General features: G+C 40.9%; 1 protein-coding gene across 4 annotated transcripts; it reads left to right on the forward strand.

Moving 5' to 3' along the window:
• Positions 1 to 9971: 9971 nt before the first annotated feature.
• On the forward strand, positions 9972 to 58460 carry KCNJ16 (potassium inwardly rectifying channel subfamily J member 16). 4 transcript variants are annotated; one of them, XM_066235956.1, is made up of 3 exons: positions 10037 to 10114; positions 31685 to 31812; positions 54933 to 58460. In XM_066235956.1, exon 3 carries the CDS (start codon positions 55027 to 55029, stop codon positions 56284 to 56286), a length of 1260 nt encoding a protein of 419 aa, XP_066092053.1. In that variant the 5' UTR covers positions 10037 to 10114; positions 31685 to 31812; positions 54933 to 55026; the 3' UTR covers positions 56287 to 58460. The 4 variants fall into 4 exon arrangements, with proteins under 4 accessions (XP_066092052.1, XP_066092053.1, XP_066092055.1 ...); XM_066235955.1 differs by lacking the exon at positions 31685 to 31812 and having other exon boundaries at positions 9972 to 10114; XM_066235958.1 differs by lacking the exons at positions 10037 to 10114; positions 31685 to 31812 and adding an exon at positions 41227 to 41424.
• The last annotated feature ends 13629 nt before the right edge of the window (positions 58461 to 72089 follow it).

Raw genomic sequence — 72089 nt, forward strand, 5'->3', positions numbered from 1 at the left:
ATAGAGGTAGAATGATTCGTATGTCAACACAACACCGAACAGCTAGCTGGAAATTGCCACAGAGTTAGAAAAAAGGTTAACTCTTTATTTGACTGTTTAAGTATTAAATAAGTATAACCCAAGAATTACAGTCAATTCTGCTATAATTCTTGTTTTGAGACTGCAAATTAGTTTTCTTGTGCACTTGGTATACTGAGGAACAATTTGAGTATAACCTGTGTTTGCTTGAGCATAACATAATTTGAACAAGAATATGTTTGCCTGTATGCAATTTTATCCTCAAGAAGCACCAGATGAATGAGAAAAATGACACCTAACTGAATGGAACTGCACAGGAATCAGAAAACACACACCCATGCTCGATTCTCGAGCACCTACTGGCCACCTCAGTTCTTACCTGTGCCTGCTGTGACAACCTCCCATCAGATTTCAGATAAACTTCCTACCATATCACAGTAACTCAAAGGAGCAGACCTTTCTTCTGATGCCCACTCCACAGGTAAACCTTGGGCCTTTCCCAAGGCAAAGTGGCATATTGTGGTGTTTATGCATCCCTTAACACTGATTGTATGGAAAACTATGCCAACCTTTTTTTATCAGGTTCCTAGCTTTAAAAAACACATGTATTTCTATAAAAATTTAGAATTTTATGCTTTAGAATTTTATGCCCTATTTTCCCTGTAAGTCCTTTTAGTCCTTTTTTTTTTTTTTTGATCATGCATAGAATGATCCATGATTTTTAGGAGCATGTCATGTTAGGCAAGGGCCAGGTGCATTGGTGAATAGAGCGTCATCCCAGTGCACTGAGGTCATGTGTTTGATCCCCGATCAGGACACATAAAAGAAGCAATCAATGAGTGAACAACTGAATGAAACAACTAAGTGGAACAATGACTTGATGCTTCTCTCCCTTTTTCTCTTCCTTCCCCCCACATCTATTCTCCCCTCAAATCAATGGAAAAACTTAAAAACATAAAAGAAAGAAAGAACAAGTCATGTTATAGCAGAACTGTTTCACCACAGAGGCAAACTCACGGTTGACGGAATGTAAAAGTAACCACTTTAATATGCTAGGACTCTGAGCCCTGAAGGCTCTGTTTCCTACAAATAGGATCTGTTCAGTGCCCTCACTCATTACAAGAAAATCTGAACACATTACTTTGTCTCCATTTTCAGATTTTCCCTCTGGTCATTGCATCCCTAATGCCCCACGGCTTAGTTTACCTAGCATGAACCAAACCAGCTGGCAGTGGCTCATACTCTGAGATGGGTTTCCAAACACCGAATGGACCATTTTGTTGTCTTTTCAAAGAGAGCCACACAGGAAGAAAAACAAGAAATTCAACTTTTAAGCTGGGCTATTCATGGCCTTTGCTAAATCCTGGCAAAGAATTGTGGTTTTTGTTGGTTTTTTTTTTTTTTTTCATTAAGATTCATCTCACTGATTTCCTAATGGAATGAGCCGATCTTTTCATTACGACCACAGGAAAGCGAAGTTGAGTTACCCAAGTCATTAAGTGTTGTCATCTGATGAGTGCATTTGGGGATTCCCGTGCTTTCTTCCACTGGGTTCTATTTTGTGAAAATTGGTTCCAGGGAAAGAAAAAGGCCAGTCTTGCTTAGTCTGCCCTGCTAGAACAATGTATGCCTTTCTGCTCTGTGGGCAGGAGGAATACCATGGATGAGCTCAGTAATTGGAAATGTAAAGTGAATGATTCTATTTTCCACTTTAAAGAGAGCCCAGCCATTTCATCTGCTCTAGAACATTCCATTTCTACACCTAACAGGAATGTTATTTTATTAGTTTCTTAGCTTTTCCATTAGAGCAGACACAAGCACGTACACGCACACACACGCACAGTGACATTTCTTTCTTCCACTAACCCCACCTCCACAGAGATATCAATCTGTATAAGAAGGGAGACTGGAAGAGAGTGCACATTAGTGGTTAGCAATCTGTTCTGAAATACATAGATCAGGATAGGAGAAATCATTAAGGCAAAGTAAGCTTTCTAAAATAATCATATGCAGAGGTTTGACTACATAATTCTGCTTAATTTTGGCTCCATTCTTTTCCCTTATGTGTAAATCAAAGCAAAAAATTGAAATGTGAAATATGTTGGTTTCTAAGCAGAATGGTGGTTTACAAGAAACATCTGGGCATTGTAAATAAAGTCAATTTAATGCAGGAAAAAATTTCAAGATGTATTTTATCTTCAAATTGCATTGTATAAATCCATAACCAAATGTAACCTTGCTGATCCTGTGAAATTTCACAATAACTACTCCCATTTTAGCCTTAACTATCTATATTTTATCTACAGTAATAGCAACCTATAGCAATTACAATAAGAATAAGAAATGTACAGAAATTTCTAGAAATTTTATATTTTGAAGCCTAATAATTGCTGGGAACATTTACATGAGAGTAATGGCAAATAACATTTAAGATTATAAGACTATAAATGTTACTATTATTTTTTGGTGTCAAATAGACTGTTTCTATATGACTCCAACCCAACCACTATGCTGAAACTTCAAATAGCTACTTTGATTTAAACAAACAAACAAATTAAATAGATTGATCCATATACCTTGATAGAAACACATAATCTGTTGATTCATTCATTTGATTGTTAAACGTGTGTTTATTGAGCACATATTATGGGCCAGGTACAGTGTTAGGCATTGAGTAAGCAGTATAAAACAAAAAATAGACATGATCCCTGTTCTTATTTATCTGGCTTTATTTCATTATAATATGGACAGATGGAACAATAAAATTATACCTAGACAAGATCATAGAACAGTCCAGCTCTTTGTTTTGCATGCTGAAAAACCAAGGTGCAAAGAAATAGTGTCTTGACCAGGATCCTCCCTCTGGTAAACTGTCAGTCTAAAAGTAGAACCCAATTTCCTGACTTTTTCCTCTGTTGATGTTGCTGCTACAGTTGATTGCTTCTACTTACTTAGTTGATGCCCTTTTGAGGAACTACACAAATTAATCTGTAGTTGCCATAATTTGAAAAGATTTTGCTTTTTTGGGGGAGGGGCTGATGAAATTCAGTCTGGGACTCCTTGATGATATCTAATCAAGATAATACATCTGGTTAGAGCAAGGAGAGATTTGTTTGGCTGGTACTTAGGCAAGAACAAGTGGTTAAGATCTCTAGTTCAGCAGCCAGACTACCTGAGTACATATCATGAGGCCGCTAATTGTTGGACGTGGGGCTTTGGGCAGATAACGTAAGATGCTGATCTCTGCCTCAGTTTCCCCATTGGTTAAATGCTAAAAATGAGTGAAATAATACATGAAAAGGGTCCGAAACAGTAGCAGCTACTAGTATGCATTCAGTAAGTGCTTCTTGTTGCTTTTAGTTAGATTCTATTGAATAATTGCCACAATTAAATTATACAGTTGGAAAATTTCAGAAAAAGTCTACTTTCATTTTAGAGCAATGCTTATAGTTACTTACACAGAAGCTGACATGTTGAAGTAGACATCATCATAAACTGTTTCATTTGAAATGACACCAACTTACACATGTACCTTTTTATTCACATTTTGTATAAATCATCACCTTTAGGAAATTATAATTTCATCAATTCAAAAAATAATTTATTGCAATATTGTGCATTATTTTACAAAAATGCTGAACCGAATTGCTGCTTGAGGAAACAAATTCAAGTCAATTCTTTTGTTTTTCTTTTTCCTCTGCTTCTTATCATATATATTCTTGTGGGCTTGGAACATCATAAAATACAGAGAGCCTGTTAGTCTTTAAACAGAAAAGAAAGGAAGAAGTAAAGGGAGGAGGAGAAGAAGAAAGGAAGGAAGGAAGGAAAGAAGGAAGAAAGACGGGGAGTCTGGTAGGCAAAGACAGTTGAGCAAAACTTATTTTAAGAGCCAGAGTTGTAGTTATTACGATACAAGACTTTTTGATTTGTGGTTTGAGGGACTAGCTGTGTGAACTTGATCTTTACCGAGGAAAATCCCGTTTACATAAGCAAAGGCATCATATTTCAGTTATATTTCCTTAGGAGACTCAAAAGCTCTCAAGTTCTCCTTCCTCCAAACACAAACATCAGCGCAGCCAGGTTTCTTCTCAGCATAAGACAGTTAAAAAGCACGTGACTCCGCTAGACAAAACAAGAAGATGTACAGACTCCCTGGAAATGTCTAGAGTTTGAAAAGTACCTGATGTGGAAAAAAATGAGAAGAGACATAGGAATGGAAAATTCCTTTGCTGGCTTCCTGTTCTCCTTCCTGCTAAGGTGGGATTAGTTACCAGCTGTCAGAAGAAATATCACTTCTAATTCTTATTTGGGGGGAAGGAAAGCATTAGGGGAAAAAAAAGTCTTGGAAAGGGGGAGGCCACAAGGGCTCCCCTTTTTACTATTCATTCCTGTGGTTTGAAAAAGTCCAAGAGGGGCAGAAGGAGGAGAGGGAAGGATGAATCCTCCTCCATCTGAACACTAAAGAAGATTGAGGAAATTGTGCAGGTCAATTAATCTCCCTCAGATATTTCCTAATGAAGTAATCGATGTGCTAATGAAGTGAGTGAGTTATAGATAGATTTGGGGCTTGACCTGTTTAGGTAAAGACAATTAATAAAAGTAAAGTAGTCTCTCCAATGAGGGCATCCTTTTTTTTTTTTTAATTTAAGACATTATTTCAATTATAGTTGACATTCAATATTATTTTGTATTAGTTTCAAGTGTACAGCATGGTGGTTAGAAATCATGTACTTTACCAGCTGTTTCCCCCCTGTTTCCAATACCCACCTGGCACCATACATAGTTATTACAACACAGTATTGTTGACTGTATTTCCTGTGCTGTGCTTTCCATCCCTGGGACTGTTCTGTACCTACCAATCTGTACTTCTCGAGCCCTTCACCTTTCCCACCCTGTCCCCCAAACTCCTTCCCTCTGCCCACCGTCAGTCTGTTTCTATTTTGTGTGTTCTTTTATATTGTTCTGTAGATTCCACATGGAAGTGAAATCACACGGTATTTATCTTTCTGTGACTGACTTATATCACACGGCCATGAAAAGAAGGGAATCTTACCATTTGCAACAGCCCAGATGCATTCAGAGGGGATCGTGCTCAGTGACATGAGGCGGTCTGAGGGTGTCTTGTGAAATACGGCCACCTTTTGACGCTCCTCCCCCCCACACCCCCGTTCCCGTGAACAGACACTTCCTTGATGACTTTTTAATGTGAAAGCATTTTTTCCAGAGGAATAGGATTTTCCCAATGTCAGGGCACACCTTTAAATGTTTCGTCACCTCAGGGGCAGGCTTGACAGTTACTAAAGCTCTCTGAAAGCACGATTTCAGTTCATGCCCACAACACTGTGTGAATCATGTCAGTCAAGGGGGGGGGTGTGTGACTGACTGGTACTCACAAGCCAGCCCGAATTGTTTCCAAAGATCTGCTGGACTCGCACCTCCTAGAGGTTGGGGATTCCGCAGCAATCAATGCATTCTTTTTACATTAAGATAAGAGCTTCTTGACAAAAGTTAAGAAGGAAAATTCAGAATGATAAATATATTTGCACCTTAATTTTATCTTAATACAGTAGAGGGAAAGACTGAAAATAATTTTGCTAAGGAAATTGACACCTGTGATTATTTTTTATTGCCCTTTTTTGTACTTATTCGTATTTTCTACAATAAACATATATAACCTTAACATTCGAGAGAGATTTTTAAAGATACTCTTTCCCTCCCCCACTCCAGAAAAATAATGCAACTCTTGTTAACATGATTCATTCAATGTATTAAGCTCTTTCATATGATGCAATCAGTTTCCTCATTTTTATTTAAATCATTTGCTGAAATATTGCACATCAGCTTATGAAAACTAGACTGGCTTGCTCCTTAAGGAAGTAAATTCAAGTTAACTGTTTTCTTTTTTTCTTTGTTCCTTTGCCTCTTTTTTTTTTTTTCTGAAGCTGGAAACAGGGAGGCAGTCAGACAGACTCCCGCATGCGCCCAACCGGGATCCACCCAGCACGCCCACCAGGGGGCGATGCTCTGCCCATCCGGGGCATTGCTCTGTCGCAACCAGAGCCACTCTAGCGCCTGGGGCAGAGGCCAAGGAGCCATCCCCAGTGCCCGGGCCATCTTTTTGCTCCAATGGAGCCTCGGCTGCGGGAGGGGAAGAGAGAGACAGAGAGGAAGGAGGGGAGGGGGTGGAGAAGCAGATGGGCGCTTCTCCTGTGTGCCCTGGCCGGGAATCGAACCTGGGACTCCCACACCCCAGGCCGATGCTCTACCACTGTGTTCCTTTGCCTCTTATCATGTATGTTCTGAAGGGCAGAGAACACGGTTCGAGCAGAAATGAAACACAGTGAAGGAAAATTTTGAGAGCTGGGGTGCTACAGAGAAAAAAAGCGCGGCACAATCTGGTAATTCTGATGGTGCGTAGGGCTCTGGGCAGTGAGAGGCTCTCAGGACAGGTGGGGATGGACAGGGAATATAGAAAACTCATCAAGACAGGGAACTAGAGAAAAAGGTCAAAGAGGGTAAAAGAAATAAGTGTTTTGGTCTCCAAATATAGTATACTTGCTTAGTTAAGTAGAGCATTCATTTCTTAGGATCTACTGTATAACAGCTTTCTGCTAGACATTTTATTGGACTCAAAGATACATAAGCTCAGTCAGTTCTTACCCACTAGTATTTAAAATCTGGTGAAGGAAGTGACCCAAGCAACAAAGAACCATAATATAGAAATGGAATGGGAGAGTGCCTTTGAAAGTTTGTTTATTTTAAAATAGTTATTTTAAAAATAACTAGAAATTGATGTTTAGAGAAAGCAAGGAAGAAGTTAGTGAAAGGAATCTTGAAGGAAAGATAAGATTTTTTTAAAGACCTTTTTTAGAGCAGTTCTAGATTTACAGTAAAATTAGAGGAAGGAAGACATTTCCCACATAACCCTCTCTCCCACACATGCATAACCTCTTCCATTACCAACATCACTCACCAGAATGATACATTTTTTAGCAAGGAAAAAGCTACCTTGCCACCTCATTATCACCCAAAGTCCATAGTGTACCTTAGGCTTCCCTCTCGGGTTTGGACAAATCTGTAACAAGTAGCATATATCTCATGATAGCACCATCCAGAGAATTTTTACTGCTCTTGAAATCTTCTGTACTTTGCCTAGTCATCTCTCCCTCTATCTGCCTGCCACCAACCCCTGATCTTTGTATTCTCTTCATGATTTCACTTTTTCCAGAATGTTACATAGCAGTACAGGGTAGGGCAAAAGTAGGTTTACAGTTGTGAGTATGCTAGACACACTTATTCTTGTTATTATTGATTATTGTATTCTTTTCCATACAAACAACTGTAAGCCTACTTTCGCCCCACCCTATGTGTATATTTTTCAGAGCTTGATAATTCATTTCTTTTTTGAAACTGCATAATATTCCATTGTTTGAGTATCCCATAGTTTTTTTTTTCATTTTTTTTTCCAAGTGAGACTTCTGCATGCACCCTGACCAGGATCCACCTGGCAACCCCCATGTTGGGCCAATGCTCTGCCCATCTGGGGCCATAAGCTATTTTTAGCACCTGAGGCGGAGACTCCACAGAACCATCCTCAGCACTCAAGGCTGATGCCCTTAAACCAATCAAGCCATGGCTGTGGGAAAGGACAAGAGACAGAGAAAGAAGGGGGAGGGGTGGAGAAGCAGATGGTCGCTTCTCCTGTGTGCCCTGACTGGAAATCAAATCTGGGACTTCCACATGCCAGGCCAATAATCTACCACTGAGCCAACTGGCCAGTGCCTGAATGTCACATAGTTGATTCACCCACTGAAGGAAGTCTTTTGTTTTGACATTTATGAATAGAGTTGCTGTAAACATTCATGTGCAGGTATTTGTGCAGACATACATTTTTAACTCTTTTGAGTAAAGACGAAAGAGCATGACTGCTGGATTATATGTTGAAAGATAGGTTATGGAAATTATAGAAATTCAATTGACCTGAAGCTCACCACATATTCATCATGAATCAGAAAGGAGGAACATGGACTTTGGAGAACGGAGAATGGTAATGGTTTCCCGAGTCCTGGGACTGGCAAACAGTTTCCTGTAAATGGTCTGATACTAGATATCTTAGGCATTGAGGGCCACATGGTCTCCTCTGAGACTCTGAAGGTCACTGTTTTTCTACTTACATGTGAGTATGGGTGTGTCTGATGTTCTGGGAATGTACTTCAAACAAAGGAATGAAGCCACACTGCGATGATATGACTCAGTTGGAGTTGGGAAGCTGTCCAACTTCCCCATCTTGCTTCCTGTCCTGCCTTCTCTGTGGTCTTTTTGATGCTGTACAGTTAAGATGGCTCACCTTAGATCAGTCCAAACACTCACCCAAACAAAGCCACCTCCCCTGAAAATGTCCTTGCCGAGCGGAGGGAGTACTGTGTATGGTTGTGTCCTTTTAAAAGTCCTTTCCGATGGAATATTGAGAAAGGGAGCTCAACTTTATAGCAGGCCAGTAATTGAGCCAAGGAATTGATAATACTAAGCAATCAAGTCAGGCTCGTTATAGATAAACCATAATGAAAGTTGCCTCAGTTAGAATGGAAATGTAAACGTTCCTCTCGTGTTCAAATTTCTTTGCAGAAAAGTGAGCCTCTGGGTCTGCTACTTCCCAATGACATTGATGGATGATTGAAAAGATTGGTCCCTTGGAGGGTTCAAAATCTTCTACCAGTTACTGTATTGTGCTGCAATCAGAATGTCAAAACCCAGATGATAGCTAACAGGTTTGGAACATGATCTAGCTCAGGCAGGTATTTTTGTTGTTGTTCTTATCATTATTGGCCCCATTTTGCAGATGAGGAAACTGAGTCTAGACAGGTTAAGCAGCTCCCAAAGTCACAAAGCTAATAAGTGAAGACATCAGCATTGAAATCCAATCTTGCTTCTAAAGTCTTTGTGCTTTTCAAAAATGGAAATGCAAAGCAAACAACCCTAAAACAGCAGCTCCGGTCAGGATCTAGAAACAGTCCTTTCAATTTTGAGGGTCAACCAAACGATGGGGCTCCTAGATCCCTGGTTACTGGTGTTCTTCGGAGTAAAGAAAAATAGGAATTCCTCGTCAGCATGGTTCTGCTTTGAGCTGCCCTGCATACAGCTCCCCAGAGTTGTAAGTGCTTGGGATTGTGATTTAGTTTCTTTTGGCTGCATTTCATTTTTTGGACCTTTCTCTTGATGCTATTATTTAAAGCCACCTGTTCACTTACTGTTCAATTTTCTGGCTTCTGGTCAGTCAGCTTGCCTACCTTACCCCCTCCACATTTCATTTCACCCCTGAGGACCTACTGCAGGGATGGAATAACTATACATCTGGCTCAGCTACAGCCAATATTTTCTTTATCCTCTCTGTTTTAAGCTCTGATTCAGGGATCAGGAGGAAGGAGGACCCTCCAACCTTAATCTCTGTCTTCTATTTATCAGAGCTTCTTTGGAACTGTGTGGCAATCGGTAAAGAATCATGGAGGGTACGTTGAATAAAAGTAGGAGTGGATGCGAGGCTGCTTCTGGTTGTCTTGTGTCAGTTTTCATTGGCATGCAATCTCAACCCTCACCTGCTAAGAGGTAGACAAAAGAGTTCTGCTTAAAAAGGATTTCTTTGCATTGCTCAAAGTCTGAAAGCCATCAGATAGATTTCCATAGGTTTGCTCCCAGCGACCCTGTTGGTAAATATTTGAGTCACTTACTGGCATTGTTGAGTGCATTTCTGGCCCAGGAAATCTTCCTCCTTTGTATCCCTGACTGAGTGAAAACTTAGTCAGGTGTGCTTGAATGACCTTCATGCTGCGCCTTCTCCAGAGGCACGGGGGTGTGTGGGGGGGTGGGGAGTAGCCACAGTCTCAGCTGACTGGCTATCACCCGCTTTGTAAGATGCCAAGGGTTACCTATGTAGATTCCCAGGGGGGAATTGTAGGAACAACCAATGTCAATGGTTAACCCAGGATTTTGGTGTCTGGAGCTTTTCTTTCCTTTATTATTAACCAAAGAATGTTTTTTTTACCATTGCTTAGCTGTGAGCACCCAACTCACAGATCCTCTATGGGGAGAGTGAACAAAGGTAAGTTTTGCTCTATTTTTTGTTATTATACAAGGTCTTTCAGCCTATGTGTCATTCGTGCTGTACTATGTTTAGGGATCAGCCTTGCTCTGCATCCATCAATGTCAATATTAATGTTGAATTAAATGCAATAAAGATAGTTTAATTTCCTGTCCAAGTGCTTCAAGTAAGGGCCAGTGTATCATTCCTTGAGATCTGTTGAAGATTTGGTCAAAAGTTGTTTCAAATTGGTCTTTAAGGAGCTTGTTAAACAGCTCTTAGTGCCATTATCTAGCCATTATCTATGTAGATATCTAGAAGTGACTTCTTTATATTCCAGATTCAATACCAGATGGAATATTTTGTTATTTCTTTCAGGAGCAAATTATTACATCCTGTTTTATGAATATATAGCTTCTAGTATTCAAATATGAATCTACATACCACCTAAAAAAACTTCAAAAAAACTAGGTTATTTTTTTTGAGAATTATATATATAATGATAATATAATGATCTGAGAGAGAATAAAAACATCCATTTCTTAAACTGACTTTAACAAACTAGAAGTAAAGAATTATCTCCTGTTGTAATCATCTTCCTCTCTCTAAAGCCTTTTTTTTTTCTTGTCCATTAAAATTATAGAACTTCTGTCTTTGAGTATTTATTCAGAGAGGTGTAGACTGTCAATCTTCCTCTCTGGCTACCATAAATTCTGTGATGTATGTATATCAGTTGTTGCCCTTGTTGGTGGTTATAGGTGGTCAATAAGAAGTTTACTATCAATCAGATAATTTTGATCATGTGAATCACACTCTTGCATAGTCATATGAACTGAAAGGTTTTTAGGAAAAAAAGGACTGGAGTACTTCTGCTAAATATTATTAGCCTTATAGCTACAAGAGTCAGACCCTTAAGACTAAAGAATATATTAATGTATCTTTATCACATAACTATGGGAAATATAAGCCAACCACACTCTGTCATATTTTAAGCAATAAAGTGACATGGAGTGTCTAACCCTTAGCTGTTTTTGAAGAATACCATTTAAAGAATTATGAAAATAAGCCAAAAAAAACATTCAAGGGTAAACAGAGTCCAAAGTTCAGTTCAATTAGAGAGTGAGAGGAAGAGAGAGAGAGAGAGAGAGAGCAGAGGCACACAGACAAGAGATCTAGAGCAATAGATAGATATAATGCCTGCTTAAGTTTATTTTTAGAACATGAAAATATGAGAATTGTGGCAAATCCAAGATATTCATTTCATACTAAACAAGACCATGACAATATTTGAAACAGGAAGAAAAGATTGTAGTAGGAGGAGCACTTAATATGATATTTTAATGTTTTTTCCTAAATTAGTGTATTTGGACTCGCAAAATAACAAGTTTTCAAGGACAATTGAAAAAATGTGTTTCTTTTGTTATGCATGTTAATGGTGAGTCCAAGTTAAAGCTTGGATATAAATTATTTGAAAATTAGGACTTGGCAAAGTTTTGTGGAAAACAATTGACATATAATGGGTATTCAGAGTAAATACTTAGTACCATAATAATCGATATATTTAATGGAACCTTCTCTCTTTTGAATTTGTAAAACTCATCATTTGAACAATCTATTCAGTTTTTTTATTTCTTGTGAATTTATCCTTGAGTATTTTATGTTACTCCTTTGTTCTGGGAAAAATGGCTCCACATCTAACTTTAGGAATAGTGGATGAAAAAATGTCATGATTTCAGGCATCACTCTAATGGTTCCTATAGTGAGATGGAGAAATAGGCATTTTCTGTGCTTATTATGATCTGGATGCTTAAATGCTATATCTATTGGATCTTTGTCTTAGCTTTGAGAAGGGCTATTCCATTCATTTTATCAGAGAAGCTTAGATTTTCCAATTTCTGGCTGTGTAATCTTGGGAAAGTCATGTAACTTCTTCAAGTGTTATCTAAATTCTAAATGCAATTTGGCCAAAAGGAAACTGATTTCTTTTTACTGAGACAAAGAACAGGTTATAGTAAAAGACTGCCATGGTCTAGCCTTCTAAAGGCATTGTCTCCTCTTCCTCTAACTTGTCTTTCTCTACCATATATTCAGGCTCTTATATATTCTCTCACATATGTTATATAGTTTATTTTTTATGTGTATGAGTGCTGCCTCCAAATAATCATGTTCACACTAGTAGCAATTTGCCAGTAGTTATGAGAAACCATGAGGTGAACATACTGTACCTTTTAGAAGCATTCAACAATTTGGATGGAGCCTGACCAGGCAGTGGTGCAGTGGATAGAATGCTGGTCTGAGATGCTGAGGACCCAGGTTTGAAATCCCAAGTTCACCAGATTGAGCATGAGCTCACCAGCCTGAGCACGGGGTGCCAGCTTGAGCATGGAATCATGGACACGACTGACCCCATGGTCACTGGCTTTAGCCCAAAAGTCACTGGCTTAAAACTAAGGTCTCTGGCCTGAGTAAGGGGTTACTGGCTCAGTTGGAGCCCCTTGGTCAAGGCACATATGAAAAAGTAATCAATGAACTAAGGTGCCACAACTATGAGTTCATGCTTCTCATTTCTCTCCCTTCTTGTCTGTCTCTCTCTTACAACAAACAAACAAACAAACAGAAACTATTTGGATGGAGAGTAAGAGAAATAAATAATTTAACTGATAAGCAGTTTAAATAACTACTTTTGTAATGGAGGTATTCTAATATATATCAGAGTTCAAAATGAGTATATATGGTCAAGAAAAATCCTAAGACTGGAATAGGTTGAACTTGGGGCCCAGTCCTTTGTGTTATAGCAGGGGTCCCCAAACTACGGCCCGCGGTCTGCATGAGGCCCCCTGAGGCCATTTATCCGGCCCCCGCTGCACTTCCGGAAGGGGCACCTCTTTCATTGGTGGTCAGTGAGAGGAGCATAGTTCCCATTGAAATACTGGTCAGTTTGTTGATTTAAATTTACTTGTTCTTTATTTTAAATATTGTATTTGTTCCCGTTTTGTTTTTTTACTTTAAAATAAGATATGTGCAGTGTGCATAGGAATTTGTTCATAGTTTTTTTTATAGCCCGGCCCTCCAACAGTTTGAGGGACAGTGAACTGGCCCCCTGTGTAAAAAGTTTGGGGACCCCTGTGTTATAGTCTTTATCCTCTAGAATTTTGGGGTAGAGATCAAGGTAATAGGCTCCTTTCTCTTCTGTTTTTTCAAGGTTTTTTTTTTTTTCATGGAAAATTTTAAGGAGCTCTATTAAAGTATGATTTTTGTGAGACTAAATTCTTGGGTTAAGTTACTACATGATTAGCTTGTTGGCTGTGCCCCGGAAAACTATCTACTCACCCACAAAAGCAGCCAATCTTTTCACAGCTCTGTACTCTTCATCACACGTGAGACTGTTCCAAACAATGGATATTTCAGGACATTCTGTCTCAATTTTTGGAAAATAATTCCAAAGTAACTTCACAAAACCAAGGCACCTGGCATAATAGCTGGACCACAGGAATTGTTCAATTGCTCTCTGATTCAAGGTTCTCCTGCGCAGAAGCCAGAAGAACATTAGGTCAGTTGAACATGAGCTTAATAGCTCTCACCAGCTAGAACATACCTGAAAGTCAAGTTCAGCCTTGGTTAGTGTTCTCGTGATGTGCTATTGAGTTCTATTTGTACAAGGCACCATAATATCCTTTCACAGACTTTCAAATGATCTAAGACTTATAAGTTATACATATTTAAATTTAGGCTTTGTGGGAACAGGAGGTGGTTCCATTTCCTTATGACTAAAGTTGTGTTTCACTGTATTAGATAATAATATTGAGCTGAAGATAAGATTGCACCATTAGCCTTAGGAGTTCAAAAGCTAAAGAAACACTTGGCAAAATAAAGCTACACAAAGCAAAATCACAAACAGGCAGACCTGAACAAACCAAATGAAAGCAAAATTTGCTGTGCTTTATACTTAAAGGAATTAAGTACATGAGAAGTCAGGACAATATTTCCTTGCATTATATTGGTGTAGAAAGAATATTCTTTGAGTATTTCTCCTGTATAACTATGTCACCTTACTCCTGCTATTTGCTGATGCATAGAGTGGACACCATTTCTCGAGGGGTGCATTTTTGTCCCAGTGCAAGGCATGTTTTCTCGGTAAAAATAACTATCTCTAACAGAAAGAACTAGGTCATCACTTATCAGGGCTCTATTCTCTTTTGAAGTCATTCATCCACTGTGTTTTATTGTCTAAAACTGCATTACTTTTGACGTGGTGCCATTCAGTTTATGGAATAGATGCTCAGAATATGTTTTCACACCTGAATGGAGGGTTCAAGATGGTTTTAGAAATTTTCCTACAAAGGCTCAGTTTGTCTATATTCCATAAAATGGGTAGAAAGACCAAAAGGTGTCTTATGATGTGATAGAAAGAACATTGAACCTTTATCATTATACTTTTATCATTATTTGCCAGTACATAATTCTTCATAGTCAGTTTTCTCATCTATAAAATCCATGTGAATTTTCCTATTGATTCTGCTTCTCTAATAAAGCTCTGATGATTGAGCCTATTACTATATATTTATCATAAGTTTATGAGAAGATTTGACCTTGGACAATGGGTCACACAAGTCTTTATAAAGCGGTTGTTTCTGTATCTGGTGCTGGAGCCTGAAGCTGTGAGGCAGGTAGTTGAGAGAGTAGATAAATGTGAAGTGGAGGAAGACAACAAGTGGAAACCAGGGAAGGTTGGCTGGAAGTCACGAGGATGAAATGGAGCCTGTGTCTGAATCCTGGGGCTTCTAATTAGATAATGGGGGTGGCCAGCAGGAGAAGCTAGTGCCATCCCTTGTGTAGCCTGGGAGATGTAGAATCTGAAGGAAGAGACCCAGCAGGAATTTTACTTACCTGCTGCCCTATGCCAACTATTTGAGCCAGCAGATTAGTGATAACCTGGGTGAGTTGCCACACTGCCTCTGTCCTTCACAGACTTTCTGATGTAAAAAGAATATGGTTATTGCCCTGGCTAGACAGATTAGTTGGCTGGAGTATTGTTCCAAAACACAGAGGTTGCTGGTTCAATCCCAGTCAGGGCACATACAGGAACAGCTCGATGTTGCTGTATCTCTTTCTCTCTCTCTCTCTTCTTTTCTCTCTCACTGAAATCAATCAATCAACAAAGAGAAAACAATAAAAAAAAAAAGAATATGGCTATTGGTTCACATCATGCCTTATATTATGCATACTATCTGCATGGCCCCGGGCTAACCTAGAGCAATGAAGGGAATGGAATTCTGAGACATATAGATTTTGTTTAGCTAAAGTAGTACAATCCAAATCTACCACCTCTGACATCTGCCATTCAGAATATAAAACAAATGATTGAGACATAGCTCCCACCTCCAGATAGCTAACTGTGTGGTGAGAGAGTCTTAAATCACTGTGATATGTGTTATAATAGAACTGCCTTGCCAGCTTCACAAGCATAAAGTGAGATTAATGCACATGAACACGCTTTGGAAATGTTAAAATTTTGATGGTTTTTCAGAGTGTCATTTTGGCTGTTTGAAAGTAGGTTACCTCTGTTTTCAAAGGAAAACACTGGGCAATAAATTCATTCTAGATATTTTAATAAGTTTAGGCTCCCTGAGCTCCCTTGGTCTTTGTCTTATTTGACTTAGGAAAGTGGTGGTGCTGAATGGATAGCAACCGAACCCCTGCACTGGATCCCTGCATCCCTGTGATCCTGCCTGTGTGTTTGTCACCAGCCTTTCTCCCGGACAGGATGCTAGCCCTGCTTAAGGATGACTAACTAACTCCTCTTTTAAGCTCAGAAAAGTAAGAGCAACAGTAAGACAAAGTATCAGAATTTCTTGTCCACTATAAACAACAAAAAAGTATAGAAGTTAGAAAGTAGGCTGAAACTGTTATACAAAACCGTATTGTGAAAACTACCCGTGCATCTGCATTGTCTTACCTAGACTTTTTCTAATTCCTTATGACTATGTTTGATGAACTCTTTCATCTTAGTCCTCTGCCTGTTTCTCTTCCTTTGATGCTGTCTAATAGAGTAGAGTTGGTATATTTCAAAGACCTCCCATTTTCTCCGCAGCATGATGATAGTGTCAGAGTGACTGGTGGCCTCATTGTCTCTTTGAAGGGTTTGTTTCCGCATCTCAAACGTCTGTTCCAAAGTCATGCAAAGAGGATAGTTTGGTAATTTTTCTGTGTATAATATGAGACTATGTGGAGAAACTTATGAAAACATTCATCTACCAGTGACAAAACGTGTCACTTCACAGCATAGATATTTTCAATTTACGGATTGATATTTATTTAACAGACACAGAGTGCTAACTACATGCTGTGCATTGTTCTGAGTGTTTTACAAATATTCATTCTTTATCTCCAAGATGGATTTTAATTTTACAGATGAGGAAACAAGAACACAAAGAGGCCATGTAATATTCCCAAGGTCAAACAGCTAAAAAATGAAATAGCTGATTTGGGAGCAGGCAATTGTTCTTTACACTTTATGTTTTGTGTGTGTGTATGTGTATGTGTGTGTGTGTGTGTGTGTGTGTGTGTGTGTGTGACAGAGACAGAGAGAGAGAGAGACAGACAGGAACAGACAAACAGGAAGGGAGAGAGATGAGAAGCATTAATTCTTCGTTGCAGCTCCTTAGTCTCCTTAGTTGTTCACTGATTGCTTTCTCATATGTGCCTTGACTGGGGGGCTACAGTAAACTAAGTGACCCCTTGCTCAAGCCAGCAAACTTAGTCTTCAAGCTAGCAACCTTGGGGCACAAGCCAGTGTCCATGGGGCCACATCCATGAGCCCATGCTCAAGCCAGCAATGCTGTACTCAAGTTGGATAAGCCCATGCTCAAGCTGGTGACCTTGGGGTTTCAAACTTGGGTCCTCTGTGTCCCAGTCTAATGCTCTATCCACTATGTTACCGCCTGGTCAGGCTATAATTTGTGTTTTTAAACACTAATAAATGCCCTCTAAAGAATTGTAGTTCCCCATAAATTCCTATCTGTTTGATTATTAGGAATTCTAAGTTATATTAACACATCATTTGGGTTATATACTCAACAGTGAAGAAACCTTATACACAACTCCAGATGAAAGGCTGAGGAGGATACCGGCACTGACAGGATGAGATAGAATCAGACCACCTGAACCCTGTGCTCTGAAATCCGATTATTGATTTCTTTGTAGTGTTCTATCTTGCATGCCAAGCATGAAATTGTACTTCATCACAGCCTTTAAAGGATGAATTCAAGCAAATCAGCATCAGAAAAGATTTATGCACTCTCTTTAATGGGCAGAACCCTGGTTATACCAGCACAGAGATTTGTCACTTTTGTCAAAAGCTCATAAGTGCAAGCAGAACTTTAAAAACATAAATCAGTACAAATTTCAGTTCATTGAGCAAGTATAATATCCAGTCCAAGGAAAGTAATATTTCATTGATACGAGAGATTGTAATTGCTCTTTATGGTCTTAATCACATACGGAAGTCTGTTGACTGTAATACCAAATATTGAACTAATACCAAGTAAGTCATTTGTAGGTAAAAGTAGAGCCCAATGGTCCCTGAGAGACTTCTTAGTTAAAGCCACTTCTTAATTAATCCAATGTAAAGTAGCCTCTTTTCTTTGTGCCAGTGCCTATTGACTTTGGTAGTTAGAAATTACTCCTTAATAATGCAAGTCTTTAGAATGAAAATTTTGATGGATAAAGAAGTCATAGTTTTTACTAGTTTTTTTTTTACTATTGAACTTTTTATGATTCAAAAAATAATTGGAAAAAATAATTGCATTAGAATAATTGTTGAGTAATCGTTTTTCAATGTTCACCAAAAGAATGTCTCTTGAAGAATGAAATAGGATGTTTACTTTTTAAGTTTTTTTTTTTTTAAAGAAACCTATTGGAAAAAGTTGGTCAGTTGCCTTCCCCTTCAAATTGTGAGTGCATTCATCTTTGAGATGGCTGAGTTCTCGAAGGTCCTAATAAACTTCTGTGTTGTGTCTGGCATTTCCTTTTACGTAGTCTCCGCTCTTAAACTAAAGACCAGATCATTCTCTGACATACTTTTGTTTTTGTTGTTTTGTTCATCTTTGCTCTTTCTCCCCCATTTGATTCCTAATGAGCATAACAAACAACATTTGTGGCAGGACTTCAAGGCTTAGAACATTCTTCTACAACAGTTGTCACCTTTTATCTTCAAACAGCTCAGGGAGATTGTGAGAGCAGCTAGAGCAGAATTCTTATGACAATGATGAAAATGCGGAGGATCAGCTCAGTGAGGTGACATGCTGGCGAGGCAGACAGGATAACTCACAGGCCAGGGTTTTGACTCCAGATCTGCGCCCCTCTCACACACCAGGCAGCTACTACAGTGCTTTCTCTCCTTTTCTATCTCTGCAGTAGAGAAATCTTGGCAGGGTAACAGGTGCCTTCTCAGAACGGCATTGCTGTGAGTTTTTTTTTTTACCTGACACACTTGGATTTACATCTAGGCGTGGCCACTTACGATTTGTAATTTAGACAAGTGGTTTTCCAAGTGTGGCCCAAGACGATAAGCATCAGCATTTTTTGGAAACCTGTAAAAACTATAGATACTCAGGCCCCACCGCACACCCACTGAATGAGCAGCTCCGGGAGGGAGTCCAGCGTGTCTGCATCTCACAGATCCTCCACGTGGTTCTGATGGACATGAATGTTTGCGACCCAGGGATCTAGGCCAAAGCCCTTCCCCACTATAGAAGTTCTGTTTTCTCTTTCATTGGATCAATGTCAGCGATGATACAGAGCTCTTAGGAGGATGGGGGCAAGAATGTGAAAGGACACACCCAGAAGGAAGGCCCCTTAGGAATGCTGACATCCCCAGAGCCCTGAATGTTACTGCAAGGGTTCATTCTGACTCATTCAATAAATTTGGTTCTCCAGGAGAACAGAAATATGGTGACCTCCTTTTTTGGATGCAACACTATTTTCTTTTTTTTTTTTTTTGTATTTTTCTGAAGCTGGAAACGGGGAGAGACAGTCAGACAGACTCCCGCATGCGCCCGTCCATCCGGCATGCCTACCAGGGGTGACGCTCTGCCCACCAGGGGGCGATGCTCTGCCCACCAGGGGGTGATGCTCTGCCCCTTCGGGGCATCGCTCTGCCGCGACCAGAGCCACTGTAGCACCTGGGGCAGAGGCCGAGGAGCCATCCCCAGCTCCCGGGGCCATCTTTGCTCCAATGGAGCCTTGGCTGCGGGAGGGGAAGAGAGAGACAGAGAGGAAGGAGGGGGTGGGAGTGGAGAAGCAAATGGGCGCTTCTCCTATGTGCCCTGGCCGGGAATCGAACCCGGGTTCCCCACACGCCAGGCCGACGCTCTACCGCTGAGCCAACGGGCCAGGGCCAACACTATTTTCTAAATGTGGGAGAGATGACGATTTCTAACTTATGGGTGAACTGGATGGTGTCCTAGTTAGCGGCTGGCATGGAAAAGAAATTAAACAAAGCCAATTGGCATTTTTCTCTCTAGGAGCTTGTGAGAAGTCAGGGAGAGGGCATGAACCTCTGTCTTTTTCACCATTTCATTTGCCTACGTGACTGTGGCTGTTGGGTCACAATAGCTTTGCCCGATGGTCAACTTTTGTTCCATAGTTTGTATTGCTTAAAATGTGTATATCTAAATATATCTGTCATTTAAAAGACCTCAGCTTTTTTTTTAAATCTATAAATTCAATTTAAAAACTCATCAAAAAAAAAAAATTCCAACTGGTGTTCACCAGAACATATGAAAGCTGGTCTTACGTAGCTATGTGGAGTACAGGGGTAGGAGCCAGCAAGCCAGGCAATTTCTGCTCCTGGTTCCCTGTGTGTCCTCTCCCGGGCCCTACAAAAGTAGAGAACACTTGTTAAATACCTACCATGTGCCAGGTGCTATGCTGTATACTTGTGGTCACCCTATCCTCATTTATTTGGCAATTTTTTTAATTGGGAGGTGCTTTGTAACAGGAATTTGGAGATTTAAGCCACATCAGTTAGCCACCTAAATTTGTGTTTCTAGATTGAATCAAGATCCTTGCATAACCTGTACATGAATTTTAATGACCAGGAAAGAAAGCAGTGTGACACCTTCTTTCAATAAACTCTTAGAGCCCCCAGGTTTCAGAAGTTTAAAGAGAAACAACCAGCCAAAGCCATGTTTGTTTGTTTGTTTGTTTCAGCAGTTCCCAGGGTGGGACTCCTGACTTGGGGGGAGACAGTAAAGGGAAAAAAAAGAAACAAATAATACCTTATGGTACTGAAGTGTAAAACTACAGGGTTTCCATAATTGTGGTCATCTATAGCCAGAGGACACTCTAATAAATCACCTTAACTTGGTAAGAGGAGAGGAAAATGCTTAACTATAAACTAGACTTACAACCTCATGTAACATATTTTCAAAAGGTTACCATATCTCTGTTTACCAAATTTATCTGTGCATAAAACAAAACGAAACAAAAATAATGAAAAGCTGGTTACTCCAGTATTTACATAGAACACAGGGATCTAACTGTTTAGAATCTCTGGTTAATCACACTCAAGATCAAAGCAGAGTGGATGTGGATGTGCTGATGACGGGTCAGCCCTGACGCAGGGCTGCTTTGGGAAGGTGACTGTGACCCGTGGGAACTGGGGCTGTCCACTTCTGTCCAGCCTCAGCTGCCTGGCTGCACCACAAGAGAGCCCTTCAGTCTCTTGCTCAAGCATTTTTTTTAAGACTCCACCTCTGATTTAATCACTGGCTTATCTTCCTCTGAAAGTATTTGTGCTGGTTAAACAGGGCAACTCGATCTAGGCAGAACCTGCTGTTTCTGCCTGTGTCCAAAGGGTCAGCGGTAGAAAGGCTGATCACAGTGATTTTATAATTGAATGGGGCCATTGTCCCACGGGTTTTTGTTGTTGTTGTTATTTGTTGGGTTTTTTTGGGGGGGGAGAGTGTTGTTTTTTGTTTTTGTTTTTGTCCTTCTCTTGAAAGACAAGTCTACCGGCTTGAAATCTCTCTGATAAGAGGGAAAGTCTACCTAAAAACACCGTGTGTCTCCTCACAAGCCTTTCGCTTGTTAAAAACAGACCATCTCTGTTACATTTTGGCGGGATGAAATGGCACACATGGTTTGGGTAATTGAGGTCAGTGGAAACGCTTGGACTTGATTTTCCCAAGGACTGCTCTGAGCTGGATTAGGGACCTAATTTAGCCACACAGCCCTACTTACAGATTGAGTTGCCAATTCATTGAGGGCATTTAGGATTTTTATAGTCTCCTTCTGATATTTTTATGTCACCTGTTCTGTTGGCTGGGCTGCCAGTCTCATTCTTTGCTATGGTCCTGGGTGGGTCTTGTTTCCTGCAATTTCCCAGGTCGACCTTTATGAGACACGGAGGGACAATGGGACTTGATTTTAGCTTGTACTGGACTCTTGAATCATACTGATCTCCTACTCCATGAAGAGTCTCTTTTCCCTTTTTGCCCCTCTCATGTAGTTTCACATTTAATTTGAAACTCTTGAATGCATCGACCTACACTGTGAAATAATATCAATATGTCGAATACTATGATGTTCTTGGTGGGGGGAGGGGAGGACGCTTGCTCTGTTTAAGCAGAGCCTCATCGTAGGGCAAGAACACAGGTATTAGACAATACCCAAAAGTCTGCCCCCTAAATAACAGAGTCCTAAATTATCTACTTAAAAGCACATTTGAGTGAACCCTAGTAGGATTTTAATTTTTTTTATTTAGTTTTTACTGTTTTATGAGTCTCAGTTTCTATGTAGCATCAAAATAACTTTAACCAACATCTTTCAAATATGTGCTTGCTTCCTTTAGCTAGGATATTCAGAATTGAAAAGTAAACCATTATTTATACCCTGGCAATATACATCTAGTGATCTGTAGCTCTCGTGTAGAGTTAAAGAGTAACTTTGTAAGATTTTCATCACCTCTTGATAATGCGACAGGTTCCCATCTAAGAGTAAGCTTACACCTAGAATGGCATTTTGGGGAAACAAATTCAGAACATGACTTTTGTCAGGCAAAAACTTCATAGCTGGAAATAATTGAACTACTTACTAGTCTATAGTTTGCAGTAAAAGATTCCTTAGAGACAAAGGGATACATAGAAGAACATTCTAAAAGGTATAAAATAACCTTTCAAAGGCATTTGTATTTGTTCCCTGTGGCTGACAGAACAGGGAGGCTTAAAACGACAATTTCAGAGGCTGGAAGTCTGAATTGAGGCCACCTTCCCTCCAAAACCTTTAGAAGAGCCCCTACCCTGCTTCTTCCAGCTTTTGGTGGCCCCAGGTGTTCTTGGCTTGTGGCTGCATCACTCCTATCTCTGCCTCCATCTTTACATGGTTTGTTCCTCTCTTTTCTCTCTGTGTGTGTATGTATGTGTGTGTGTGTTCTCTTCTTATAAGGACAACAGCCATATTGGATTAGGACCTACCCTAATGACTTCATTTTAACTTAATTACATCTGCCAAGATCTTATTTCTAAATAAGGTTACATTCACAGGTACCATACAGTTCCACCCATAACAGATGATACTGTAATGGCAAAGAGAGGAGAGATTCCATAATTTCCTTAGAAAAGAAAAGAGAAACACAGTGAAATGAAAAATGACTTCCTTTTCATTTCCTGAATAATCCCTCTATTGTTGTACTTTTTGGTTGGCCATTACAAAATGGTAAGCTAATACTCGATGGAAACATTTATTTTTCTGCTTACAGTTCTGAAGCTTTAATCTCTTTGAAAAGGCATGGCCAGACTCGTTCTTTTATAATTTGCCATGACTATTGGGATTTGATAAGCAGTCAGCAAGCGGGCAACCTCAATGCTGATAATAAACAAAATGGGGCTCTTGCGACCCAGACAGCCCTGTGTTCCAAAGCTTCTGCTCTATTTTCCAGACTTCCTAGCGTAAAGAGAAATAACAAAAGAAACATTTGCATTTACTTAAGGCTTTGGAAAAAAATATTGAAGTGAAAATAATAGTAATCTTGAAGGAGTATCTGTATGGAAGAACTGAGCCAATAGTTTTGACCACGGCTGTTGGTCCTTTGAGGAGGGTGGAAAGGTGGGAGTACCAAATGAATCTATCTGTGCACGAAACATCTCTGTGGCGAAAAGACTCTTGATGAATCAATGTTGCCTTGGTGAAGTTGAGAAAGTTGCAGAAGCTAAATGAACCTGAGCTGCTGACAGTTAGTGATACTCAGGCACCATCTGGATGGAAAGGATGGGCTGGCAGAAGATTGAAACGAACACATCCATCCAAAGAGCTATGAAGCCAGAGAAATACAGCCAGCAGCAAAAATGAGGGATGTGGTAAATACATTTACCTCACTGTTTGTCACTCAGACAGATTTGAATGGGTAGATTTGACCAAGACAAAATTTATTATGCACTATCACCCCTAGGTCTAAAATAATTTTGGACTTTTAGAATAGAGTCACACTTGCAAGTAAATGCACAGTGGGCACAATGCCTTGTTTCCAAGAACATGATGCATCCAATTTGCTAAGTTCACCAATCCTGAGAGATGGGAGGAACTATTGTTCGCAAAGTCCTCCCCTGCAAGGCCGGGGCTTTTCTCCACAGAAAAACTGTTACCGTGGAGAATTTCTTAGAATAGTGTTTCTTATGATCAGAAAGACTCAATTACAATTTTATCCATCCAGCTTTAATATACTGGCTCATTGATAATTAGGTTTCTAAGAAAACCAAGCTGCCCCAAGAAACAACCAACTATACAAAAAAAAAAAAAAAACCCCAACTGTGCGAGAGAATGCATTTTTGACTCATATTACAGAAGAATCTGAATAACTTATTTGGAAGGTTTATTCACAAATCATTCAATTAGGAAGTATATGTGTGGAGGATGTAGGTTCTAGAAGTGTATCTGTGTAAGGTTGCCGTCTCACATTTCATTTGCCACCCTATTGCGCTGCTTATGTTGGGAAGCTAAATATACAAATGAACAATAGCCAAGACCATATAGGACACCACAGCTGGGACCCACAACCTCTATGGTAAATTGCCTGAAGGACAAACCACAACCTTTACCGCAGTGGGCCCTAAATAGTCAAGACTTAGTCACTGACTGCCAACTGCCCTCATTTTTGCCCTTGCTTCTATCTTGGAGCCCATAAGAGAGAGCAAAATATGCTTTCACAAACCAATCACAGAGGATGCTTGCTTCCAGTTGACCTGACTCCAGCTTCTCATGCCAAAAGCCACAGCTGAGAGTGGACCTGACACCCTCTTTTTTCACTGTGAAACTCTCTCCCTCTGAGTCTCTTCTGCTCAACACAAGGAATGACGGCTGTTCCCTTGCTAGGTAACCAATGCTGAAGGGCAGTTCATTCTTTTTCTCAGTTGGGTGGTCTTTATTTCTACACTATCTATTAAAATTTCTATACAGAAATATTGAAATGGCAAGATAAATCTGCCAAAGTGTAGAATCATTTAGGACCACTGGTAAGAAGTGTAGTGCCAGTCATTCTGTAAGCCAGAAGCACTGTTAAAACTTGTTCAGACTTGGGTCAAGATTCCTTTGACCTGGATCAGATCTGTGATAATTTGGCATTTGCATGACTCAGTCCTCTTTACAAGTCATCACAGCAAAGATCTCACTGCTCGTGAGTCTCCTGCACAGTCTGGTTTTCTTAATGGAACCACTCAGGGGTAGTAGTGCACACCTGTGCTTAGCTCAAATGGGTTCTAGTTCTTTGAAAAGTTCTATTTTGCCTCTGTTAACTGAGAAGTGTGCAATCTTTGATATTAGAGCATTTTCATTCTAATCCTCCCAATTGCTTTTATTCATAATAAGATCTGGAGAGTCTATCAGCATATTTAAGTCTTATTTAAAATATTGTTAGTAACATTAGTTCCTATCTTATGGGTTGCTTAAGAATTAAAACAGATAATTTCTGTAAGATGGTTACCAAAGTCCTAATTTATAATATGTATTCAAGAAGTAATAACTATGATTATTACATTAAATTAGGTGCTCATATTTCCAAATGAGCAATCTTTTTATATCTAATGTGACAACACAGAACATTCGGAGCCAAGATTTGGAAACTGCTAGTAACTTGCTATGTTTTTCAAATTGTATGAGGTATCAGATAAACTCTGCTATAAGACTATATACACATAGCCTCATATGGAGAATGAAGGCAATTGTCTTCATAATTCAGATGCCATGCACCTGCTAAACCAAAAACCAAACCAAGCTTCTCAGAGATAGGATAATTTGGTATCAGTCAAGCAGGAATATGTTTTGACCTCAAGTGTAGATAAATCCACACTTAAAAATACATAACTGCAGAGGTGCTTGTAAGGTGCATGACCTAGCCAGCTGAAGACAGTAGCCTGTGTTCTATTCTCATTTGCATCCTATTACTATCAAAGGAAACATCTGACATGGTGAAATGCGCCTTTTGCAGACATGACGTGTGCAAGTTTTAATTTCTGAATCAAACAAAGGAAAAATTCCTGGGCATTTTATGTGCATTTTTCTTAATATGATCACAGCATCAGAGTTAGCCATTTAATCCCAAACGAGACATGACCTCACTGGGGTTTGTTCCCTGAATAAATTTCGGGAGTTCCACCCCAGGACAGCATCGATTGCACTGCCTGTGAGCTTCGCCTCCTCCCTGATGTCAGGGATGTGTTTGGAAGCGGGGGTGGGGGTGGGGGTGAGGTGCCTCTAACAAATGTTTTCCGAATAAATATTTTCTGGAAATTTCACTGTTCTTTTGTCACAAAAGCCATTTAGTGGTCAATCTGGAAACCGAGACCGTAACAAGTTACCTTGTTAAAATTCTTCAAGCCAAGAGTGTTTGTTTTGTTGGGTGGGTTTCATTAGAAATGAGAGGAAGAGGTCATTAGAGGGGAGTGGGGAGGCCTATCCGGAGCACCTGGAACACTTTTTCAGAATATACACATTCAATTAGATTCTTAAGCAATGTTACTAAGAATAGGCCCTTCATGTAGCCCCACAAAACATACCCTCCAACTTCCCGACAGTGACTATTTCACATGTTTTCCATTCCCGTGAAATTGCTATTCCTGTCTCTTCTGCTCACCATCCTTTTATTTAACAGGGAAATGAAATCACCCCTCTCTTCCCACCCAACCTGTAGACTTCGCTGCAGCTGTGTCGGTTCTTTCCTTGGACTTATCCTGGTCTGTTCTTCATCTGCCCACTCTTATAAATAGTCCATCCTGGATTGGTCTTCATGCCTCCTTCCCTTTCCTCCTCCCTCCCTGATGATTTCTGATGATTGCAGCTTCAGATTTCCAAGTATCTCTTAAATCTGTTCTCTGTGCTTTATTCCCCTAGGTTACACAATATCTCCCTCACTGCCTCCTCCCTCCCATTTGTTGTCTGGCCCATTCATTCTCACCACCACTGCCAAAATACATTCTCTTAAACGCTAATCAGATCACCTTACTCCCTTGGTGGAGACCCTTTAACCCTTTCTTAGAATAATCAAAATTCTTTGACCTGACTTCCCAGATGCTGCTCACCTCTCCAGCTCTTTCTGTCTCATACATTTTACCATCCTGGAGCCCAAGGTCAAGGCAAATAAGCATTTATTTTTCCTGCTAACTCTGATCCAGTGCTAACACAGGTTTGTCTTAACCAGTTGCATTCAGTATGACTAGAGAAAAAGTATAAAGTTCATTCTTTGTGAAATGTAACTCATGAGTAACTACTGCAGGAATGAATTCGTTGAAGGGCAAAAACAGACATATCCATGGTTTATAAGAAAGTAGGAGCCTATCCAAGAGTGAAAAGGCTAACCATGAAAACAAGTTTATTCATTAGTAAGGGTTTAAGTTGACTGTTTACAGCTTCCTTAATGCGTGTTAAGGGCTTAATAAATGCTTACTGAATTATATGGGAATGTTTAAAACTCCAAATCATTTTTTTTGCAGTATCCCTCTGAACAAGCCAGCAGTTTTAAACTCAATTTCTTTTCCATTTCATTAAAAAAATGACAATTTAAACTGAGACAGAGTGGTATATGTAATTTAATAAGAATATATGCCCATGTAGCAACTAAAGACCAATTTCTTTTCTGATCCAAATATTAGAAGATAGAGGCTTTCTTTATTTACCTCCTCCCCAATTCATAGATGCTTTGAAGTTGAATTTTGATGGAATTAGATTTTTGGAGTAAAATTTCAAGTGGAGTCTAGACTGATTATGGGTAGGGCATGTAAAAAGAGACATTCAGAGGAGAACAAGCAGAACATGGCACACCATGGCTCATCACATGGGGCTGTGCTGGAGCAGACTCACACTCCCTCTCAAGAGCCAACGGTGCACACCTCTCACTACCTCCACATTCTGAGATGTCATATCAGTAACATGGAATCAACCATGGATGGAGTATTTACACCACAGAAATTGGCAAACACTACCATTTCAGCCCCCTTTTCCACTCAAAGAGCCCACTATTAAAATTTATAAGTACACCACTGCTTATAAATTCAGTTGACCAAATGTCGCAGCAGTCCTGGTTGACACCTGTCACCTTAATAAGTCATCATTTTAGCATCTTTCCATACCCTTTTCTCTCTGTAAAGTGACATATTAAGTAATCAATTTGCATACCAGGAATAATAAGACTTTTTATATATTTGTCACTGAAAGAAGTAAGACTAAGTTAGGAGGTAAGAAGCAACTATTAAGATTCTTATCTCTCTCTCTCTTTTTTTTTTCTTCTTTTTGTCTGAAGACCTGCCTGTTGAAAGTAGTACAAGACACATTCTGCAGAAGGGCAACATGAGGACAAGGAAGTCTTGTGAATGCTATAGGGAGACATATTTTTATTTGAGTTTAAAGAAGGATTTCCTCATTGGTGGAGTTGAGTCATAATCACTAGGAATGGAGTGCATGGGTGGTTGGTGAGATCCTTGTTAAGATGCTTAAGCAGCCCTGGCCGGTTGGCTCAGTGGTAGAGTGTCGGCCTGGCATGCAGAAGTCCCGGGTTCGATTCCCGGCCAGGACACACAGGAGAAGCGCCCATCTGCTTCTCCACCCCTCCCCCTCTCCTTCCTCTCTGTCTCTCTCTTCCCTCCCGCAGCCGAGGCTCCATTGGAGCAAAGATGGCCCGGGCGCTGGGGATGGCTCCTTGGCCTCTGCCCCAGGCGCTAGAGTGGCTCTGGTCTCAACAGAGCGACGCCCCGGAGGGGCAGAGCATCGCCCCCTGGTGGGCAGAGCATCGCCCCCTGGTGGGCGTGCCGGATGGATCCCGGTCGGGCGCATGCGGGAGTCTGTCTGACTGTCTCTCCCCGTTTCCAGCTTCAGAAAAATACAAAAAAAAAAAAAAAAGATGCTTAAGCAGACTGAGGGCCAGCTTGAGGGGATATTGTTGAGGCACTCAGGCAATGAATTCTTGTTGTATAAGTGCTCTTCTGAGAATTCATATTCTGAACTAAATCCTCCTCTGACAGTGCCTGACTCAGACATTTTGTCAGGGCTCACAGGGTTATTGCTTGGCAAATGTGTGTTTGGGAGTTGGTACAACAACTAGCTAGAAAGCCAATTCACTCAAATTCCGTGGAGAGGGGGGAAAGGACCTAAACAGACACTCATTAATTCTCACTGTTCAATTTTAAAATTAACCAATTTGAGAGGAAGTACATGCCTACCAACATACTACTGAGTTATTTCTGACTCCAGATTTTGAAATCAAATAGGGTAATCTATTTCACTTTAGCGCACTTTGGCCAAAGAGAAGAAAATAAGTGAGTTTCAAGTAATTTTAGAATCACAAGTAGTGGGAGAGACTTTCATAAGTAGTGGATGGGGACCACATTGTTTAGTAGTAAGGAGTTCAGATACTTCTTCTGTATCCTGTGGTAGCCAGGTTATAAGAATCATAGGAAGCCCTCTGGTAAGCAAAAAATGGTACCTGTGAGGTTGGCTTGGGTCTACCTAAAGGCATGGTGTCAGCAGTGGCTGAGGCTGATAAAACAACTTAAAATTTTTCTTTGGGTATGGAAAACCAAGTTAAAACAAACCATTCTGTCTATTAGCTGCTATCTACATTGTACCACAAAAAAGTCAGACTGTTTTTCTCTGTTTCAAATTACTTTACTGAGTTAACCAGTTTGATTATTCTGTGGACTCTGTAGTGAAACCATGAGGCCACACAGAATACCTTCTTCAACTCTACCATAAAGACTATTTATTTATTTATTTATAATTTTTCTGAAGTGAGAAGCGGGGAGGCAGAGAAACAGACTCCCTCATGCATCTGACCGGGATCCACCTGGCAAGCCCAATAGGGGGTGATGCTCTTTCCATCTGGGCGTTGCTCTGTTGCAACCGGAACCATTTCAGTGCCTGAGGCAGAGGCCATGGAGCCATCCTCAGCGCCTGGGCCAACTTTGCTCCAGTGGAGCCTGGGTTGTGGGAGGGGAAGAGAGAGATAGAGAGAAAGGAGAGTGAGAAGGGTAGAGAAGCAAATGGGTGCTTCTTCTGTGTGCCCTGGCTGGGAATCAAATGTGAACTTCCACATGCCAGCTGACACTATACCACTGAGCCAACTGCCAGGACAAGACTTATTTTTAATAGAAATGACACACAAAAGTAATTGTAGGACATTCACTTAAAAATCAATTATTCAGCAAGATCTTATCTGATGAATTATAATATCTCCCACATGAAAACAATATAAAATCAAAAGCTCTCATCATGAAAAATAAACCCTTCAGACCGCCATGTCCCTTCCCATTCATTATTACGTTTTTCTATTCCATTTGACAACAGAACTCCCTGCAGATGGGATGTGTTGTTGTGTTCACTTCCTCTCACCCTGTCACCCCTTATTCCTAGTCTAATCAGGCATTTGCCTCCTAAACTCTATTGAGACATCTCTCCTCAAAGTCACCAGTGACATCACATTGCCACATCAAATGGTCAATTCTCAGTCCACACCTTGACCTATCTTTCATCTCTGCCAGATGATCACTTCCTTTTTCTTGTCCTGCTTTCCTCACTTCACACCATAGGTCATGGTTTTCCTTCAGTTTCCAGTAATCCTCCATCTCAGTATCCTTTGTTGTTTTCTCTTCATCTTCCCAACTTCAAATCAGGTTGCTCCAGAGCTTCTAACTACTCCAGCTCTTGTGTGGTCTCTTCCATGTTCGTTGTTTCAAATACTATGTATACACTGATAACTCCTCATCTTATACCTCTGTTCTGGATCGCTCATTTCTTCTTCTTTTTTTCTTCTTTACAAGAAAGAGGAAGGGAGATAAAGAGACATATTCTCTCATACACCCTGACTGGGATCCACCCAGCAACCCTCATCTGGAGCTAATGCTCTGCCCATCAGGGGCCATGCTTGCAACTGAGCTATTTTTAGCACCTGAAGCAGATGCTTCATGGAGGCCAATGAGAACCAACTGAGCCATGGCTGTGGGAGGGGAAGAGAGAGAGAGAGAATGGAGAGGGGCGAGGAAGGATAGAGAAAAAGATGGTCACTTCTCCTGTGTGCCCTGGCCGGGAATCAAACCTGGAACTTCCATGCCAGGCCAATCCCCTACCACTGAGCCAACTGACCAGGGCCACATCTCTCTTTTCAACACCAAAATAATATATTGTCTACCTGACATCTTCATTTGGTTGTCAGAAACCGTATCTAATTACCACAACAAAACCTCACTCTCACTATTAAGTCCCCCGCTTCAAAATTCTTTCTCTCGTCTACGGCCATGTCACCCTGAATATGCCTGATCTCATCAAAATCTCTTCTCTCCCAGTCCTGTCATCTCAGTAAATGCCATGAGCATTCACTCAATTTCTTATAAATGGCCACATTTTCATGACTACTTCACTCAAATTATACAATTTCCTTATAGGTGTGAAAAATAGACATTGGGTACAAAGCTTAGACGCTCCTTTATCCCAAATATAGAAGCAGCAAACAAACAAACCACAGAACAAAACCAGCATCCCAGATAAACATCTCCACTCTGTCCTTGGAACCACTTACTGAGGTTGTCACTGGTCTTCTAGGAGCACACACTTCCTTGGAACCCAGATGAAATGATCTTGGGCAAGAAGCTGTTTGCCTTAGGTGTAGGATTACGTAGTGAGGGTGTGTATTTACACAGAAAAATCTTTATAATGACAGTAACAGAGCACCTACATTTAAGAAGGACCCACTTGGAGGAAGCTGTACAAGTCCTGCAGGAATTGATAAAAGGAAATTTAGCCTTCTGGGACCATAAGAAGTGTAGGGGCAATTTTTGGCCATTTTTGGATTTGGGGAGATTCTTATTATTGAATAAGCTCACAAAAAAATTGATCAAATGCTAAAGATATAGATAGGTGTGGGGAAGATTCTTTTTTATTCTTGTTCTCCGTAAGCCACCATTGGCAAGACTGTCTGTCTACTACGTGTAGGCATGAGAACCAGTTAAAGAAAGTGTTGATTCACAAGAGTGGCCTTTGTGTGTGGTGAATGTGTCCGGAAAGGCAAAGAAGAACAAGATTCTCCTGTGAGGTTTCTCATCTCCATGGTGGTAGGTGCTGACAGCTCGAGGGAATGCCTGAAGGAGCAGAGGAGAAAGAACCCTGAGGTGTCTAGCTGCAGTGCTCTTCCAGGATGAAACGAATGTGGGGTTCAGACCTGAACTTCATTATCTGTAACTAAGGTAAGACTCTGTAGTAGGTTGCAAAGTGACTTGAGCCTGAGCCTATTGCTCACCTGCTCTCTTAAGCTCATTCTTTTTTCGTAGAATGCCTGCTAATAGGCACCTCTGTGATGCTTCCTTTGGCTCAGTAGGCATTCTTTATTGCTCTACCGTTTGTGCCTGGGAATCATCTTACTTTGGCTCGTGTAATCCCTGGGGGGTGCTGAACTGAACAGATTAAGAATGTGCCATTTATAGATCAGTTAAGGGAAGGAACATTCAGAGAGAAAGAGACTAAAAGCATGATGACTTCGCCAGCCGAACATTTCTTACTGACGTGGGACAATGTGGAAAAGGATGAGTTTTTAATTTCCTATGGAAACAATCATTCATAAAACCATCTTTTTTTTTTTTTTTATATATCTCTGTCACTCGTCCACTGTTCCAAAGGGACAACAAAGTAGCGTGGAGAGTTTGAAACTGTGCGATACAAAGTGCTGTTATTGGTTTGGAATTAATTGTGTCTTTATAACCAAAAATATAGACAGAGATACTGTAATGAGTCATTAGGAGGGAAAAACTCTGCTGAAAGCTAACTGCAATAAATCATAAGCTCTTCAAGCACTGAAGGCTGATTAGGCAGAAAGCACCGGGCTTTCTAATTTTTAATGTTTTTCTTCTACTCATTGTTGCCGATCAATCTGCACTCTGGATGGTTGCTATGGAGTAAATAAACCCTGCACATCCCCTGGCTTCAGTTTACATGTCACTGGGGGCAGGAGTGCAGGCTGGAATCATGCAGCCAGTCTATTTGGCAGTTCCAGGACTGCATGGGTGCCTGGCTGTGGGTTTTGTTATAAATATGTCTTATTTATAAAACTCTTTAAGCTTTTTATTTATAAAAGCTCCCCTGCTCCTTTTATTTCCTTATGAGCCTTGAAATAATTCTGAGAATTCAGAAGGAGCAAGAGGCAGTATTCCCAGAGGTTCTGAAAGCCCGTATCCTGAGGGGAGAGCACAAACTAGCTAGCGATTAGCAACGTGACCTTCCCAAATCCCTTCACTTCTCTCCGCCGCCTTTCCGAAAGTCTCTAATAACGCCCGCCTCTTAGGTATTATTTAATCACATTCGATAGGGGGCCTGGAGCACAGCAAGAACAAACTAAATGGAGATGGAGTCATCACTAGCTCCGTCTCAGAAAGGAAGGAAACTCTGATATAGACCGTGATATGAATTAATAGCTAAACTCAGAATAATACCTCAAGTGACTCAACTCCAAGAAACATACCTCTTGTTCTCAGGTTTATGAAAGTGCGAAGCAGTTGCGATTTTGTAGTGAGGAAGGTAGAATCCTGTTGCCATAGCAAAGGTAGTTCTGACAATGTAGATAAGCCCTGACCTGCTTGCCATAAGGTTTTCTGACCAGTGATGTTCAGCTTCACATTCCATCCCTGGGCCACACCCCTCTGATGAGCGCTGTCTCCTCAGGCCAGCCCTGCCTCTGAGGTCAGGGAAGACAGATTGGGAAGGGCTGGCCTGAGGGGTAATAGGTTCAAGAAAAGAGTTAGGGCCAGGGGCATTCTTTGGTGTGCACATGGTTTAATGTAGACAAATCAGTCATTTTCCACATCGTGATCTTTTAAAAATTCAAACCTCTGCCTATGTCATTGTCACAGGAGCGGTTTCAGATCCGCTAAGGTAAAGAAATATTCGGTTTTATCCAAGTGATAAACTCCCTATGAAAACCCCTCCCACGGGCAGGTGCCAGCTGTCATTCAGTGTTACCAAAGGGATGCTCATTATTATCCTTTTCAAAGGGATGGGGATCAAAGAGGTGAAATAATGGGTTTGAAGCCACATGGGTAAGTGGTAGAGATGAGAGTCAAACAGAAATTAGTCTGATTCCAAAAATAAAATCTGAGTAGTTAAAGTAAATGCCCGTTTTTTTTTGTTGTTGTTTTTTGTTTGTTTTTTGTTTTGTTTTGTTTTGTTTTGCATTTTTCTGAAGCTGGAAACAGGGAGAGACAGTCAGACAGACTCCCGCGTGCGCCCGACCGGGATCCACCCGGCTCGCCCACCAGGGGCAACGCTCTGCCCACCAGGGGGCGATGCTCTGCCCATCCCGGGCGTCACCATGTTGCGACCAGAGCCACTCTAGCGCCTGAGGCAGAGGCCACAGAGCCATGCCCAGCGCCCGGGCCATCTTTGCTCCAATGGAGCCTCGGCTGCGGGAGGGGAAGAGAGAGACAGAGAGGAAAGCGCGGCGGAGGGGTGGAGAAGCAAATGGGCGCTTCTCCTGTGTGCCCTGGCCGGGAATCGAACCCGGGTCCTCCGCACGCTAGGCCGACGCTCTACCGCTGAGCCAACCGGCCAGGATAAATGCCCATTTTGTTTGCATTACATAAATATGGTCTCCGGAATGACTGGTTGTGATAAGCACCTGATAAGACCCTCTTATGACCCTGGTCATCAAACCTAAATTTGCCTGCCTGAATATCCACTGCTGCCTGCACTCCCCTTCGTTCCGCTCCCAGCTCGGTGCGTCCCCTTCTTCGTGTCACATGGCTTCTCACTGGGTGGTTGGTGGACTAAGTAAGTAAAGCCCTATATCACTCTTGTCCCCTGTACGGCCCTCCAGCAGCTTCACTGAACTTCTCTGTCCATCCTCAGTCATAGCTGGACCTGCCTCCAACTATAGCAAATGCCACACTCTAGGTCAATCCTAAATTCTTGGCCTTTGACCTTAGGAATCTGGCTATTCTGTTGCCTATTAAGCCACATATATCAAATTTGATACTTAGAAAAGCATCACTGTGTTCTTGCTAAATCAGTGCTCCAGGCCAGTGGTTGACTTTGTCCATTCCCTGGGCTCATGTGCTGCAGAGTGAGGTATTCCTCACTCTGTGAAAACACACACATGAGCGGTGTATTCCAGTACCTGCAGCTAGACTAGCCTTGGGACAGGGCTGAGGCTGAAACACTCTGCTGGCTGCCCGCCATCTGCAGGGTTACGAGATCCCTCTCCGAAGTAGAAGGTACTGTTCTTACTTAAAGACATTCTAGACTTTGATGATAATGCATTCTTTACCCATGTGCAGTTTCTTTTAAAGCAAAGACAGAAATGTGTTTTGTTTTGGATTTTTTTTTCCATCCCAGCCTTCAGTTGTTGTGTGTTCTCTTATGAGAGAGGCAGTCAGGTGTGGCCACGGAAGAGATGGCATCAAGGCTCAGGAAGAGACAAAGGCTATTATACTCACAGGTCTTTGAGATAGGAGACACAGCCTGCCACAGAAGACCACATGGGAAAGCCACCAGGGTGGTCAGGAGGCAGGCGGCAGGAGTGAGCTGAAGGTCTAGGACATGGTCTGAGTTGGGGTTTGCATGGAAAAAGGAGGGCAAGGCAAGGCACATCATTTGTAATTGGCTACTTTGAATAATTTTGACAGGCTTTTGGGCTTTAGGGGTGGTTTCTAGTTGCTTGGTGCCTGACCCAGGGAGGTTGAAGGCTGAAGAATATTGCCTCCTGGGGTATAGAGGCCAGATGGAGGAGGCAAGGCTCTATAGAGCAAATCATGTCCAGGCTGGGCCCTCTGCTATTTCTAAGAATTGGCTAGCCCTCTTAGAATAACACTGGCTCCCTCTTCCCAGCCAGAGGAGGGACCAGAATAACCATTATTTTTGTATGAGAAGGCAGATTTCTGATCACAGTTGGAGACTGTCCTTAAGGAGAGCGAGCCAATTTTCTGTCTACCTCAGTGAAAATGGCCTTTGCCTAGTTACAACAATTTCATAAACAACCTTACAACATGTGTGGGGCAGAGGTGGGAATGCTGATTTTCTATGTCCATATCAGAAACCAGATTACACATGCGCGTGCGCACACACACACACATGCGCCTTCCTCTTCAGCCCTGAACCTTTATGATTAAGACTAATCCCTCCAGAAGAGTCAAGTTTCTGGCTCCAGGAGGAATCAAAGCCAAAAGAAGTGTGTACTTTGGATCCAAGCAGTAGGAAGCTTTATCCTTGCGGCTTTCCTCAGGATGCTCTGTGACATCATCCATACTCCATTGTTTTTCCCTTTGTGTTTAGACACTTTGGCTTAATTCCAAAGGGTGTGCAAAAGCAACAAGCCTTCCCTCCTGCCCACCAACTGGTTGTATAATCTCACAGTTGGAAACATTCCTTCTCCATGAGGAGGCGTCACCCAATTAGCTCCTCTGGAAAGCCTCCTTTGGCCTCTTTCCTTGCTGACACTTTTGTAGATTCTTTATAGTTCACTCAGGTGGGCTTTTGCTGGTTGACAGTCCCTCAGGCTTGTGTATACTGAGATGCACTTCAAGAGTTCATCTTATTGATAGAGTAAATAGACCTGTCTCAATAAAGCTTGAAAACAACTACAGAGTCCAAAATATCTCCCTGCAACCCTGGTATTTGGAGTCACAGGAATAGCATATAATCTTAGTCTGGGAATGTGGTCGGAACTTTATAGACAGAAGACATGCACTTCTGAGAACATGACATTAACCTTTATGGACCATTTCTAATCTAGTCAGAGAGATGCAGGATGCTACCCAGCTCTTCCAGTTTCCAACTCTGTGATGTATAGTGAGAACCTCATTTCTTTAAGACTTAATTTGCGAATGCACAATACCTAAATGATATAATAAAACCTACTCTTCAGGATTGTTGTTAGGATGAAAGGCAAGAGGCACAGCACTGAGGCTCTGAAAGAAAGAGGCCCAGCTAGATGGAGGGACAGATGTCACTAAACATGGGAGTTGGGAGCAAGTAGAGAAATCTTGATCAGTGTCATATATTGCCTTAAAAGCTGGCCCTTCAAGGCTGCATGCACCACACTGAGTGCCTTGGTGACACTTCTCAAATTCCTGGCCATCACTGTTGAGATAGTTGAGATTCTAATTAGTGTGTTCTGTTGAACTGACAGTAAAATCTCCTTGGGTAAAGGGACTGGGGAAATACGCCCACAGCCAGGCAAGGTCACCAATCCCAGTGTGCTGCTTCCACACAGAGAGCGTTCTTGGAGATGAATGACAAGGATGCAGGTAATGAACGACTCTGCTGGGAAGAGGAAGTGAGGACCAGTGCTCCTTGCTGGTGCAGACATATATACTGTTAACATATGATAGTTAAATATATATACTGTGTTTCCATGCCTAGGCAACCCCGAGTCCGAGAACAAAGTGCGGACTCCAGGTTGGTGGTTCTGGGGAGAAAGGAGTGGCATCTTATATTTTGTTTTTTGCAAGATTTGGGGGCCATTTGGCTGAATGTGAATAACTATTATGTCTCCTCTCTTACATGTTTGTGGATATAAAAGCTTACATGGGATATTCACAAATTGTTGAAAATCTGACTTGAGTAGTTTCTAATCTTTTTTCTTTTTTTAATGAGGGCATTTCATCTATCCTTCTATGAGCAAGTTGCATGAAATATGGGAACTCAAATGCCAATAATCTTTATATTTCTCAGTGAAATAGCCAATAATTCTTCCTCTTGTCCTAAACTTGATAAATGAAAATAAGCTGTGTTAGTGCATAGCAGATTCTTTCACTCAGGATTTTAAACTCCTGCAGTATTGCCAATGCTTATCCGTTAAATAAAATTTTCACAAATGTTCTCTACCCTACATGGGTGCAAAGTGGCATTTTGACTAAGTTAAAACAAAAGGTCATTTTCTTACCAGGCAAAACAGTTTTTTTCCCCATCCCCTTCTCTAATCAGTATCAAATAAAAGGAGGCCATGCTGGCTGCCCTTCTAATGGTTATGAATAATTTTTAATAAAGTCAGTAGCTAAAAAATGTTGAATTTTCAAAATATATTAGAAATCTTTCTCCATATGGCTACATTCTTGGCTAGGAGTGTATCTTAATTTGAATGTGGGAAATCTATTTGTTCAAGCCAGGTACCACTCAAATTTTCATAGGCAAGATTATCTGCTGGATGAATTAGCCCAAGGGATTAAAAATAAAAACTTTTGAACTGCCTTTTGTTCAACTGCCCAGTGTTCCTCTTGATTACATCCTGCCTGTCTGGCAGCTTGAATGCAGGGAACAGAAAATCATGTCCATAGCCTGCAAAGCACAGAAATGGGGCAATTTTTTCCCCAAAGCAAATTATTTATTCCAAGCCAAATGACAGTCAGTTTCTTGCTGCTTTCCTTTCATGGTTCTTCTATAACACCATCTCCCTTCATGGCCTGGAAAATCAAGACTTTACCACAAAAGCAAAATGCTGGAGAAGCGCCTTCATACTGTGAGGAAGAACAAACCATGCTTGACCCTCAAGGACTAATAATCAAACAGACATGAGACAGATTAGCAAAAGAAAATAACCAAGTTTAATACATGCATATAGATGGGAACCCTACATGCATGAGAGGGTCAGAGATCTCACATGTAGAAGAGATTCAGAGACAGAGAGGGATTAGGGGTATATAAGACATTCTGAGCTCAAGAGAGGTGGTGCGTTGGGGACCTCAGAGGGTCCTGGCAGGATGATAAGAAGTTTGTCTTATCCTATCAGTAGGTCAGAAGAGGTTATCTCTGATCATCCCTTATTATGGGCAAGGCTCCCCATTCAACTTCTGCATAGTTAAGGGAGGGAAAAAAGTTTCTCTTAAACCCTTGGCTAAAGTTGCCTTTAGCTCAAGACAATCAACATAACGTAGAGGCGCATCTGGAGTGATTTGTTCCAAACCCTACAGCAACTTAGATGTCAGGAAAAATGTTGAACTTAAGCACCATCCTTTTACAATACCCTGCTTCTTTGATGCTATTCTGCCATAGAGCATGTATGGGCTGCCTCGATAGAAGGTCTGTAGTATCCTTGGCAAGATTGAGTGCCTCAAGGGTAGCCATAGTCCTCACTATCCTCCGTTATAACCAGTCCTCACAATGCCTCAGGTATATTTAAATGTTGACTGGACTGAAGAATACACAAAGGCTGTTTCCACTATCTTTCACAGGCACTGGCATATTGAGCTAAATAATAGAGTGTCTTACAATGATGGTTTAAACATCTCACTACCAGGTTTAAGGATAAATGCTATCTACCCTATACTGAACTCCCCGGTATCCATCACAATAAATAGTCCAACCAAAGAAATGCTGGGAACAGTGTTACCTCTCTTTTTAAGAGATGTATCACTAACTCAGGCCACCTCTGTTTGTGTAGGCATTCACAGACAATGGAATCACACCCTGCACCTGAGATAGAATGACTCATTCTTCTTGTAGAGCACTGTGGTGCAGAAAGCATAGAGAATGAAATGCGTGGGCATTCAAGAATCCTTCCAAAGCACTGACATCCCTTGGCTACCACATCTTCCAGTATCTGTAGTAAATGGCAGTGCTTTTGTGTCAAGTGCCCTGGAAAAGGTGCAGGCTAATGGAAAGCTAATCCATGTGATAGGCCTCACACCGTGTCAGGTATTGTCTCCATGCGCCAGCTGTCTGGGTCTTCCTAGGGAGATCTTTTGTCCCAGAGTTCAAGGCTTTCTCAATTTCTCTGAATCCACAAGGGAACATGGGAAGTGAGATAACAGGCAATAACAGTTGCTTCATTTTCCTCTGCAGAAAAGCTGTCCCCAAAGCTGTTTCATTTTGACCGCTTAAAACAGAAACTCAATCGTTTGAAGGTCAAAGGCTTTATAGACGCTATCCAGGGGGTTTCTGGTCTACCAGCAAATCACATTTGTGAGTTTAGTGATACCCAGCAGATTGAGCAGACTAGCAAATAGACTATAAATAGCCAAAGAGGACGATTTTCAGCTAGTTCTGACAAAATGGGAAAACAGCAAGCTAGGACTTGGTTTTTTGTTGGAACACCATAAATATCAAACTTGGAGAATGTCAACAGCCATGACACATATGCTTTCCATAAATTTCAGTTGTTTCAGAATGGACAGTTAGATTAAACCAAACCAAACTATAAGGGAGCTATTAAAGGTCAGACATAATCATACTTCCTGATATCAAGTTATACTACAAGGTCATAGTAATCAAAACAGCTTGGTACTGGCATAAAAACAGGAATACAGATCAGTGGAACAGAGCAGAGAACCCAGAAATAAACCCACACCTTCATGGTCAATTGATATTTGACAATGAAGGTAAGAACATACAGTGGAGTAAAGACAGTCTCTTTAATAAATGGTGTTGGGAAAATGAGACAGGTACATGCAAAAAAATGAAAATGGACCAACAACTTACACCATTCACAAAAATAAACTCAAAATGGATAAAAGACTTAAATGTAAGTCACAAAATCATAAACATTTTGGAAGAAAACATAGGCAGTAAACTCTCTGATATCTCTCGTAGCAATATTTTTGATGATTTATCTCCACAGGCAAGTGAAATAAAGGACAAAATAAACAAATGGGACTATATCAAACTAAAAAACTTCTGCACGGCAAAAGACACCATTGGAGAAAATATTTACCAATACGTCTGATAAGGGGTTAATAACCAAAATTTATAAAGAACTTCTAAAACTCAACACCAGGAAGGTAAATAATCCAATTAAAAAATGGACAAAAGAATTGAATAGACACTTCTCCAAAAAGGACATACAGATGGCCAATAGGTATATGAAAAAATGTTCAATGTCACTAATCATCAGAGTAATGCAAATTAAAACCACAATGAAATACCACCTCATACCTGTTAGAATGGCGCTCATCAACAAAACAACACAGAATAAGTGCTGGCGAGGATGTGGAGAAAAGGGAACCCTCCTGCACTGCTGGTGGGAATGCAGATTGGTGCAGTCACTGTGGAGAACTGTATGGGGTTTTCTCAAAAAATTAAAAATGGAACTGCTTTTAACCCAGCTATTGCACTTTTAGGAATATATTCTAAGAATACTAAATCACTGATTCAAAAGAAGAAATGCACCCCCCCCCCGTTTATTGCAGTATTGTTTATAATAGCCAAGATCTGGAAACAGCACAAGTGTTCATCGTGGATGAGTGGATTAAAAAGCAGTGTACATATACATGATGGAATACTATGTGGCCGTGAAAAAGAAGGAAATCTTACTTTTGCGAGGCATGGATGGACTTGGAGATTATTGTGCTAAGTGAAGTAAGCCAGACAGAGAAAGACAAATATCATGTGATCTCACTTATATGTGGAATCTAATGAACAAAGTGAACTGAGGAATGGAATAGAGGCAGAGGCAGGGTCACCAGGAGCAGAGGGACAGCTGTCAGAGGGAAAGGGGATAAGGAAATGGGATCAGAGAAGGTGAAGGGATTAGTGAGATTATATACATATAACACAGAGATACAGATAACAGGACAGCAAATCCCAGAGGGAAGAAGGGAGGGAGTTAGGGGGAGGGGGGCAAAGAGGGTAGTTTAAGGACAAGGGGTAGGGATGGAGTTATATTGAGTGGGACACTTAAATCCATGTTAACAAAATAAATTTAATAAAAACAAATGTCAAAACTTACCAAATTGTACATTTTCAATATGTCCAGTTTAGTCAATTATGGGCCATTAAGCTATTAAAAATCACAACAGTGTGGTGCTCGTTTTTATTACATGTGCCTGTGGAGAGACAGAAGAAAGGCTGGAAGGATGTTCCCCAACATGTCCATAATGGTGAGTGGAATCAAAGGGCTGACCGTGGTGGGCGCCCAGCACGGGGGCCCCAAGGACAGGATCAACCAGCCTGGGGCCGAGAAAGCTGGCCCTGCACCAACGGTCTGGGTTAAATCTCAGCTCTGCCACTTGTTTGCTGGATGGCCTTGAGATACATGCTTGACCATTTGGTGCCTCAGTTTCACCAATTATAATACGAAGATGATTGTAGAAGCCTCTGAAGGTGACAGATTCAGTGAGCAGTGGTTCTCAGCAGTGTCCCCACAGCACAGGCAAGACTGGGCTGGGACTTGGAAAGACCCTAAGCCTTTGGTGGGACTCCAAGTGAATAATTCAATCATGGAAAATTACAGCCAATTTGATGGTGGACTCTTTCACAGTGTATACGTATATCAAATCATCATGTCTTAAAATTTTATTTGTCAATTATATCTCAATAAAGCTTTAAAGAAAGAAAAAAATTAATAGTTAAAAATAATATTAATAAAAGGTGAGTCATAGGTAACCCGGCATTTAGAAAGTGACATGGGTGACTAGTACAAATGATTTCTCTTCTTAATGATACATGTGGTTTTTCTGGGCGACTCTGTCACATCCCTCTGAAGGTAATGTCACAGCAATAGGTGCTAGAAGGGAACTTTCAACCAAATCTGGGAAATTGGGAAGCAATAATTCCTGGTAAAAAAAACTGGCAGGTTCTCTTTCTTTCCTCCCCCCTCACTTGGATCTATATTTAAATGAACTGTCCTCATAGCTACAAGCATTGCAACTACACATGTATTAAACACAAGTTATTATGCAAAGAAGTTTGGGATCACAGTGTCACTTAATCCTCCCATGCAATCCTATGGTCTGCATTTTTTTAGAAGGGCAATTGGATGTTCAAAGACGTTGAAAACTTATGCAGACGTGCAGTTAGTCTTACTAGTAATCAAGCAAACAGCTGAACTTGGTCTCTTATCTGCCAGACCTAACCTCTCAATTCTTGAAACTCTTAAGTTAGTAGATGTCCATCTGGAGGATGTGCAGGACTCAATTGGAAGGGGTGAGGGGATCAATCAGAATGTTTGGGGTGAAATCTAAGCAGCTGCAGGCGTAACATGCCCCCCTAGTATTTTGGAAGCAGGTTGTTGGTAGACTACACTTTGCAAAACATTGACAGTTGTCGGGGTGGGGTGAGGGGACTGGATGAAAGAATGTGAAGGGATTAGCTGAAAAACATACATATATAACACATGGACACAGACAACAATGCGGTGACAGCCAAAGGGAAAGGGGGCGGGGCTAAGTGGAGGTGTGTGTGGGGCGGAGAGGGCTGTGGGAAACCTGGCTGGAAAGAGACTGTTGAAGCAAAGGTGCATGATGTTGTGTGCAGATGGTGTTTTATTGAGCTGTACACTTTGAACCTGTATGGTTTTGCAAACCAGTGTCATCCCAATAAATTTAATTAATATAGAGAAGAAAAAAAAAGAAAAACTCTCTCATACTATACTGCTTGTAGAGATATCCAAGTGAAGTTTGAAGTTCTTAAATATGAATTATTAAGAAAAGACTAGGGCCAGCTATTTAGGCAAATCTATATCATGAATATCTAATTGCCCTCCTCAGATGTATCCATTTCAAAGGACCATTTCCCTGGGTCTCAAAAATTTTTTAGGCCCTGGCTGGCTAGCTCAGTTGGTTAGAGAGTTGTCCTGAAATGCCAAGGTTGTAGGTTCGATCCCCAGTGAGGCCACTTATGAAGGCAACCAGTGAGCACAAAACTAAGTGAAACAACAAATGAATGCTTCTCTCTCTCTCTCTCCCTTCCTCTCTCTGTCTCTCTAAAAGCAATCAATAATAATAGTAGTAAAGTCTATTAACATAGACCTTAAAGGTCTAAGTTTGCAAAATAGCAAACATTTTCTTCCCAAAGTTATTGTAAATATTAAGATAAAAGAGAGATTACTAAGACAGGCTTTTCTATAGCAAGCCAAGAACTGAAGGTATCAGCCCTGTACTACATTTTGGAATGGGGCAGGAAGGAGAGGGGCGCCGAGGGAGGGAGCTGTGTGTGATGCCTGTTTAATAATGCCTCTGCTCCTTGAGCCCCTGATCCGTCCCCAGCTGCTGCCATGATCTCCCCAATTGGTCTCCAGTGGCCAAATTCAACCCAACTCCCTCGAACACCCCTTCCTTGTTTTAAAAGAGATCTGGTTTTACTTAGGTGAATTAAATGTCACTATATTTGTTTCTGTGAATTGTTCCAGAAAAAATTACAGCATCAGTGTCTGACTTTGAACGTCTGTAAGACTGTCTGCCTCTCTGAGCTATTTATAGCTGCCTTTTAAATGCTCTAATAAATGCTTTGGGATTGCTATTGGTTTGCTTTCCCAGTGTGCCGTCTGTGAATCGGTCCCCTTCAACAGCCCCAGCTGACAATACCTGGTTTTCCTTAATTGCAAAAGTATTGTAAAATTACAAAAAATATAAACAAGCAAAGAGAAGAAAAGGGAGGAGGAAAAAAATCATGCCAAACAGTGAAGGCCACAATTAACATTTTGTTGTATGTCATCCTATCTTTTTTCTACACTAAAATCTATTAAAACTTACAAGAAAAAAAAGAATATTGTACATGCTGTTTTACGGTCCTGTTCTATTTCTTCCACTAAGCAATATTTTTATTTTCTTTGTCATTCTTTTACTCTGTCACTTTTAATGGCTACAATAAAGGTAACGAGAAATGATCTGATTGTACCATTACCTATAAAACAATCCTGCATTTATTGATGACGAGGCCACAACCAACAGTTGCTACTACAAATAGTCCTACATGTTCGTCATGGCTTTCTGCTCACCCATGATCATTTATTTATGGTAAATTGTGATGACAGAAATCTCTGGACCAGAGGCTGTACCCAATTCATAGACTGTGGTCACACAAAGAGCCAATGTACCTCCAGAAATAGTTCAAATTAAACCTATGTAGATTATATTAGAATGAATCTTTAAAAGGACAGTATAATGACTGGTGTTAGTGTAAGAGGAACCACATTTTTAATAATTCAGTCACTGCTGTAACAAATCTGATTACATACTTTTTATGGCTAAGCACTTTTTTTTTTCAGCTTCAGATTTCTAAGGAATTCTGCAGCACCATTATCTTTGTTTGTTTCTTGTTTTTAACTTTGAACTGGCAGCTTGGCCAGGGGAGAAGCGAGGTCAAGGGAGGCATTGAGAACTGGCATTTGGAGAACTGTTTGCCCTGAGAGTTTTGCAGTTCTACCAGTGCTGATTCTCCTACTAGGACTAAAGTCTCCTTGAGAATGTTGCTCAATTTGTATTGTAGGATGCTTTCTTCATTCAGTCCTTCAAAGTAAGATTAATGCCACATAGTTCCATAGCTGCTGGGCATACAGTGGCAATAGGACAAGAGAACCTTTCCTCAAGGAGCTTACAATCTCGTCCATGGGGTGATCCAGTCAGAGAACAAGTAGATCAGTCAGTAGCAGTGTATTTAAAATGAATGAATCATGTTAATGAGACACAAAACTATGGTGTGAAGGGTTTTAGTTTACATCTTTATCATCAAGGCTTCTTTGAAAAGGTGATGTTGAAGATAAAACTTCAGTGTTGATAAGAAGTTCTGCAGACAAAAAAGGAAGTGCAAAGGCCCTGGGGCAGGAATATCCTTGAGCCTTAGAGTGGAATTTAGCAAACATTTTCTGTCAAGATTCAGATAGTAAATATGTTTGGCTTTGTGAACCACACAGTCTCTGTTACGGCTACTGAAGTAGCCATTGACAATATATAAACAGTGCTCTGCATATATGTTCCAATAAAACCTTATTTATACAACCAGTAAACCAGATTTGGCTCTCAGGCTATAGTCTTCTGCTTTCTCTGTTAATGGAAAAGACAGATACAGTGATGCTAGGGAGTGAATAGTGAGATGAACAGTGGGAGATCATTTCCAGAGATGAGCAGAGATCAGATGTAGACAATCTATATAAAATAAGGCTGTGCAGTTCACTCTAATTGCAATGGAAAGACACTGGAGGGTTTTAAGCAGAGGACTGACATATTTTGATTTTATTTTTTAAAAGAACAAACTCAAATACAACAGGGGCAGAAAGAGATCTCTTAGGAAGCTGTCATGGTTCTTTGAAGACCTGGCCTATTAAAGACAGGGTGATTTGACTGTGATGAAATGTGATTAGATGGCTGATCCCCTTTGAAGTTGAACCATCTGGAATTCCTGCTCGTTTACATGACAGAAATAAAGGAGAGTGATTAGACCATATTCCTGCATATAGCAGGTGTTTTAAAATGTAAATTAAACTGAATTTTTTTTCGTTTCAAGCAACAAAACCTAGTCCTTCTTTATACAAGAAGAAGAAAATGTATCAGGTAGCTTATCTCCTTAAAGAGAGTATAAAGAGAAAGAGCCTGATCTGATCCGCAATCAGAGGCAAGGTAAAATCTTACCTCGGGACCATGTCTCGAGGAGCTGTGATGGTATCCTTTTCCGGAGACATAGGTGTATCACTGGCCTCCTGAGTCCTTTGTAGTTGCCTGAACTAGTAGGATCCAGCACCCTGTGTCACTTCCTCAAGGTTCAAAGTCTTGTTGCTGAAGTTCTGATTGGCCACTCTAAGGTCACGTGACCTTGCTCCAGGTTCAGGGGGAAGATACACTGTAGTGACAGGTGGCTTTCTGCCACCCGCACTGTCAGCATCCTAATTCCAGCCACAGCATCTCTTACCTTGTCATTGCAATACCTTCCTAGCTTATCTGCACCATGTCTGCTGTTAAGTTTCCCCAACCAACTTTCCACAGGACAATCAGAGTGACATTTTAAAAATGTAAACTTGATCCTGCTGTGCCCTTAGGATACTTTGACGGCTTTCACTGTTCTTGGAAGAAAGACCCAAACCTATAGCTCTATCTACTAAGGTCACATATGTCCTGTGTTGGTCAAATAAATTTGTAAATATGATATATATGTTTGCTTACTTATAGTTTGTATTGGGTGTGGGGGACAGGTTGTAAGCAGGCTGGGCCTTAGGCTTAGTTTTAAGACTAATCTTTTCCCCATACCCTTGACTATTGCATGATGTGGGGTGGTGCACTCTCATGAGGAATCCCATTATGCTTCAGATAACTGACTTTGTATCAGAGACTTCCTTGTTTGTATATTGGATTAAAGGTTTTGATTTCTACACTATAAAGTGGGGCAGACCAGGAGCTTGCTCTCTCTCGGTTCCTGAGATTAGCATTAGAGCAGAGAACAGGTTGAAGAGCAAAGTAAGGCCACGTGGAGGAGAGGAGAGGCAGCCATGTTGGTAGTGTGCTGAAAGAGAAGCCAGTTAGTACAGAGTTTGAATAGAGAGAAGGAGATGGGGAACAAAGGAGAATGAGGCTAGTGAGCTAGAAACCTTTGATTCTAGGAAACTCGGATAAGTCAGTAGCTTTGTGAGCGCTGAATGAGTGGGTTTTGGAGCCCAGTGTGTGTTTTTACTTGCTCACCGGGTGCAAGCTAGGATTAAAGATAATGGTCCACCAGTTCGTGGCTCTGTTGTTTCATTACCGTCTGTCCGAATCGAATGCGAACCTGCATGGGCCAGGTGGCTATGATGGTGGCCGTGGCTACTGGCTTTACATCCTGCCTCCGTCCCTCCTCCCAGGTTCAGTTCCCCCTGACATCTACCCTCTGCCCCAATTTCAATTGTTTGGAAAGTGTGCCCTGTATATCTGTGAATCACAGGGCCTTTGCCCATTTCTTTCTTCTGCATGGGAAACTCTTTTTCTCTTCCTTCTTATTTAATTAAGTCCTATCCATTTACAGATTGTAGCTCAGAGATCTACCTCTCCCAGACTAACTAGAAACAGAGGAGAAATATGTATTCGGATTAAGAGTTAAAGAAAGACTATGCATAACGAGAGCTTTCCAGGTGCTAGCCTTTGTGCTCTCTTAAATCATCCATTTATACCTTACAAAAACCTTTTGAGATGTCAACTATTGTCCCTATGTCTTAAAAACATACAAAGAAGCTTAAAGATATTTCTAAGATACTGATAGCATACATCTAAAATGTGGTAGAACCATAACTTTAATCCAATGCTTTGCCTTCCATATCCCTGCCCTTGAACCAGGCAGCTGTGGGACCAGAGGGGCGTGGCCTGCACGGAAAGGATATTTACATTTCAGGTTAGAGTGCCCAGTCTGGATGAACGCAGCAAGAAGGGAGTAAGAAGGCTGTTGTATAAACCAGGTAAAGCCAGGTTTTCACCTGACCAGGAGAGGCTGGACTCGGTGATAACATGCAGATGAGTTCCTGTAATGATAAGTTCTTGTGAGAACCAGGCCTTAAAGGGAACTGAGAACCAAGGAAAAATGTTGCAGCCAAATCACGCCTATAAATAGTGAGTGCCTTACCAGCCAGGTGGTAACCGTGCCTCAAACAAACAAACAAACAAACAGGACAGAGAACAAGGCCTGAGCTGAGAGCGTTTACTGAAGTTTAGAGCCAGCAAAAGTGAAGACTCAGCCCGACTATCGGTTCCGGACCAAACATTCCCCGGCCGCCCTTGGTTAAAGGCACCCTCTGTCCCTGTCCTGGCCACTTTCCTCATCGCCACTTCATCTCACTTTCTCTGTGGCACTCCCCACGGTCTGCATGATCTCCCTTTATTGTTTTCATGTGTACTGATGACTAACTCTTGAATACAAACTTCATCCAGGTGGGGACTCTGTTTACTAATTTCTTAAAATGGGTGGAGCTGGCACACGACGGGATCCCAGTTTTAAAACATGAGTAGAAACGGGAGACTATATACAATCCATAATGTTTTCCATTGGGCAAGTTTAGAGGCCTATTGGGCGGTGTGGGGAGTGCTTTCCCTACACAACAAGAGGAAATTGAGCTGCGACCTCTTACAGGGACACTGAGACCTCACACTGGCTCCCTTTTGCTCCAGCCCAGATTCAGCGCCAGGTAAATTCTAAGCAGCTGGGGCTGGCATGTGGCCAAGACAGGGAGGGGCAGGCTGCTTTTCAAGATAAGAGCAGGAGCAACCTTCACAGCCACCTCAGTACAGCGCGTACATACCATTTAGGACAAAGAATAAGCATGATGATGTTGACAGAAGAAGCACCCAAACATTTCTGTTAGAGTTTATTTAAGCCAAAGTGATGACACACACCTTGGAGCCGGATTGCAAATACTCCAGAGAATAACTGTTTTGCAGCTTCTTTAATGCACTTAGAATTGAGCAGGGAATTTCACCTGGGGTGGGAGAAAGCAAGGCAGGAGTTGGATTACAGGGTAGTTAACAGTTAAAAAGATTATATGCTTTCTTGAGGGTTCATACCTCCTTCCAGGGCTATCACTTCTGGCATTTCAAAGGTGAGCTAACCTAGATGCACAAGAGCCAGAGACAGGGCTGGTTGAAGGCAAAGATAGACCTTTTATCCAAACGTTTTAGGCCTGGGGCATGACTCCCCACTATGACCTGCCCAGTTAGAAATTTATGATCAAATCACGATGCAAGGTTACTTTACATAGAACCCCTTATTTCATCCATAGTAACTACTGAGTGAATTTCTCTTGTCAAATCTGCCAACCTTGTCCATCTTATTCCCTTAGGTCAGTTGCTCAGAGTGAATAGCAATAAAATTCTTAAACTAAATGGAAAGTGTGTGTGTATGTGTTGAAAACAAGAAATAGTGGATTTTTTATTTGCTAACAGTTGTGAAAAGGAAAGGAACGTGAGCCGATCCCTGGGGGTTGGGGCAGGGGAATGGGACGACAGACAAGTAGCCCAGGGGGCTTACTGGTAAGAAACAGTGGTGCCATCTTGAGCTTAAAAATATCTACTATGAACCACATATTTCTGCCTTGCTGTACAAGTGAAGAACTACTTGAGAGGGTTAAAACAGATACGGCTGATATTTTACAGAGAGGGAAACTGAGTCCTCATGGGACTCACATCTGAGCAATAACTGTTGAATAACTGCTATGAGCTCAGCACAGCAAAAGATGGCTCCCCATTAATTATCTCATTCAACCTCCCAGTAACTCAGGGATGTAGGTATTTCCCTCATAGCATGGATTAGGACACTGAGGTTCAGAGACAAGTGACTTCTACAAGCCATTCAGGACATTGGGGACCAACCTGGAACTGGCATTTGCCTCCTAACTCATGGGTTCTGTACAAAACCAAAATGAATAGCAACAAATAAATCATTTTATTTCAGACTGTTTCTTATTAAGGTAAAATGTGTGATTCTTAAATGTGAAGAATCTTGTATTATAATTCATATAACTTTGGTACTATCTTGACATCCAGAAAGTGAAGAAACATCATCCCAGTCTCCAAATTGCTTCTTGTTTATAAACCATAGCATCATTTTAGGGTGAAAGCAGGATTTGTGATTGGGACGTAGATATCACTTCTGGAAGAGCTGGATCTCGGTATAAAGTGACTAGCCACTCGTCTGATTCTCCTTCCCACACCAGCTTTCAGGTTAGCTGTTTGCTCACCACGAATTCTGTATCACTCCTTTCCTATCATAAACTGGAGCAAAACTTTCTGAAATTTATTGGGAAGGAGAAATTATAAGGTTATATCAGGAAAGAGGTAAACTCCATAGCCACTGAGTAGTTGGCCCAGTGTTGGAGGGTAGGGCTGGGAAGAGGAGAATGAAGAAGGACAGCCCTGCTCTGGACAGGACAGCCGCGGAGAAAAACATATGAGAATGCCCGTGCATCTGTCAGCAAAGGAGAAACTGTTTGCAGTCGGGAGACAGAGGTGTTTGGAGAAGTCTGGACTGTAGGTACCTGGTGAAGCAGGTGTTCCATGGCTGTAGGATGGGCCCCACCTAAGTGTGTCTGAGTGTCTTAGGAGGATTCCAGGCAACATAAGGCTCAGGCATCATTCCAAGGTAATAAGTTGTAGGACGAGTTTTGAGCAAAATAACCTAACTTGTTTAGGTTTTAAGTCATTAAAGCCCACTTTCTTACCTTGTTAGCAACCAGTGCCCACTCCCACGTGCCATCTGACCACACCTTCTCTGCTGACCCTGTGACCCCCTCCCAACACACCCACACCTGACACCTCACAAAGCTCCACCCAAGCCTGTCCTCAAAGATAATAACTTGTACTTGGAATTCAGGCTATCTTTTCTATTCTCAACCCTATCAGCTCTCAAGTTTCCGCTAGAATTGATCTTGTGTAAGAGTTGTCAGGAAAGTAACTTGATTATTACTGATGACTTTATGTAACTCATTTACAGTATAAAAACAGTACTGATTCATTTGAAAGGCCACGGACATTCAGAACATGAATTTTACTAAAGATACTTTAGACTATTATTTGTGGTTACCATGACAAGATAAAATTTTTATCATCACAGAGACCCAGGCTTATAAAGTCTTCACCATTGTGTCGTACCCTCAATGTGTAATGAAAAATGTACGCTTGAAGAGCTATCTGCAGGAGTAGTCTGCTTAAAAAGTTGCTGAATTTGAGAAGCTATAAAAAAACAGTAGAAACATTGGGTCAAAACCAGTGAATCCGACTGAGGCATTTCTGCTTATGGAGAATAGACAGATATGCAAAATGTTATTAGTTTTGCTGAAATATCCCATGTCATGTGTATAGCTCATTTGAAATATGCTAAATCAGTAAAGGTTTCCCCTTGAATTCATACAAAGATCTTGGAAACTGAGGATGAAGAGCTTATCTCACTGGTCAAAGTAGATTAAGGAACATTTTTTATTTTTATTTTTAATGTCCAAATGTCATACAAAGAAGAAGTTCTGAAAAAAAGTTGCTGTCAGGTTGGGGTTGGCCATGCCCTCTAAGTCCCTCTGTCTCAGGTGTCTCTGTGGGAGAAAGTGACTTGGGTCACCTGGCTGTACTGTGGCCCTAAGTGCCTTTGAAAATTATAATGAGCATCTGAGACTTCCCAGGAAGAACCCACCATCCTCACTGGGCATTGTTTCTTCTTCTGCCCACACCCGGGCAGGAACTTCATGTCATGGCCAAGAAATTGTGGTCCTGTTTCTACCTTTGTCATACTCACCCAGAGAAAGAGTTTGAACCTGGTGAAGGGGGCCCTTACCTGATTCAGCATTTAATTTGAACTTCAAACTCCACATATTGTAATTACAGTGATCACATTCCATTCTTAGTTTTTTAAAAAAAGAAATGCAACTAATGAAACTGCTACTGTCTGTTTCTAGAGAACAAAGAGCACAACACGCAAAGACAAATACAGAAGTGGAAACATTGCAAACTCTTGTGCATGACGGAATTGATGGTGAAAAGATGATTGACAGCATTAAGTAACTTTTTTTTTTTTTTTCATTTTTCCGAAGCTGGAAACGGGGAGGCAGTCAGACAGACTCCTGCATGCGCCCGACCAGGATCCACCTGGCATGCCCACCAGGGGGAGATGCTCTGCCCATCTAGGGCATTGCTCTGTTGCATCCAGAGCCACTCTAGTGCCTGAGGCAGAGGTCACAGAGCCATCCTCAGCACCCGGGCCAACTTTGCTCCAATAGAACCTTGGCTGCGGGAGGGGAAGAGAGAGATAGAGAGGAAGGAGGAGGGTGGTAGAGAAGCAGATGGGTGCTTCTCCTGTGTGCCCTGGCCGGGAATCAAACTTGGAACTCCTGCATGCCAGGCCGATGCTCTACCACTGAGCCAACTGGCCAGGGCCAGGAACTTTTAAAGCCAGTTTTTAACTCTGACAAACAGAAATGTTAAATATATACTGGACAGTCTTATCCTCTGTTATTGCATGGCAAATAACAGGGAAAAAATGCTCTGATTAACACAATATATGGAATAAGATTAATAAATGTTTATTTTGTTAGCCATTTTGGCAAAAGGGCCTCCATAAACTTCACTGTAGACTGAGAAATAGTTGAATCTCAAGAAAATTAGTTTGGTTACCATCTATCATTTATCTTAAAAACAATTGCCTTTTAGAAGCTGCATCCTTTACATGGTTGGAGAATCTAAGAGTAAATGAATCAAGTGTATTCACCTAACCAAAATCTCCAAGCTTTCTCTGCAAAGTTAAAATGAACAAGCTTAATAATGAACCACACCCAAGGACATGGTGGGTTTGGGTCAGACTTTTCATAGCTGTAACTGGTGTCCTTGAAATCGTTACACGATTCAGAAATAATGTTTTCCACATACTCCAATGTGCTCAATTGTTGCTTGTCTTAGTTGAAAATGCATTTCCCAATTAACACATTAAAAAAGGTGTTTTAAAAATGGCTTATTTATAAAAGATGTTGGCACTACTGGAATTGAAATGATGCCAACCAAATACCATGACAAATAAAAGTGATTTTTCTTTTGGCAGCAGCTGAAATCAGAGTCACACAGTAGCTCTTGATTTATGTGCCTTATTCTCAGACTCCCACGATCTGTGCTGGTCCCTTTAAGGAACTGGGTTGGAAGCATTTAATAAGAAAACAATCCTATCTCCAAATCCGCTTTTGATTTTGAACTCATAGGGGTCTTTGACTATAACGAGTCTAGTTCTCATGCCTCGAATGAGCAGGTGAGAGAGTGGAGAGTAAGAATCCCTTTAATGAGAAACCAGCCTGGAGTCTATAAGGTACAATGTATGTTGTGGACAAAACTTTGTAGAAGTATCTTCCATTCGACATTCCACTAAGCATTTTCTCAGCCCTGGGTCACATCCTGAAATCATACAATTGTCTTCCCAAAAACGTGGTGGAAGGGCTAACCCAGGAGAGAAGAACTACTCAAAGCAGAGCTGGCGGAGAATGGGTGAGGTGGCCGGCGGCCAGCAGATGGACGGAGAAAAACTCCTACATGCTTTGTCGGAATTTTTTGGCCGAGTGTTCATCCTCATAGTGGTCCACCAAACAAAGTGTTTATTGTAAAGTGGGTCTGATCCTGGAGAGGAGGAAAAATGATTCCTTTTGACGGGAGGGAAATTAACTCTTTCCTCCCTGTTGCAGCTAGAAGGCCTGGATTAGTACTTTATGATCAACTCTGTTGCTTAGTTTCAAAGGTGGAGGGGTGGGGAGGCAGGGGGCCACAGGGAAGGTGTCAGTGTGAGGAATAGTAACGACTCTGCGCATTTCTGTGGAGCACAGTGGCAGGATCTTCTACATTGTCCCCTTCTTTATATGCAACCCCACACCCAGCACAGGCAGCCTGTGTGGAAAACATAGGCTCAAATTATTACTCAAACATTAAAACGGGGCTGCAGCGACTTCTTAATTTGGCACAGAAGTCACTAAAGATCATTTAATATTAAATTTTTAAAACTTGCCTTCAGACTTGAGCTGGGGAAAACCTTTGGCCTAGACTAGACCATGAGTGCTAAAAGCGATAAGAACTCTATGTTCTGTCCTGATTTTTTTTTTTCTTCAAAGACTGAATTCGGAGGGATGGTTTTGCCTTGGGATGGCTATGAAAGCGTCAAGATGCAATGAAGAGCTGGATGGAGGGGTCCATTTGAAGCATGCTCCCTTTAAGAGGGAAATACGATTAGCAACTTTGGCAAATTTTCGGGCTCCTATTCATAGGGAAAGAGAAGAGTGTCCAGTGCCAAAAAAAAGAAAAAAAAGTGAGGGGATGGATGTTATGAGACAAAGGCACAAGCAATTTTATACCTTATTGAAAGACTAACTGGGAGTGGTTTTAACTCCCCTGGGGTCAAGAAAGTTTTTTGTTTTCTTGTTTGTTTTTTTTTCTTTCTTTCAAGACTAAAAGTAGAGCTAGGATAAAGGAGTTGAATCTGAAATAGTGTCCCAATCAGTTTTGTTCTGTCCTGGGAAGTACACAGGAAGAAAACCTCTGTGGAAGAGAAGGAAGCAGCAGGTGCTGAAGGTGAGGGACTGTATTATGGCAACTCGTACGTAAGTTACATTATAACATAAAAGTAGAAACTCTCAATTGCCTCTTTTTTCTAAGGATAGCCATCTGATTTAAACAGAATGCTTATAAGACTGCTAGATATCTGAGTAATAGTTTGCCTTTCTACAGGTTATTTTGTTTTCTAAATGCCCTTATGCCAGAAGAATCTACAAAAAAAAAAAAAAAGACCATATATATATATATATATATATATATGAGCTGGGGAAAACCTTTGGCCTAGACTAGACCATGAGTGCTTAAAGCGATAAGAACTCTATGTTCTGTCCTGATTTTTTTTTTTCTTCAAAGACTGCATTCGGAGGGATGGTTTTGACATATATATATGTCAGTTCAGAAAAGGGAGTGGGATAATTGTAGTGTTTACTCTAGCCTTATGCATTTATAAAAATGTTATTTTTGTTAATTGCATATGTTGTTCCCATAATGATTGAATTGAAAACTAAACTGAAGTGACTAATCAAATACCAAGGGTCTCTATCATTCAAATGACATCTCAGCTATTTTGGATGGCATATAATCATGTTGTGTTTGGCAAATTGCTATAGAGATGGAAATTAAAGCTAAAGTGAGTCTAATTTTCTTTTTCTCAGGTTTTAACTGGAAACCCAAACCAACAAAAAGCAACACACCTAGAACTATTTCTACTGCAAAACTCACCTGGATGCCTACAGGGCATAGGAAAGAATGAGCTATTACGGCAGCAACTATCCAATTGTGAATGTGGACCCCAAATACGCAGGTTACCCCCCAGAGCACCTGATCGCCGAGAAGAGGAGAGCCAGAAGACGCCTCCTTCACAAAGATGGCAGCTGCAATGTGTACTTCAAGCACATTTTTGGAGAATGGGGGAGCTACATGGTCGACATTTTCACCACACTTGTAGACACCAAGTGGCGCCACATGTTTGTAATATTTTCTTTATCTTATATTCTCTCCTGGTTGATATTTGGCTCTATATTTTGGCTAATAGCCTTTCATCACGGAGATCTGCTAAACGACCCAGACATCACACCTTGTGTTGACAACGTGCATTCTTTCACTGGGGCTTTCTTGTTCTCCCTGGAGACCCAAACCACCATAGGGTACGGTTACCGCTGTGTCACTGAAGAATGCTCCGTGGCCGTGCTCATGGTGATCCTTCAGTCCATCTTAAGCTGCATCATCAATACCTTCATCATTGGAGCTGCCTTGGCCAAAATGGCAACTGCTCGGAAGAGAGCCCAAACCATTCGCTTTAGCTATTTTGCCCTCATTGGCATGAGAGATGGGAAGCTTTGCCTCATGTGGCGTATTGGTGACTTCCGACCAAACCACGTGGTAGAAGGCACAGTGAGAGCCCAACTTCTTCGCTACACAGAAGACAGCGAAGGGCGGATGACAATGGCATTTAAAGACCTAAAGCTGATCAATGACCAGATTATTCTTGTCACACCAGTAACTATTGTTCATGAAATTGACCAGGAGAGCCCCCTGTATAGCCTTGACCGGAAAGCAGTGGCCAAAGATAACTTTGAGATTTTGGTGACATTTATTTATACTGGTGATTCCACGGGGACTTCCCACCAGTCCAGAAGCTCCTATGTTCCCCGGGAAATTCTCTGGGGTCATAGGTTTAACGACGTCTTGGAAGTTAAGAGAAAGTACTACAAAGTGAATTGCTTACAGTTTGAGGGGAGTGTTGAGGTATATGCTCCCTTTTGCAGTGCCAAACAGTTAGACTGGAAAGACCAGCAGCTCCACAACATGGAAAAAATCCCCTCAGTCCGAGCATCCAGTGCATCAGACACCAAAGTCAGAAGAAGGTCATTTAGTGCCGTTGCCATTGTCAACAGCTGTGAAAGCCCAGAGGAGACCACCGCCTCTGCCATGGATGAGTGTAAGGAAGCACCATATCAGAAAGCTTTCCTGACTTTAAATAGAATCTCTGTAGAATCCCAAATGTAATTCCAATTTGTAATTATAGTCAGTCATTTTACTATCTAGCCAATCACCTTGAGGCACGTAGTTACAAACAGAGCTTTATGAGAATGTTATACTATGCTTGATGCCAATGGGGAATGGGAAGAGTAGGTTAAACTTAATGAAAGATAATCCAAAGGCTACCTAGTATCCAATTATTTCAACTGTGTTTTCTTTTCTTCATTTTAAAATTTTTTTTTGTTAGCAAATTTTGCATAAGATGCTACCAAGAGTCTAACTGATTAATATAAATTTTCATCTCCTTTTATTATTCCATATACCTGCATCTTCGATTGGAGGTGTAATATTTAATAATGAGAAGAAAGGTAGGATACTGGAATGCATAAAAATAGAACAGGCAACCTGCATCAAAAATAATTTTAATGTATCAAAGATGATAGGATACTGAGTGGTTTTCTATAAAAATATCATATCATGTAACCAAGATAAGCAAGACATGCGTTCAGCAGATTGTAATGTTGAAATATTTACTCAAAGTTGAGACATCAGTTTTTTCATTCAAGTCTCTTTGTTAGCCCATCATGGTGTCTTGGCATCAACAGGAAGAGTTAGTGGCTATAAGCAATAAACAGTGCCACCACTGCTGCAAGTTCTTCTACAGCCACTTGCTCATGTAATGGTCCATAAGTGCTAGGAGGTATTTTTTCTCTAACCCATGAGGTGGAAGAAAAGTTGATATTATTATTCAGAGCAGTATTTCTCTTTCAAGTGCAGTGGTTGACTCTAACCACAAAGGGCGGAAATAAGGCAACCCTGACCTTTGTAGGTTTTTCTGAAAAGGGGGCTTTTTATGCCTACCTCACATTTTCTCCAAGGACAAGATGAGAGAACAAGATCATAGAGCTAGTGTGAGGGAATGGACAGCAGTGATAGACATTCTCGGACTCTTTGGGAGAAAGCGTGTGCGGTGCCCTGAAGGGCGGCAGCTCTAGCTGGCCCCATGAGGGATGGAACCTTTTCTGGGGGGGGGGGTGCGTTGGAGGGGATGAGACGAGGAGAAAGGTATTTCTTGTGTCCAGAAACAGTAATGTATGCTGCCTGTCTTGGCCGCTTTACAAAATATAAATGATGTGAACTGTGGATTTTAAAGAAGTTTTTCCATTGAACTTAGAACAATCATTTAAATGGAAGATTTTGTGAAATGTAATTAAAGTGATTTAATGCACATTATTAAATGGAGAAGCTGATAGTCATCAGATTGCTTAAATTTGAGGACATGAGATACATTTGTATACTCTATTTCCTATTTCTGTGTTAAAAGCTGTTAATCATGGTTACTTTAAACACAAATTCAGTCACTTATGATGCAAAGTCACTTTGCTTTATATTTTCAAGAGTTATTAGCTACATTCAGAATTATCTTTATTTTTTAACACTGTTTCTGAGTTGGCAAACAGTATCTGCCACGGTCTTTTGTTTCTTTTGTTTAAATAAATACACATACACATAGTTTTGGCTTTTTCTGGGACATCTCTCCCACTTTCTATTTAAAATAAAGCACATGAGTAAATTCAACTGAATCACATTCTCCAAGATTACCAATAAAAATAAAATATATAGATATGAAAAGTGTTTTCTTTTTCTTCCTTTTCCTCCTTCCCTCCTTCTCTCCTTCCCTTCCTCCCTTTTCCTCTTTGTTCTTTTTGCCTGTTAGCAACCAAGTTACTTTTTAACCTAACATGTACAAATCTTTTATTCCTGTTGTTTTATGGATAAGAGGTTTGTTCAGGTCACAAGTTGCAAAACTGTCTGGAAGCTTAACTGTTGGAGATGTAAAGAGTACAATTTTTTTTTTTTTCTGTCTAGCTTTGGGAGTGCAAACCCATTTCCTTACACATGTTACTGTAGATTTGGATCACGTAGCGGCAGTTACTCAGCAAAATTAGAATAGTACCATATATTAGTTTCATGTCACTTTCCTTGGCTTCCTGGACTGTGTCTTACCCACCGTCTTATTTTGTGAGGATTGGATTAGAGACATCAATGTTCAATAAGTGCATTCTGTTGTCAAAATTCTCTTACCCAGAATAGAATGTAAACTTGGTATTCCCATGTAATGCTTATCTCTAATTTTCTGTAACATGCTGTGACACCCCAATGAGTTACTCACTAATAAAGATCTCAGAATAATGCAGAAAGTGTGTGTCTGTGCCTGTGTTCCAGGTGGTGTCGACTCCGCTGCTGCGGCCAGCTGAGGGTGCAGCACACCGACAATAGCACTGTTGTCTCGTAGAATTAGAGTGTAGACGGAACTACCATCTTTCTCCCTTGGTTTGGAACAGTTTGCAGAACAGCTATATTCGAATTACAATGAAGTGTTCCCATCAGCGGCAGCATTGCAAGAAGGCTCTGTGCATAAATGGCCCTTCTAGCTTTAAATGCTGCATCAATGATGAGAAGTAGGTCAGATATTTTCATTTCTCCCTAAATAAAATTACTCAGTGAACTTAGATGGAAAACCAGGTGTGACATCAAGACATTGCCCCACTGTGTCCATGGACCACCAGTTCACCAAGTTCCATTTGCACACACTTCATCCCCACGGCAAAACGAGGTGTGGGCAGTGGATAGTTTTAATTTCCACGTCATCCAATATCACATTCTCTCCTTCTTTCTAACAACGTCCCAACTGGGACCACAATGTGCCCGGGTTGGAAAAAAAAATTCAACTATATATGCCAGTCTCCCCTGCATAGAGCTTTGGGAGGGTTCTTTCACGTTAATGTGGCGTGGTTCTGGCCCGTGAGGTATAAGCAGAACTCCTCCGGTTGTGAGCTTTCAGGAAGGCGGAGGTAGCTGACATGCGCCTTTTGCTCCCTGCGTTCATCCTTTGGATGAACTTGATAGTTGCAGCTTCTGCGGCCCTCCGGTGAGAATGAGGACGAAGGACACGCCTTCCAAGGCAAAGTGGAAAAGGAGGAAGGGGTGCACCCCGAGACGGCAACTCTCCAGACTTCTGCTTCATGAGTAAAAATGAATGTGATATGGCACTGACGCCGTGAGCCATCTATCGAAAGGCGATTTCGTGGGTGGGGAACGCAGGCTGGTGAGGAAAAGATGGTGCACATATTAGGTCCCATTGGACATGCCCTTTGATGGACCTGGTCTCTGAGGAAACCACATATTTTCTGGGAAGTCAAGGAAATGCCACTGTGATTGTAAAGCAAACACAAAAGGATTATGTTGGCCTTGGAAATCCCTCTGAGACACTAACAGCAGAGTGACCTTGATAAAGGGGTTGACCAGGCCTGCTGCTTTTTATCTCCTCCCCCCAGAGTGACAGCCCATGTTTTAACGGAACTGTCACCGTGTCTAAGGACCTGAACTCCACGGAAACACAGGCTACAAGGCCGAGCTGTGCCGGGACTGTGTTCCTGACCACCAGGGAGACCAGGTGCGCCCACCTGCTCACCTGTTCTCTGTAGACCGAGGAGCCTGGATCCTTCCTTGATACATTTCTATTTCATTCGTTCTGAGTTGGAGAGGGTTTTGCAAAGTCAGTTTTCTGGGCCGCACCTTTTTAAGAGACTGGGCACCAAATTCTACCCAGTTGAAAGCATGCTGTTAGCTCTAGGGACTGTAAGCATTGACTCTGCTGCTGAGTGATCTGCAAGGCATGAGTATAAAGCCCGTGTGTGTGTGTGTGTGTGTGTGTGTGTGTGTGTGTGTGTGTGTGTGTGTGTTTAGAAACTATCCCTACAAACATACCCTTGATACTCTGTAAATCAAGAAGCCCTGCCTCAATTCTAAATTTGGTGCGTCCTCTCTCACCCTCCCACTTTCATTTTTAAAGGAGCAGCCTGACCCATTTGCTGGAGACAATAACTTGGGGCGCCAGGCACAGATCGCCAACGGGGTACCATGGCCCCGCCGACGAAGCTGCAGGGAGGGAGGCGCTTGGCTGGTTCCTGCCAACATTCTCCTCGCGGTGAGGCCTCTGGAAATGAAAACTTGTCCTAGAGACTCGGTTCAGATCAATCTGCGGGCAGAGAGCAAGCCAGGCCTCCAACGGGGGCTTTTTTCTGCCGAGACAAAAAATCAAAGTGTTGCCGGGAAACCACCTCTGTTCTGCATGGTTTGGCAGCTTTGTTTTTTTTTTAAGAAAGAAAACGTTGCGTATGACTGAATTCCCAAGTTCTTTCAGTGCGCCCCATTTACGAAAGCAATCTCACAGGCCTCTTACATCTCTGTGGTGGGGTCATGAGATTTGGTTGGGGACAAATGGCCTCTTGCCCCATCGTGTCACCCTGTGCTCCTGTCCTTGGGAACATTGGGGACTTGTGTGTAGAGTCTGGAGACCTTTATTGACATGGCTACATGTTTCCAAGTTCAATAGACTCGGCATTGCTGAGTATCTAGCAAGGAAAATATAAAAGAGAAACTATTGCCTTTTGCTGTTTGATCTCCTTGATTTATGCTGTTTTGTGAATGCTGCAAAGTCAGAGTGCTGGAGCTCAAGTCTGTCATCCCAAGAAAAAGCAGCTCGACTGAGATTGAGGGTCTTCTAAATAATAAGCAAGGTAACCTGAGCTGGGTAATCACCAAAATCAGGCCATCCGTGGGGACACAGGCGCTTCGGCGAGCTGGATACAAACAGGTCAATCACTCCAAGTTCTCAGCAAGCCCGGAGGATGAAAACCCAAACAGATAGATTAAGTCCTGCTAAATTACATGGCCAAAGAATGCTTTTTCTCTATGCTATCATTTACCACAGGGTCCCATAAAGCATCCTTAATCACTATCTAAGTCACTTGAACTTGAGACAGAGACAGCCCCAAGAGGTTCAGCCTCTATGAAAACATTTTTACCGAAAGTTATCAGAAACCTTCAAATTTCCACATAAAATGCCTCAGTCATGTGCACTGTGCACTGTGGGTAAAGGCTTTTTATTTGGATTAGAAGCACATGTTTCAGATCAATTATTTATTGTGCCGCCTGTTGATTCTGCCAGATACCAGTTTGCCTGGGAAGGGGAGGCTAGCTCTAGGGGCCAGGGCAGTGGTGGGATTCAAATAAGTTAACAACTGTTTCTTTGCCCTGCTGACCATTTTAAGCATAAAAAAAGATAGACCAAAAGGTAGTTTACTATTTCATGCATTTAATATTTAAATAAGAACAGTAAAAGAGGTACACAAAACTAGAGTATGTGGTAAGAGTTTAAAAGTATTAATGAAAAACTATTAAATAATACCTGAAAAAAACAATAAAACTGTTATTTAAGATATTTCCATATTGCTTCTTGATTGGCGTCCTCACTTGCAATTTTTTTCACCTATGGTTGAGTGAATATTACTATGGGCGCTTAGGATATGCTATTGCACAGATAAATGTTAAGAAATGTAAATTTGTGATTTCCACATAGGACGGCTGCCCAGGCGCCCATCTTAGAGAGAACCCTGATTACAGGTGCCCTTTTAACAACTGGTTCACCGAACTCAACAAAAACTCAGGTATTGGTTCTGCCAAACTGGTGAAAACTGGCTGAATTCTACCACTGGACCAGGGTAAAGACAGACCTAGTTAATTCCAGCGCCAAAGGTATTTTTTGTGCATTAGCTCATTTGTTCAGATTTCATTTTACATGTGAGGGTTTCTCCAATTTACAGGTGTTAAGTGCCCAAAAAGACTGAGCTGTGGAGGGACAGCTGAGGAAGCCAGGGTTTGAGTGACCACTGACCAGAAGTCATTTTGATGCTACCTGAGGTTGAGATGCTTGTATTCTGCAATCATTCATCAGGAAAAGTGAATGATTCAAGGCCTTTTATGAAGTGAAAGCATGTTATTTTTCTAGATGTGCTTCCTGAATGGTTAATTTGTCTTTAACTATTTAGAGAGGCTGGAGGGTGGGCAAAGGAAAAAGATATGTGGGAAACAGCTACTAAGAACAATGATGAATGGGGATAATTGCATCCAAAATGTAAACAGAAATTATTGCACTCAAAAGAAAAAGGCTCGCCTCTTTTTTTTTTTCCAGGGCAATTCTAATACTCAGTGGGGGCACACCCCTTTGTGTTGATTACGGTCACCAAGGTCTTACCTTGGGCGCAGGAACATTTAGTCCCCTGGCGAGGCCAATGTCAGGGAATCAGCAAACACCAGAAGTAGCGGCTTTGCTTCCATTAAGTGGGTGAGGTCCATTACTGAGGCCGGGCCTACAAGGAAAGGAGCCCAACCTGAGAGAGTCACGTAGATCTGGGCTGACCACAGTTGCCTATCTTACTAATTGTGCAACTTGGGGCCACTTAGCTGGCATTTTTTCTTCTTAGTTTTCACATCTATCATTTTTCTTGTTGTAGGAAGCTGTGTTCATGAGAACAGGTTTAAAAATCAGATTGCCTGTGCTTGGATCCTATTTCTACTGCTTTCTTCCTGTGTTACCTTGGGCGATTTATTTAATCTCTCTGTGCCCCAGTTTTCTCAGCTGTGACATGGGGAAAGTAATAGTACCCTCCTTCACAGTTGTTGTAAGGATTAAGTGAGATAATATTTGCTAAGTGCTTAGAACATCACCAGACACATAATGAGGCCTAAGAGAGTGTGAGGTATTCTCACCAGCAGCACACTCTGCATCCTTTCTTGTATTATGGCCCTTCACTTACATTCTAATATAAAGGAGGTGAAAAAGAGCAATCACTTACCTGTAGAAGGCATATAAATTATCCCCAACCAAATGTAAATGACTTCTGTACACTCTTACCAAAACCACGTTGGGTTATGCAAGCCACACCTCCTCTCCATTGCATGAGGAGTCAGAATTCAGGAAAATGGTGCTTTGAGAACAAAAACTGTACTCAACTCAGACTCCCAGAAGGCTTAGGGAATAGTAGCCAACTGAGGAGAATCAGACTGCATAATGTATTAGGAGATTTCCCCTTATAAACTGCCTCCTGGGCATTCCATATAAGCTGTGTCAGAAAGCATTTATGTATGTATGTATGTATTTATTTATTTATTTATATTTAGAAGTTAAATTTAATGGGGTGACATTGCTAACATAGGTTTCAGGAACAGATCTCTATAGAATTTGAACAATTGATTGCATTGTGCGCCTATCACCCAAAGTCAAATCATTTTCTGTCACCATATGTTTGTCCCTCTTTACTCCCCTCTTCCTGGTAACCATTTCACTTAGTCTCATTTTTACATCCCACTTATGTGTGAAATCATATAGTTCTTAGCTTTTTCTGACTTATTTATTTCACTCAGTATAATGTTCTCAAGGTCCTTCCAATGTATTGTGAATGGCAATAGTAGCATTCTTATGGCTGAGTAGTATTCCATTGAAGATGGAAGATGTACCACATCTTCTTTATTCAATCCTCTATCGAGGGACACTTTTGGTTGTTTCCATGTCTTGGCCACTGTGAATAATGCTGTGATGAACATGGAGGTACATGTGTCTTTGCGTATCAATGTTTTCGAGTTTTGGGGGTAGCTACCCAGTAGAGGGATTGCTGGGTCATATGGTAACTCTATTCTTAATAGCTTGAGAAACTTCCAAGACAAGACAAGACAGAAAGTACTTAACTATTTTATGGTATAATACCATGCATTCTATGCAGACTTCTTCCAGCACATGAAAGGGGTCCTGGGAAGAGCAAGCTCATGAGCCAGACATGGCCCAGCACAACCCAAGCACACTGCTGCTAGTTGAACCTGGATGGACTGCTGGTCGAGGGTGGGCCTATGAACCGCCCAGGAGACTCTGAGTCACATGTCATGTGCCGGAGTGGAAGTGTGCTGAGCTCATCTGGATGAGGGAGGAATCACACTTTTTTTCTAGTGTATGACATACAGCAGGAGGAGGATCAGGGACTTCGAATCAGACAGAAGGGATTCAAACTCTAGGTGTGTCCTTTGGCAGCTGTGTGAACTTGGATCACTTTGTAATTGTCACTGAGCCTCCATTTCATCATGAATATAAATAGAGATAATATTTATCCTGTGGGCTATCCCAGGATACCTCCTCTACATATATATGTATACACACACACACACACACACACACACACACACACACATATATATATATATAAATATACACACACTCACATATATGTATAGGTATACAGTCTTCCCTTGGTATTCAGGAGGGATTAGTTGCAGGACCTCACCCCTACCCCAGGAAACCAAAATCCAAGGATGCCTAAATCCTTTATAGAAAGTGGTATGGTATTTGCAGATAACTTATGCACATCCTCCCATATACTTTAATTCATTGCTAGGTTACTTATAATACCTAATATAATGCAAATGTTATGTAAATAGGTGTTATAACATACCGCTTAGGAAATAATGACAAGAAAATAAGTGTTCATGTTCAGTACAGGTGCAGCCATCATGGGCCTAACTACACAGTACATCAGCAACAGTGTAACAGATTCTTTTCTGAGTATTTTCCACCCACAGGTTGGTTGACTTCCTCTATGTGGAAGCGGTGCATATGGAGGGCAGGCTGTATATGTGTGTAAAACTATATCTATGTATACATACACATAACTATTTGGCACATAGGAGTTGCTCAATGAACTAATATTTCATTTTTCTTCTATAGCTAACTAATAGTAGTATATTTCAAAGGAATCTGAAAGCAAAAGCATTATTAGTTGTAGGGTAATTAATAATGCTTCACGAATTATGACAAAATTATTTTTTCTTAAACAGCCATGCTTTCATCTTGATGTCTGAGGTCAGTTTTTTAACGTGTGTTCTCTTTCTGCTCCCAAGAATAATTGATTCTCATGCCAGCACTGCCACTAATGAGCCAGGGGGGTTGGGGAAGTTACTCAACTTCTCTAGTCACTATTTCGGCACATGGACTGGATGTTGCTTTAAATTACTTCATGATTTCGTGCAGCCACAAAATGTAATGATTGCTCCTCACTCTATTTCTAGTCCTCATTCTTTTTGTTTGTTTGTCTCTTATTGGCTTTTTATAATTTTTTCATTAGCATATGTAATTTACTGCAATCTTTATTCTCATGATTATGGTACTCTTTGAATTTCACAGGAACGTTCTAATTTCATGTCCTTCTCTGCTTCTTTTAAAATTCTGCTTTAATGTATAACTCACTGTGATGTACATTTTATGCTTCCCATGATAACAAATCAACAATTCAGTTAGAGTAAGAACATTTGTTGAATTTAGTTTTCAGTTTTATATTGCTGTCCTTTTCCAAAATTGAACCTATTTTAAGTAGGAGAATTAAAAATGACACAAGTCTGATTTCTTAAAAAGATTAGCTCTTGCTTTTGTAATTACAATGGCAGGAAGCCAGACAAGGCACTAAAATTCTGATGGGGCGACCCAAACTTATGACAAACTAACAAAGGATGACAACTATGCTACTACATTTTACGCAATGCCAGGACATTTCATCTATGGACATTGTGGGTAAAATGTTCAGGATAATATTCACTCTTTGTGTTATTATTAAGAGAAGCATCTTCAGATTGGTGAACTGTGCAGCAAATAACTTGAACTGGACTTGGCCAGCCTGCATTTTCTTTCCATTTGGGGAAAAGTGGCTGGTTTTTTTTTATTTTTTTATTTATATCCTGCCAATAAGTACAACTGACCATGATTATGGCACCGGAATTTTGAGACACCAGTGGTCTCTTAGTCCCCTGAGTATGAGAGAGATGTTCTCATCTTAATACAAATGATTATAAATGAGTGCACAGCACACTGGAATACTCAGGGAACTGTTCTTAGTACCGTGTCTGCCATGGGAACCAGGGAGATAGCACTTTGCAAATAACAAGTCTGAACCTTTATTTTAAACCAAAGTGTCCAGGATGACTTTTTTTGTTGTTCTTATATTACAGGTAAGTATGAGAATCATTATGAAATTGTGAATTGGAGCAACATCAGCTCCATCAAACAATATCAATTTCTCTGTATCCTCTTCCAGAAATGTAACATATTATCCAAGGTCTGATTATTTTAAAGCTTTGGACAGTAAATACAATCAAGGATGTACCCACCTACTGGTCCTTCCTGGGACTGGTAAATACGGGAAAGCAAACTATTAATGCTTTTGCAGGCAGAAGGACAGAAGGAAGAGATAAAAAATTAATAAAAGCCTTTTATCTTTTCAGCAAAGGCTAGGGTGATATGTTGGTCTTTTGAAATACCATAATGATAATGATAACAACTATTAATAGTAACAATTACGTAAAAGTCTCTGGAAATGGTGATTCTATTAGGAGGTTGAGTATTTTTGGTCACCATTGTGCCACCTTGTGGTCACAAGGAAACACTTTTTTTTTTTTTTTTCCATGAAGTAAATCCGTTAATGTTTCAATTTCCCTCCCACTTCTATGGGATGATATTTAGAAGAATAACTTGGGAATCACATTGCCAAGAAGGCCTCTGAACGAAATATAATGAACACCACTCAAGTCAGAAAATAGTTTCCACTGAAAAGCAGCAAATGCCATCGGCCTTAGTATGGATTCCATGTACTAGATTTTTCCTTTGCTACCTCCACATGGAATGTATATTTAGAAGATGAAACTGGAGTTCATTTTGGTTGCCATTATCTATCTATAAATATAGACATGGAAGTCTGGATCTTGTCCATTGAGAGCTAATAAAGAATCCAGCAATCTATATATAGCAAGAAAAAGCAGCCAGAATTTAGATATCAATTACTGTATTAGAATAATCACATTAATGCATGTATAGAAACAGTATCCTGAACACACTTTAAGTAATGAGCACAGATTTTCTTTGTAAACATGTGCATTATAATCTCAGAATTTCTATGCATTTAGAAGTGCTGTGATATATGTCTAAAGAACTTTTCTGTTTTCTAAATTCCACTTATGTCAGCATCCAGATGTGAGGAACAGAGAAAGATAGGATTGGCCACCTTCCCACAGAGTTCTGTCTGCTAGGGACTAAGTAATATATTTAGTGACAAGTTCTAGAATTTAATGGCCACTGTTTTATATTATCAGGGCTTGTTGGATCAAGGATATAGATTTAACCAAAGATGAAGGTATTAGAAAAATAAATGGAGTTCCAACAACTCTCTCGTAAGGAGTGTGTGTAGGTTGTGTGTGTGTGTGTGTGTGTGTGTGTGTGTGTGTATGTGTAGTGAATGAGAGCGTTTAATAAATTCTCACAGAGGTATTGCCATGTTGGAGTTGGTTTTAACTCTCTTCATCTTTTTCTTGGTCTCTATTTCTTTGTCTTTAGAATCTGACAGTTTTTCTGTCTCTCTCAGTCTCTTTTCTTATTCTCATTCTCTATCAGCCTTCCTGTCCTCTTTGTGTCTCTTTCCGTTAAATACTCTAATTTAATTCAGACGGAAATCTAGGTAGGCCACTGATCTAGATTTGACTCCTAGCTCTCTGAATGTCTAGTGGTATGCCCCTGGGCAAACTCCTCAAACTTCTAAGCCTATTTCCTTATCTGTCAAATGGGGATAAAAGTGTTCACCTCCTAAGATTGTCACAACTAAATGACGCATTGCAAGCGAAAGTACTTAAAACAATACTTATCGCAGAGTAAACAGCCCATACACAGTGACTGTCTTTATTTTTATTGCCTGAAAAAAGTATCTATTCTTAATATTCATGGTAAGAGGTTCTCATAAAATGTTCCAATATTGTCTCATTTAAATGAATAATGTCACTACAAACTAGAAATTTGGCTCATAGAAAAACCTCTCATATACCTCTTTTAACCTCTTTATCAATGAAATACTAAGAACCAGAAAATATTTGCCTATAATCACACAATTAAATAGCAGAACCCATACATGAATCTTATCTACCATGAGTGCGTCTTTACCCAGACTTTGTTGTAATAAACAATAATTCTCATTCTAAGCCATTGCTTTCTTTTTCTGACTCTTCTTTCCTTCCTTCCTTCCTTCCTTCCTTCCTTCCTTCCTTCCTTCCTTCCTTCCTTCCTTCCTTCCTTCCCTCCCTGCCTCCCTCCTTCCTTCCCTCCTTCCTTCCCTCCTTCCTTTCTTCCTTCCCTCCCTCCCTCCCTCCCTCCCTCCCTCCCTCCCTCCCTCCCTCCTTCTTTCCCTCCTTCCTTTCTTCCTTCTTTCCTTCCTTTCTTCTTTCTTTCCTTCCTCCTTTCCTCCATCTCTCCCTTCCTCATTCCTTTCTTTCTTCACTGTTTGTTTGTTTGTTTGCCAAAACTAGAATCAATGCATTTAGTGAAATAGTTTTCAGTTGCAGTACCTGATTTTTCTAAAAGTCATTAATTCATGCATTCCTATATGGAGCACTACCTTGTATTCAATCATTCATAGACATTGTTGGGCAATCATGAACTAAAGAGAAAAATGATAATACCCTCTTAGACTTACAATATAGGAGGAGACAGAGAATAAAAAACAAGTAGAGAATTTAACAACAGACAGCACTAAGCACTGTGAAAGAAAATAAAGGAGTGAACCCATGCCAATGGTGATGGGTGTCATTTCAGGTAGGGTGGTCAAGGAAGGCCTCTCACTTGAGAGAACACTTGCTCAGAATATTAGAAGAAGAGAATATTTTAAATGTGGACTAGAGACAGTAAGCCAAGTAGTTACCTGGGAACTAGAGTACAAAGCCAGAGCAGAGACCCTGATGCAGATAGAAAATTCAGAGTGGAAGGGAGTAGCAAAAATGAAGAGTTCATGTTGGCCAGGGTGTGTTTCAGATGCTTAGCAGATACTCAAGTGGGGGAAAAAGTAGGAATATGCATATGTGAACTTGGACTTGTAGAGCTGGTAGGACCCAAGGATGTATGTTTGGGAGCCCTGCACATGCATATGCCTTTAAGGGCGTAGGCTTGTATGAGATCTGCCAGGAATTGAACAATGTCATGAAAGCATGGTACTAGAGCCGGGGGCACTGCGCCACGGTGAGGCTGAGACCTAAGGAAACTCATTAAAACAGAACAAGATGGGGCAAGCCGTCTGCAAGGTGTAAGGAAAGACAGAGAAGAGTGGCTACATTACAACCAGGTAAAGGGAAGTGACCCAAGAAGACATCAACTATCAAGCGTGGCTTTGAGTCATGCCAGCAAGAACAGAGGTGACTATGGGACTCAGTATGTAAGCCTCTGGAACGTGGTCAATGCCAACTCAAGTAAATCAGAGGGGGAATGAGAGGTTAGAAAGTAGTGATAGCTTTTGAAAAGTTTTGCTATAAAGGGAAGAAGCAACATGAATAGTAGCTGGAGGGAGGTATGAGGTCAAGAGAAGCTTTCCTTTTATTTCTCTCTTTGTATTTCTTTCTTTCTTTTGTAAGTGGGAGGTAGTTCAGCATGTTTATGAACAGATGGGAATGATCCCATAGAAAGGAAAAAATAGACAATGTAGGAGAGAGGGGATAATTAAAGAAGTGAGTCCTAGACTAGTTGAACAAGGGAGGGAGGGGTGACAGTGTAGCCACAGATCCAGGAGGGAAGCAGCATGTCCAGGTTGGGGTGGGGGGTCCAGGGGACTGAGGCTGGAGATGTCCTGTTCTCTCTCCTTTTGTATTTTCATTGTAGTGAGAAACAAGTTTTCAGATGAGAGTGAATGGAGTCAGAGGTTTGAGTGGAGATAGGAAAGATCCAACTACTCATCTCAGAGAACCAGGAGTGTGAATGGACTAGGGAAATATAACTGGATTGCCAGGCAGTCCCAATGTTCCCTCGGAAGTCTGTGATCATATGTGTAAAGTTAGATCAGCCAGCATGGCTGTGTGCTTTTCTTCCATTATAACCTTTGTCATGAACTTTTGTTCCCAGGAATGCATCAGTTTCCGAAACTCCACCTTTCTAAATGAACATGTGTTATTTGCATGAGTGGCCCCTGCATGCAGGTGTTCAATATAAGAGATAACTCATTTTATCTGCCATTGAAATGTTAATCATGAGGATCCAGAAGCAAAGAGCTAGGTCACCATTTCTGGCTCCAGAAGAATGTCCAGCATGTAAGTATCCCAAAGAGAATCAAGCCTTCTGATCTCGTAACTTGCCAGCTCTCCATCTCTCTCTCTCTTCTTGGTCATACACTACAACCAACTGTTGAAGGCAAATCTGCCAAGTGTATCAGGGACCCTATCCTAGCCTATGGGTCTGTGTGCTATTGCATCTGTTTTTTAGTCTATCTTACTAAAACATAGTAGAAGGGGCTAAGTGCTGAGTTCCACCAGCTAGAGAACCACCACCTTGTTTTAAACTGAAGTTGTTCTAGAACACTGGCTACCTGGCTGTTGTGGTTTCTTGCTGGGACTGAATAGTAATCAACCGAGAAACAAAATTTTCAATCAAACATTTGTTGACCTTCATGGGAGTTTATTTTTTCCTGCTCATGAATTTGACTTTCCCCCACATTTGTGTATAATGTCAAACAAAATGGGTATTTCCACTTATTGCTGGCCCGATCTCCTTCCAGCTACCCCTGTTGCTATTAGTTTCCCTTGCAATGGAGCCTTTCCAGAGCCACTTTTTTTTTTTTGAGGGGACAGATCAACGAATGAATGAATTTGGTGCTGCCTTGGTGTGGGAGAGGTTCTTTGATACCCTTTCAGAACAAAGTCTTTCTAAATTTACTTTTCATACTTTAAAAACATACTATTACAGAGCACACAGGTGTTCAAATCTAATAGGGCTATTTAGTCTACCTATCAGAACATCAAAGCTGAACAGGTTCAATTTTCACTGAAAGTGCTGTAAAGACAGAGTAATGAGTTCAAGTCTGGTGATGGGTTTTTCAGTGAATAAATGTAGTATTTGGAAAGCTGTGTTGAGGTGTATATTAGGACATGCTAAGGAATAATGATGCAAACTAAATAATTTAATGTATATTTTGTGTTTATCATTATAGCTTTAATAGCAATATTTGAATAGGGAATGCATTTCCATTTAGTTTATAATGAAGTTTCTGCTTATCAGCTAGCTATAGTAAATTGTTGATTTTTGTTGACTGTTATAACATAAGCAAGAGAGAAGTTCACAAAAACTTGTTGGTATGCTTATTTACAAATGTTTCAAAAGGGAACACTCTTGGAACTACCAAATGCACTATCTTCTTTTTTTCTGATTATTTGCAAAGATGGCTGCATTATACTTAATTTTTCCAGAAGCCTGAAGGAAGGAACTTTATATTCCTATAAGAATATTGTGTTGAAAGGAAAGAACATCATTGCTTTTAAATTCATATGCAATTACTGGTGATGAAGAAAGTAGTGGTCTCTAGCATAGCATTCCCTGTACTGAAAACTACAGTGATAATGAGGATAATAGTAGCAATGATAGGAACACCACCTTTAGATCAACCTTCAGAGATCATCAAATTAAAGTAACCATGCAGAACCAAGCAGAAGAAATAATGTAATGATGGCACGTTGAATACCATAGTACTGGAACCACCCAGGGCATGGAGAACTAAGGTCATAATGCATTGAATTGTATTTTTATCATAATCATTTAAGTTATATGACTCCCAGAGTACTCACATTTGTGCCAAGTCTTTTAAAATTGATTGTAACATCTTTATTTGATATAGATCAAATTGTTAAGATGGCCAATAAAACAAGATAAAATTTCTGCCAAGTTTGACCAAAGAGATCACGGAAACAACTCTGGGTGTGACCTAAGGGAAGGCCTTGTTCAACTCTCTTGTCCATGTATATAAAATAAAAACAGGGTAAAAGAAGAGAATTAAGTTGCATGTGGATTTTTGATAAATATTTAACCTGAAAGATCACTAAAATCTCCTTTAAAAACTTTTTTTTTTGTTTTTTTTCTTATTTATTCATTTTAGAGA

This window comes from Saccopteryx bilineata, chromosome 6 (assembly GCF_036850765.1).
Source record: "Saccopteryx bilineata isolate mSacBil1 chromosome 6, mSacBil1_pri_phased_curated, whole genome shotgun sequence".
Lineage (NCBI taxonomy): Eukaryota > Metazoa > Chordata > Mammalia > Chiroptera > Emballonuridae > Saccopteryx > Saccopteryx bilineata.

Bases quoted from the DNA above. Each gene is read 5' to 3' on its own strand.
- KCNJ16 (XM_066235955.1), top strand. From the start codon at position 55,027: ATGAGCTATTACGGCAGCAACTATCCAATTGTGAATGTGGACCCCAAA.